Source organism: Tetrao urogallus (genome assembly GCF_951394365.1).
Source record: "Tetrao urogallus genome assembly, chromosome: 4".
Lineage (NCBI taxonomy): Eukaryota > Metazoa > Chordata > Aves > Galliformes > Phasianidae > Tetrao > Tetrao urogallus.
Genome location: NC_136817.1, coordinates 11,368,156 through 11,440,244, shown reverse-complemented (window position 1 = coordinate 11,440,244; position 72,089 = coordinate 11,368,156). Strand labels below are relative to the sequence as shown.

The 72,089-nt window shown below is 40.2% G+C and overlaps 2 protein-coding genes across 2 annotated transcripts; one reads left to right on the top strand and one right to left on the bottom strand.

Moving 5' to 3' along the window:
- Positions 1-29,229: 29,229 nt before the first annotated feature.
- On the top strand, positions 29,230-54,116 carry OTUD4 (OTU deubiquitinase 4; the record flags this gene model as incomplete). Its single annotated transcript, XM_079534648.1, has 21 exons — positions 29,230-29,394; positions 30,144-30,227; positions 33,152-33,202; positions 34,750-34,796; positions 37,338-37,410; positions 37,891-37,972; positions 38,787-38,931; positions 40,390-40,447; positions 40,772-40,886; positions 41,106-41,170; positions 42,268-42,368; positions 43,410-43,534; positions 43,634-43,814; positions 44,853-45,018; positions 46,025-46,139; positions 48,039-48,094; positions 48,642-48,725; positions 49,188-49,326; positions 50,416-50,685; positions 51,428-51,468; positions 52,872-54,116. The coding sequence occupies 21 exons, from the start codon at positions 29,230-29,232 to the stop codon at positions 54,114-54,116; spliced, it is 3,408 nt and encodes a 1,135-aa protein (XP_079390774.1).
- A 2,708-nt stretch (positions 54,117-56,824) lies between these two features.
- Positions 56,825-66,916, bottom strand: ABCE1 (ATP binding cassette subfamily E member 1; the record flags this gene model as incomplete). Its single annotated transcript, XM_079534345.1, has 17 exons — positions 56,825-56,872; positions 57,115-57,226; positions 58,158-58,280; positions 58,375-58,517; positions 58,600-58,710; positions 58,882-58,940; positions 59,024-59,083; positions 59,552-59,773; positions 59,971-60,092; positions 60,408-60,497; positions 61,253-61,349; positions 62,368-62,437; positions 62,588-62,725; positions 64,809-64,926; positions 65,297-65,394; positions 66,210-66,295; positions 66,814-66,916. The coding sequence occupies 17 exons, from the start codon at positions 66,914-66,916 to the stop codon at positions 56,825-56,827; spliced, it is 1,800 nt and encodes a 599-aa protein (XP_079390471.1).
- Positions 66,917-72,089: the final 5,173 nt, after the last annotated feature.

Sequence of the window (72,089 nt, the reverse complement as noted above, 5' to 3'; positions counted from 1 at the left end):
ATAGGCTCCTATAAACAAGTTCAGAGAGTGCTGTGAAAAGTGAGTGTGGATTGCGCACTGCATTAACCACTTCAAAACGTCAAGAGTGAAAAACATAAACCTCAATGTAGCTAAGATCTATATGAGATTTACTGTAATGAGATTTACAGTGCTTACCTTTATACTCAAACACTGTTTTGTGAATTGTCATCTTGGGTAACCAGAGTTTGATTGAAAAAGGAGAGAGAAGCAATTCAGACAGTATTCATGGATGCAAGTTGTATCTAAAGCCCACCTTTGACTGAACTGAGTAAATTGCAGAGTAACTCAAACCTTATTTGTACATTTATTGAAACGGAACTGTGGCATCAGAAACACATTTAAACACAGAAACGATGCTCAAGCCATTTAGGTCTGTCATGCAGCGCTCATATATACGCACACAGATAACCACTCTCATGCTGATAAACATCCTTTGAAACTGTCTGCTGGCAGGCACAAGAAGAGACAGCCTTGTTAATACATTAGCATTTCTGTTTCCAAACAATTTTAAGGGTCACTAGACTTCGCTTCCCATCTCATGCAGCCACAAAAATACAACAACTGCTAATAACATACTGAAATCTCTCTCGCAGTCAGCCTGTGGTATTTCAGTCACTACAGAATTGAGACATCATTTTCTAAAAAAATCCTGGTTATTTTTGTTATAAGGAGAACCAGCATAATTTGAAAAAAAAAAAAAAAACAAAAAAAACAAACCAAAACCCTGTTTTTTCATGTTTCCAGACTTGTAAACCTCGCTGTACCCTGTTATATATAATAAATAGTTCAGATGGCAAGCATATGGCTTTAAGCAATTATGTAAAATAGTCACTAAAAAAGGAAACTGTTAAGCAGGAAGAAAGAAATGTTTTCTACTACAAAACCAAATCTCAGTGGTACTACCAGCATTAGCACTCTCTGAAGTTTTCTTATCCATAACTTATCTGGATACAGGTGGAAGCCATTGGAAGAGCTGGAGAAAGCATTAACGCATGTTGCATAATCTCTACTTCTCCCTTTATCTCTAGGCACGCAGAGCACTGGAAAAGTTAGTGCCTTTGAAGAAAACTGACAACTTACACTCATGGAATCCATTTAGCAAATAAAAGGAATAAAGATACCCATACGCTACCCTGTGCTGAAGAAAACAAAACAAAGCAACATAGTAGCACGTACGCTGACAAAGTAAGTTTTACAACCACATAAAGATACATGTCTATGATGTATCTAAGGAGTCACAGCATTTGTTGACATTACACTTCAAAATAAAGAAATTCATTGTCATATCATTATCTAGGATATGCAAACTAACTAAAAATATCTAAAAAATACAGAAAAGCATGGAATAAAAATTTTTAAAAAGCAAATATTTCAATTTTGGCAACGACTACAGTATCCTTCGGGATGTATTTTACAAACACAGTCTTTTTTGGGAGTTTAAGCAAGGGTCTTTTCGGAAGAATATGTATGATAGTGGCCAAAATTTCATGGTGTATAACAGCCACAGCAGCTGCCTCACACAGCTAAATGTGAAAGCCTGTAAGGAAAATATGGTATTGCTCACTACAGTGTGTGGTTTTGTGGTCTTTTCAGGATTAGATACAGCAGCAGGAGTGTCAAGCAAAGGTCTGGGCAAAACTTCCCCTTCCAGTTACCAACGCATAGGCCACAGCAATTGCTGTCTTAATGGAAGTGATCCTTGTGTTATGAATCCCAATTATTTGTCTTACTCAGCAAAAGTAAGCTTTTGGTTTTGGCCTGTTTGACAGGAGTGCTATCTTTCAAAGCCACTGCCATTGCTAAAGAATCAAAGGCATATTTTTCACAGTCTTTCACAAGGAGAGCAGTCGCATGAACCAAGGAATTTAGTAGCCCACAAGGGTAGAATTTACAAGCTTGTCCATCATCCTGGTAATACTGCAAGCAGCAATAGTATACTTGCCAGTTGGTTCAATATTGCCTATTTGCTAAGAATAACCCGTTCTAAATACACAAATTTCATCTCTATCACAGAAAAATCTCAACAATTGTCACACTTTAAGAATGAGAAGGCAAGGAAAGGTTGAACGGTTGGACTGGGTGATCTTTTAGGTCTTTTCCAACCTTAGTGATTCTATGATTCTATGATTCTATGAAAGGGAACGTTCAGATAACAATCTGGAAGGACCATCATAAATATAGCAACAAGCTGATTTTGAAGAAAAAGTATTGACTGGTATTCAAAAGAGTACTGTGTTTACTAAGTAGCAATACCACTACCTTCTTTTCTCCTAAGCAGCAGGCTTGATTATGAAGTGCTAAGCGCTTAACACACAGCAGGGCTCCAGTTATGCCTGCATCTTAACATAGCCTGTTCTCTTACTCTCAAAACTAAAACATAAACTTGTGTTCATATGTAAAAATCTCAACTTCACTATAGCTTAAGCTTTAAGAGATGCCTACTGCACTTCTCTCAGCACAGGTTCTCTACCAACTAGACAAAGTGCTAAGCTCTACTCACTCTTCTGCAAACAAGGCCAACAGCCACCTGTGCTTGGTATAGAATGAGGAAAATTGCTTATGCATAGCAGCCCTCCTCTTCCAACACCTCTGGGATTGGTATAGGTGGTGAGTCAAAGTGCTTCAAATGGTACCTTTCTGCTCATGTGCTCTCTGTTCTTCACACTCTATTCTTCCTTAAGAACGGATATTTTAAAAATAACATTTTCTACTTCTAAGAGATCATAAAGAATTTATGGTGAAGATGAGGGAATGGGAATTTGCTGATTAGTACTAGATTATCACCAGCTATCACATATTTATTATGCTGTAAGGTATAAGGTTGGGACCAAGTTTGCATTACTTTATCACAGTGCTCTAAGTCAAGTGATGAAAGATATGGTTACACTGATGCAGATGCTGAATAGCAGTCCATGATTTTGAATGTTCTCAGACTCGTATACATGTGCTATTTAGGCTGATGGGAACAACAAACTGCTTTCTGAACTGCTACTCAACGTTATCTCTATCTATGCTTATGGACTAGAAAGTTGAGAGAACAGTAAGAGCATATCTATGTACATTACTCATGCACATTTATCTGTCAGCAGATACAGTTAAAGTCTTCCAGATAACTACTTAAAGTATTGATTAGGATATCATGCATCTTATACCATAAGTAGAGCCAATCTCCTATCTTGCGTGTATTTGACACGCAACACTTCGTTATTCGCTGATGAATTATCATGTAAATGAGTCAATTTAAACAAGGCAACAAAATTTTGGCTGCCTTTCAGTTATTTTCTAAGTGTCATAAGATTTTACTTCTAAGCCATAACTGTCATGGTGCTGCAGTTCTGCATTGTAAGTTTCCTTTTCCACTCAGAATGTATTTATTAGGCTGTGCTAAAGGGGACTAATGGTTAAAGTACTCATGTTTCTTTGTGGCTGAGGGGAAGCATCAGAGCTCAACATTTCACAGATTTCTGGGAAGCTAATAAGATGTGCGGCTGATGCTGCATGCCAAGAAGTGGGCAAACAGCAGCAGAAAATCATTTCAAGTTGCTTCAGGATCTCTGCTGAGTCATATCAGTTTCATTGTCTGTATAAATAATTTTAAACTCAAAACTACCAGAACAGATCTGCGCCTGTCTTTATTGTTTTAGTAGAGAATTTACAGTATCTGCCTAAAAAAGCCACGTTAACAAGATTGGAAAATGTAGACTCCGACTGCATGGCTGAACATACAGCCACAAATTTGACAGACCTAAATCCAATTGTACACGCACCGTTACTGAGAAATACTATTTTCTTCACAGTCTGTCTCTCAAAGGGTGAAGATATCACCAACACAGACCAAACAATTACACTATAACATTTCTACTGATTCCTTTTAATTTTCTGGCAGAGCAGCTGCTGCCTCTGTTATAAGGATCTATGCCTAACCTTTTTTAGACCTAGTGTGCATCTCAGAGCTCCTCCCTTTGTGTGTACAAAGTAAAAACTGATTTTATCAGTTTTTATTCCAGATTCCATTCTGGAACACAGTCTTACCCCTTGTTTTCTTCATCGCTCCATGAAAGGAAAAGGGACCATGCCTACCAATGAGCAAATCATAATAAATGGGCTTCACTTGACCCAACAACTACGCACGATCTATTTGGCCAAAATGCAGAACTAAGATTTGCTTTAATTCCCCTCTCTGCCTGTCTACTTGCTGATTATCATACCTTTAAGTCCCACACTACTTCCTCATTGCCTCATGTGGATACATGGAGTAAGCTCCTGTTCAGCATATCCCAGCCATCTATCCATGAGTAAATACTGTTCAAGACACGCGTGACCACTCTGATCCCTCATTTGCTGATTAGATACAGACAGAACATAAGCCTTTTTTGGAATGAGTGCCGTTCTTCGACTGCCATTGAGGATCTTAAGCTATCCAGACGGGCAAGAAGAAAAATGGATACATTTCTTGTCTTATCCTTGTCTTCCTTCAACAGACCAGCATTATCCTGGATTTAAATTAGCCTACACTCATCTGTACTCTCACCCTAATCAGACAAATGTCTCAGTAATAAGAGTTGGGTCAGAATAAAGGGAAAGAGATGAGCCTTAATTTCACTGGCATACCGAAGTACCCCACAACCCATCTCCCCATTGCAACCCTTTCAACAAATCTCAGTTGACATAATGGATAGACTGAATTATGAGGAGCTGTGTTAGACATTTACAACATTAGTTCTTCAGTAGTTTGAGTTTACTATGAATCTGCCTTAAAACACTATGTAAAAGAAATTGCACTTGTAATATAATTCATTTTATGAGATCATAGTACCAAAACAAAATCTTACTGGTACAAGAAAGTAAGGCTATCAGAGAGAAATAAACAACAACAATATCAGAACTACCCTTCATACTGTTAGGGAGCTACTTGTATCCCCCAGGTCATTAGAAATACATAGCCTAGAAATTATGCAGCGGTAAAAAGACTTGTAAGGTCATCCTACCCATTACAGCAATATGTTTTGTTCAGTCGCAATGCTTCTTTCATTTCTCTTAGAAGATTACTGGAATTAAAGTAATTCAGAGTAAAAAAAAATTACTGTGCATGCTGCAGTTTATTCACTCTGTCTTTAATTTTATCATACTAATTAGCTGCACTAACATAAACATCAAATTCTCCTTTTGTCATCACTGTTCCCGCTCTCTGTATTTACCAGCAGATGCCATGAGCACTTATTTACTCTTGCTATAAGGTAAAGATTGTTATGGCAGGAACCCTACTGTGATAAAGCTTCTCTTTGACGAGCATCCACCCTACGGGGAAAAAAGACAATGTTTGCAGCTTAGTCACAAGAGGTAATTGGTTATCAGGTGGTAACAAACTCAAAAACTTAACATCTAAGGATGTCATATGCTAACAGTTTGAAGATTTTCAGGAGCCTAGGATTAGTCACAACTATTTTCATATCTTCATTACCCTATTAACTCTGTAGCTAGCTACTACGTATGTGGAAATATACTTCTTGTTAAGCAAATAGAAGAATGAATGTGATTAAGCGATACCATTTTACCAACAGGTAGAAATGAAAAGCATTCCTAACGTCTTAGGAACACAGAAAGGAATTACAGCTGATCAAAGAGAAGGAAGAATATGACAATTCTTAAGATTCGGCCAGTTCTGGAAATATTTGGAAATAGCTTAAAAATACAGTTCAGCACCAGTACTTTTACCTGATGGTAGATGGTCCTACTACGTAAGACTTGTTTGAATACAGTGCGCACAAAACTTAGCTTGGCACCTCAGGAAAATGATTGATCTCTACTTGCTCCTCTACCAGTATTTCATAATCGCATTGTGCTTTTTAAGAACATACTTAGTCCTAAACAAATGATTAAGTACCCACAGTCAAACGTTCAGTGTCACATTTTGAGGTTTTATGCAGTCTAACTGCAGCCCAGACTTGTAAGTTACATTTTTCTTATGAAGAACTACAGTTTGCATAATTCAGAAGAGTTTTACGCAGAAATGTATTCTCAGATGGATGAAGATGTGCAAATTCCTCAAAAATCAAAGACAAGTGATACCCAGGAGGGCAGAGCAGACAAAACAGCCCATCAGCAACCGAACCACATGAAAGATCACAAAGAAACTCCAAAGCCACCCACACAGCTGCCTGAGGAGTCTGTCAAGGAATGAGGCTCTTGTTCATCTCATGTTGCTGCTGGAAATGTGTTTGAAGACCTTGGCAATACATCTGGCTTGCACAAGTGGTGCACAAAGATGAGAAAAAAACGAAACTGGATTGAATTATATGGTGCAGTACATCACTAGTGTCGCATCTCTGCTAACTAGCATGTAATATAATTTAAGAGATCGCAGAACGATCTCCTGCATTCGTTATTCCCAGAGGGGATGCTGATAAACATATCCACCGTTTATATACCAAGTCTACTTAATGTGACAGTCACCTAAAAAATAAACATTACCCTTCCCATATTATCTTTAACTACTGAATTTTTTTTTTTAAATATCTAGGAAACCTCTGCTTCTGAAAAATGAATATTCAGGCTTAGAATATCAGAGGTGTAAAAAAAATCAGAACAGATTTGGTGAAGAACCAAGTCCTTTGTTTCTATGCCCTTTAGAAACTACCAGTAAACTCTGGTAGAATAACACAGATACTACATCACTCGTTAATGCTGTTTTCTTCTGTACAATTGTAACAGAAACACGCCCCCCATCTTAGTCTTTTTACAGACAGATCTGAAGGTATCCTTCTTAAAATTCTTTGCTCTTCTCAGTCAATAAGGAACATTATGTAAGACACACATTCAGAATACTTGTCAATAAGCATTCAACACAACTGGTCTTCAATTTTTATCTCTATTACACCAACACAGCTCAGCTAGCTGCACTGAAAATTGGATACAGGGTGCTTTTTTTTTTTTTTTTTTTTTTAAGATGAGAAAACACTGGAAGTACATTTTGAAGTAATTGTTAGAGATAGTTTCCAGCTGCTGCAGGAGTAGAGGAGAGAATGAAGAACCTAAAATAATGAAAACACTTGTCTTCACTGCTTGCTAGACGCTCCCTTGTTTTGTTCACTTCATGAATTTGTAATAAAATGAACAGAAACTTAAATATACAGTGAAGGCTGTGAACTCCTTATTCAGTCTCTGTTTAATCTTCCACAACACATTTTGTTTAAATTTATGAATGACTCATAGCAGTGGCTTCAGCCAAACTTAGCTCAGACAGACACTGTGCGTGCCCACACAAATACTGATGAGTCTGTTCCCACTGCTGGCTCGTATGATTCTCACTATCACTACTCTGAGCTTTTTTGAGGAGAGATTATTCTTTGTGTCAGTCCCTGCCAAAGGATCTCATATTCTGGTGAAGGGAATAGGTGGAAACAAGGGACTATATATTCATTTTCATTTATGAGCTAATATAATAGACTACTTTTCACATTAGCCCAAATGAAATACTTGCCCCAGAAATTCTACTTCCATAGGCCCCCACACAATGCTCAGATATTTACAGTTAAAAGCTCTCCAGCTGGTACCTTTTGTATATTAAACACAAGTACGTAGCAACAACATTCTCTAAATAATAATCTATTCACATGCGACTGCTTGCTGTTCCACAGAAGAAACTTTAGTGGCCAAAATAAAAAAAAAGCTCATTTGCTTCTACAATCTGATTCAAATCTTAAGTCCTCTTTGACATGAACATCTTCCTCTTGCAAAATTCCAGCACAACTAGCTTAGAAAAACGCAAGTAGTTGCCCTTCTCCCATAATACATAGACAGTTCTCTTGTTTAACGTGCAGATCTTTTGATAAAAGCAGGCAGGGTGCAATCACCCATTAAATACAGAATGTCCAACCTATGGGATCATTATCGTGTTAAAACTATCTACATTTTTAAAGTTAGGATCTAAATTTTTAAAGCTAGTTCTAGCCCACCCCACTTTTCTGAGAAGGATTATTATTTTTTTTTTGGAGAGGTTGTGTTTAGCCAGATCAGTTTTGCCATCTGGCGTATTTCCTGGCTGCTCACCTGTCAGTGTCATGCTAGAGAGATGCTGTAGAATTGCACAGCTTGGGACAGACTGAGCAGGATCTCCCCTCTCACCACTGAGCTTTCATTAGCGTAACTAATCCTGGCACCCCACTTGAAGATTGTGGTCTATTATTAAGTGCACCAGCAGTGGTGAAGAGTAACAGTGTTTAGGACTACTGTATTGTTCCATTTAACATCCCTGTTTTAACACTGGCACTCTAGTTACTCTTCAGTCATTTTTTTCAAGTCAGAAATCTTACCCTCTAGCTTCAAAACCAACTTTGGCTGGCCTATCATTTCTGTGTATACTCCAGATGTACCAAGAGGTGGATTTTATAACTGATCACCCAATTAAGATCCTTGAGAATACAATGGCATGTGCTATATCAGTTTAGACTTTAGGGCTGCAAATGTGGCTCTGGTATCTTCCGATTATATCATACTTTTTCCTGCTACCCTAATCACACCTACTTTCTACAGCACTCTGACTAGAATTTGTGGGACCTTGGTGTTAACCGAGCCCAAACATTACAGAATTTAACACACTCAAGAAGTTAAAGTAAGAAAAAGTATCAACAAGATCTTTAGAGATAAGAGTTCCTCCAATTTATATTATTCTATAAAAAAGTAATGATTTTAAAATGGAGGGGGAAATATGAAGTACTTAAAACAAGCTATTGCCCAGGGACTTTTTTTTTTATTTTTTATTTTTTTTGCTATCCACGATCTAATATAAAGGTTCCGTCCAACACCAAGACAGAACCACAACATGACGTCTTTCAATACAAGCTATAGTGGAGATGATGGTAACTGAAGTGAGAAATAATTAGCCACTTACTTTCCTAGATGTTTAAAAAATAAATTATCCTTAAGATGCTTAAACCTATGCCTGTACACATTTGTAAGACCAATAAGTATACTGATGTTGTGAAGTACTGGATGATCAGTAAGCATACAGAGAAGTTAGGCTAGTAGGATTATTACACTGGAAAACATAATCAGAAATAAGTGAAAAGTGCTCACCAGTGTGGTAGGCTCCAAAGTAATTCTACAAGGAGCAATCTCCAAAAGAGATTCTTCCTCAGTAGCAGTCAGCCCTTAAGTGGGGTCTATGAGAGATGCAACCAGGCTCCACCCCTTCTGATCACACAACTGAATCGCCTTCATCTGTGCCCCATGGCTGAGTCAGTGCTCACCTCAGGTGATCAATCCAAGGTTCAGGCCCTGATTCAACTGTTCCCACACAGCATTTAACTAAAGTTTTGATGAAAATGGGCAGCTTCACATTTGAGCTTCTGAGGAGGCGGGAGAAAGTTCCTAAAACTTTGCAGCTACTGCCACACCACCAAACAAGCTTTAGGCTGCACATCATAAAACGATGCCTGGAGTGTAGTGAAACAAGAAGGAAGTTGTTTCAAACACCAGCTGGGCTCACATCATCTGAATGCCTACCAGATGGGGCTCTGAGCAGGTTGGAGATTCCACCTGGGGAGTTAGATTAGTCCCTAAGCTCTGCAGTGGGATGAATGGCCTCTGTGTCACCTCCTCCATGAGTATGAAACCCAGCTGGTCACATCTGGTGAGAATCCTGAGGAAGCTACTGGAGCAGAATTCAGTAAGGAGCTCACGGGCAGAGGGAAAGGCTGGCAGCATTTTCTTAAAAACAATGTTAAATTACAGGGTTTTGTGCATGAAGCCAGCAGTTCAAATAAGTTATTTCATTTAGAAATCATATCTACTTGTCCATAACAACACATGTATTTAAATTTTTAAATGAAACAAAGTTTCACTGAACACTGTGCAAACAGTAACATCCCATATTCTTTTTTATAGTACCTTGTGCCCATTGCTGCAATTGCAGAAATTTAAGACTCTCTTAAGCAATATGCTTCATATTTTGGTATTTAAAAATACATACCTACTCCTAAGTATTTTGCAGTCCAAGAGAAGAAAGTTATTGGCTCCTTTGTTAAGAGGCTGATGCTTCTCTCAGCAGCACAGAGAAAACAAAACTGAACTCCTATAGGGCTTACAGAAGCATGGCTACACAGACAAAAATTGGACACACACTGAAGAAAAGAATACTTAGGCAACTGAAATTAATACAGGGAGTCAAAGATATTCTCCTTTTTTCTGTCTCAAACTCCAGAATGGAATTATTTAAGCCATTTGACATCAATTCACCAAAAACATCAACTGACAAATTTTATGAAACATGACATGTTTGTATGAAGGTTGAGAGTGAGCTGAATAATTCAACGATTAAAAAAGTAACGAGGGGAATAATGTCTTATTTCAACCAAGAGATGACATTGTGCCTTAATTTTCTGAAATTATTCCGGTCCTGAAACAAAGCAGGGGAAAAATGCTGATGGCTCTCAAAGGGAATAAAGCGCTACACAACTAGGAGAAAGAACTGAAGGGAACAGAACAGCAGAAGTGCTCAGGAAATGATCCAGATATGGACTGCAGACCCATTCGGTAAATTGAGAAGAAAATTTCACATCCCCAAAATCGAAGCATTTCCTTACACAGATGGAAGACTATCAGTTACTCGTAAGACAGGAAGATTGCAATGAGTCCAGTCCAAATCTTAATGATGAAAACAAAATCTCTACATACAACACATTTCCATTAATGTCAATTGTTAGCGATGCTAATTACTGCAGATAACCGTGGAGACAGACACACGCAGCCTTCAAGAAGGTGTGGTACCTCTTAGGCTATTCTTTATTGGCAACCTTTCTTGAGCAAACCCGGTCGGGCACATCCTGAGGCAGGAGCAGACCTTAGCATCAAGTTTACAAAGGTGCTCCAGCTTAGAGCTAACATCACTCAGAAAGGACTTGGTACAGACCAGCACATCTGGATCACAGATGACTCCAGCAGCTCACTCACTTCAAAGACTGTGATAGGACACTGAGATCCAGAATGATAGGTCATCAAAAAGAGACTAGGAGAGAGCTCAATTACTATAAGAGAAGGGATACAGAATATAAACGTAGGGGAATCTAAATGGGTTAATAATATGTGAGCGGATAAACTCAGTTACACTTCATCTATAACTGAGCTTTCTTAGCCTTCTGTCACAGTAGACAGGAAATACGGAGCTTTTTACTGAAGTATTCAAAAATTTTATTTTCTGTATGATTCACATGATAACACCTTTGCTTTTGTTTGTTTTTATTAATCTCTGTTCTTTTACAAATTACAGTACTTTGAACGAGGAAATAAATGCAACTTTACAGGAGTTAGTAGCAATGAGGTGTCTGCTAGTCAAAAAAAAGTAAAAGTAAATTTCAGGGCAAGAATTCCGCAGGGATTCGTGAGAAGCCTTTAGTTAGCTTAACTTACTGGCTACCTAAAGAAACCTCAAGTACACTGAAATGAAACAGAGATAATAGTAGGCTACACTGTGTAATGCCTAGGCAGCAGAGTTACAGCTTCCCAACCAGACCTATCCAAGTTCAGCACGTATAGAATGAATGACAAGCAGAAATGAAGAAAAGGCAGAAAAAGTCTAAGGGAAAAGACATCACAAGGCTTCACTTCATATGCATAAAGACCAATTAATTTTAAGGAGAATCATTTTCTTCCTAATGATCTGTTAAATCTTGAAGTTATTGAATCTTGAACTGTGTAAATACTGATTACATGAGGGTAAATAGATAAATGTGTAGCTTTAGATTTTTCATAACTGGTTGTTCAGCTAAGGGGGAAGAGTTGAGCATCAGGACTATATTTGCACAAGGAATGCTTTTTAAGAGTTTCCTTGCAATCACTGAGCTTCTTAATCTCCTTTTAAGAGATCTTTTTAAAAATTTTCATAAAGATTCCTGAAAAGCAGTTTTATCAATATGGAGGCACATCACTGAAGAAACTGTATTCCTGCTTAACTGAAAGCTTACATTTACCTGTAAGATCACTGCTGTCACAAGAACAAGCTATGACCACAAAAAGGGAATCTTGTATGTTGCATTCATCTCATTGTATTGCATTCAGCTAAACACATAGTTAAAATTACATGCATTTCTATCTCCTCAACTTCTTCCTGAATGAGCCTAGCATTACTTCCAATCCAGTCCAATTTTTTGTTTAGGTGCATGGAAATTGAAAGACACAAGGTAATATGCTAATTCTTAAGGAGGTAGCATTTCTTCTAGAATTTCTACATACAACGTATTCTTCTCTGTCCCTTCTTGCTTCATTAATATTAATAAAAACTTGTGCGTTCAAGACATTTATAATACTGAATTACATTAGTCAGTGGCTCTAATTATGTTATGTCTTGAATTCAAAATTGACTCCTAGCCTTACTCATTTTACCAGGTTTAAATAAGAATGATTCATCATTTACAGAAAGCACATCACATAAGTTACGCTGTTTCACAATAGAGCATACTGCCTGGATGCAAACTACAGACAGAGAGGACTTTCTATCCCTAGTTTGAAATTAAATTTAGACAACTACAGCAATCACATGAGTTCTGACTTAAATGAGAACAGAAAACATCATCACGTTTTTGACGTTCTACACTAATAATAGTCTGGGATTGGCTTTAAAAAGATATGGCTGTGCTTAGGATGGGTGTGAAGCCTGAGTATGCGCGCTGTAAATAAAAGCTTGGTGGGTTTACTCTCTTTTATAGCCTGTCTTATTCCTCGTGAGGAAAATTTATTCCATATGTAGTAAATACAATGGCTTTGCAATTCTAATGAAAAGAGTAAGCTACAAGCAAATTATTACAGCACCAAAAGCCTGGCACATTGAGCTGTGCACTGTGGCTTACAGACGCGATTCCAATAATAGTAAGTGAGCTCATCCTTAGTGTAGATTATTCATTAGGGAGAGGATAATGTAAGTGATATGATCATTACATCACCTTTTCCTCTACATTATTCGCACTACAGCTGACAGGAAAAACATTTCTCAATTTGAAGTTAAATGATGTCCAAATTATATAGAGTCTAGATCGAAGTGTTCTCCGGACATACACGTGCTTTTAGAGTTTCATTTGATGAAAAATAAAAGTTAAGGCTACAGTGTTGAAACAAATTATTTCTTCAGTATACCTGCTTTCTTCATATTGAACAGCTACTCCACAGCATTACATCCCACAGTAACCATTTAACTTTTAGATAACTGCTTTTAAGAAAAAGCCCTTTGGATGTATGTAAGAAAGGCTTGCAGTCGAATGATACGATCAGTTTCATCAGTGTAAATGAGGCCTTAATATTTAATTGAAAAGAAAATTGATAGGTGCAACAAACAGGGAAATTTGGGTTCAGATAGCAACAATAGGGTATTTCCACAATGATGGAGACAATGAAGAAACAGGAAAAAAATTCTTGGCTTCTCCCGTGCTTTTGGTAATAGTAGTTTATAATGTATATTCAAGTATGGGATGGAGATCGCGTTTATTATGATTAGGGAGAAATTTATCACAATTAGCAGTGTTTTTACTGGTACTACTGCATAAAGGGAGGAACAACCCAAGCAACAGCAGAATCTCTGAACATAGAGACCACGGCAATTACAATTCTGATAGCATGGGTACTTGGGTCTTATTTTTCCAAATTGAACTGCTTACTCACCTACCATCAGAATGAGAATGGTTATCAACAGTTTGTAAAACTCTTAGGCCAGACTGTAGACAAATACAGACATACACGTGTGTATATCAAGGCTTATTAAAGTTTCCAATAAATCAGGATGTTGTAATCATTTGGCATGCTTACGGGTACATCAAACATCACATTTTTAGATCTGAGCTAAGTTAGGGAAAAGGTACCAGCTCCAACACGTACACAGCAGTCCTGTTTCTGTTGTAGACATTCTTTAGACCATTAATATAGATCTTAAAAATAAGTCTGGAAAATACCAAAATCCTCATTTTCTTACACATGAGAGTAATTGATTCTCTCCTTTGCATCCTGCTGCAATTGAACAACTGAGATACTTCACTAAAAATAAAAATATTTTTGTTAGTAATGGTATTCTTAAGTAATAACCTGATTACAAATGTGCTTATATGGAAAGCATCAAGCATTGCAGGACCTTATAAAACTATCCTAATCACTTTAATATTCATTTTTGTGATGTGGACAAATCCACACAGTTTATAATGGTTGAATTCAATCCTCTTCATAGTAAATGTTACTTTAATCAACAGTTTCCAAAACGAAGCCTGTAATTTAGCACCTGGATAAACTGATTACAAGTAGTTTTTGGAGTAGGTATTATCCATACAGGCAACGTATGTTTGTACAAAATCCTTTATCAGAATGCTTCACTCTCTTCTCTTAAAAGACATGCACAAGATGCAGAAGCATCCATCTCATCACTTTGATATGTGGGAAACAGACACTTTCTGCAGCAGAATGCCTTGTTGCTAGCACTTCTATGGGCTCGTATCTGACCTTGCTGTGTCACCAGAGCACACAGGCAGAGGCATGCCTTTGCCAGGCCTGCACGTCTGTCCCTGCATGACATTTCAAGGGTAAAATATACGGGTTTGCTATAAGCAGGGGGCAAAAACTTCTAGGTGCCAGGGCTGTTAAGTCATTAGCAGCATAGCTGAGGGCTGGCACTGTAAGGGCAAGACAGTGTGCTTCATGAGAAGGGATACACTTTGACAGCTTACAAGTTTGTGGGAACACAAGGCAACTTTTCATAGCAAACTGTGCAGTGTAGATGAGGCCTGAGGAAATGAGGCTCTGCAGTTCTAAGTGCTTCCAGCCCCCTTCTTGCATGACCAATCATTTCCATGCCTGCATTGACACCCTTATTTGTTGTAATACGATTGTTTGTGGAGATGAGATCAGAAACCGGATCTGATTTAACAAGCACTCCTACTCTCCTTTTTTTTTTTCCTGTTCTTGAGAACATACCATTGAGAGAAACATCCATAGAACCAAGGCCTGCAAAACTAGGGATGAGATTCTTAGTGATACCACAGCCAGAAAAGAAGTTACTTACCTAAATAAAACTGTTAATTTGATCTTAAATGACCTGTTAAGAACTGTGAGCATACAGATCCTTCAAGCTCAGCAGAAATTCTTCTCTAGCACCCTAATGCTCTGTTTTCCTCATTTAGTAAATGAGCAGTAGTTGAATCTGCCACCTTCCAGATGTTACGGGTGCATATATTTCACAAATGAAATACCAATAGAAGTACTAAAAAAAGTTTATTTGAGCCCTAACTCCAAAATATACAAGTGTAACAGAATACCACACTTAATTAGATTAGGTTGTTAATGCAAATAACTGTTCACACAAGTTCTACACTGTCAACTTGTCCTATCTTCCTTTGCAGCCTGACTACCTCCCTATTTTACAGGGAGATTTAGGAGGTTTCTTTCCTTCCCCTGGGATTAAAGACAGTGCTGAACCTTAATTAGCCACCTGCACCCACAGCACGGTGCTGAAGCTTGTTTACTTCCAAGGGCTGCTGCACCCCGGGGAAGAGTCAAACTGTGGTGGGTTTTTTCTTTTAAACATCCTATGTTCAGTTAGTCTAAAAAACATTAAACATTTTTGCATTACTAGGAAGACAAAAAGGCTCCTTTTCTCACAGTACTACCTGAGTGCTAGAGAAGAGAAAATACCTGCTATTTATTTTCCTTCTCTCTTTCAATTGTTGCTTTGCCATTAGCAGACAGTGTCCAACACCAAGTGATTCACACACTTTGTTCACTGGTTTCACTCCGTTCTCCTTAAGATACCTAAAGGGATTTTTGAAAATAAACACAGTATTTAGAATACACACTTTATTCCCCAAAATTTTTACTCATGTTAGCATCTCACATCTGAGCAAGAACAACCCCAGGTACTGGTATAGGTTGGGGAGTGATGTGCTGGAGAGCAGCACACGTGGACAACAGGGTGACCATAAATCAGCGCAGTGCCCCTGAGGCCAAGAAGGCCAATGGCATCCTGAAGCATACTAGAAGGGGTGTGGTTAATAGGTAGAGGGAAGTTCTCCTCCCCTTCTACTCTGCCCTGGTGAGACTGCATCTGGAATATTATGTCCAGTTCTGGGCCCCTCAGTTCAAGAAGGACAAGGAACTGTTTGAAAAAGTGCAGTGCAGGGCCACAGAGATAATGAAGGGAGCGGAGCATCTCCCTTACAAGGAAAGGCTGAGTGAGCTAAATCTTTAGTTTCAAAAAGAGAATGAGGGGGAGACCTCATTAAAGTTTATAAATACATGAAGTGCAAGTGTCAGGAAGATGGAGTCAGGCTCTTCTCAGTGACACCCAATGATAGGACAAGAGCCAATGGTGCAAGCTGGAACACAGGAGGTTCCACATAAATATGAGAAAATAAAAACTTCTTCACTGTGAGCGTGACAGAACACTGGAACAGGCTGCCCAGGGAGGTTGTGGGCACTCCTTCTCTGGAGACATTCAAAACCCAGCAGGGCATGCTCCCGTGTGACCTGATGAAGGCATTCCTCAGCCAGCAGGGAAATTAGACTGGATCACCTTTTGAAAGTCCTTCCAACCCCTGATATTCTGTGATGCAGAAGTCACTAGCTAGCTAATTAAAATACAAGAAAAAAATCGAAAACCAATAAAAAAAGCCTCTCCTCAAATGCTTTTAAATGGCAAAGTTTGAGCAGGCTTCCTATTTTCAAACTCTGCCCCTGAATGAAGCATTATTTAACATTAGCAATTGATAGCAGAAATAATCTAAACTGTTTTCTGTATCTTATTCACCATTCTTTGATAACACAGCTGACTTCAGAGCAGTACAAATTGGTCTACTTTGTCTTTTATATGTTCTGATTCAGTGGCAGGCAACTACCACTTACGGGCCTGATCTAAAGCCTAGCGAAGTCAACTGGAATGTTTCCAATGACTTCATTAGACTTTGGATTGGGTCTGAAGTGCAGCAATTTACTCAACTCTGAAGCATAAATTACAGACATAAAAAACAAATTATTTGTGTGTTGCTGGATTACTGACAGCAAAATGTATGATGTCAGAAAAATAATAGGCAGAGATAGCCTGTACAAGCTGGAAAAGCTTAAAATATAGACAAAGATAGGGGAATACTCTTTAGCAAGAACAGACTGTCTCAGTTACACTGCTGGTTGAAGAAAGTTGAGTAATTCAACAGAAAATTAAATGACTGATGTATAGTAAAAGATGACACTGTCTGTCCCAGTATAACTCTGCTGCCCGATCACCAAGTTTATACCTGGATGAGATGATGGTCTGCCATCACAGCAGGAAGAGCCCTGAATCAGTAACAACCTGTGAAAAACCCTCTGGGAATATTAAGAATTTCAGGGGCCAAAGCTCAGAGCAAGAGCCGACCATGTGTGCCGACCTTGTGAGCCAAACACGTCAGCTGAGTCTGTTGCCAGGCTTACTATGATAACATTCAGGAGAAGATGAAATTCACTTAATAAATCAAACAATCTCCACTTGAAACAGATACTGATGTGTCTAAATTCCATACCGCACATCTTCATATATTCAGAGAGATACAAGAAACCAGGAAGTTATTCCAGCTGAAATAACTCAGCTTCTCCTTGTTCGAAAGTCTTCAAGACATTAGCATTTGACTTTAACTACGTCAGGGAATCCAAGAATACTAAAATACTTGTTATAAAGCTCCTATTTGACTTAATCAACTCCTTTTGGATAAGTAATGTACTTCCGCATACAATAATCCAATTACTGATGATTAATTCTATTGTGTAAGAAAACTGATTTGAAATAAAACCGTTTTTTGATCCAGAAAAACCTATTCAAGCAAGAACTAAAATCCTGGAATAGTTGATAATACAACAGCTGTATTAGTCCACTTGCATTAGTGGATGACTTCAATATTTAAATATTGATTCTCTGCAGCTCAGGAGAATATATTCACATTTAGACTCAGGTTGCTCTTTTGCTAAGCATATATACCTTTAAATTCATCTTAGCAGCAAATTAAGAAAAAAATTAATTTCAAAAGACACATTCATGGCATATTTTTTGAGTTAAAAAGTTGATAATAATTGGATACAGATAAAGCACCTTCATATCAACTACAAATAATACATTGCAAAAAGCATAACTAAAAGACACAAACATTTTGTTTATAGATTTAACATACAAACCGCAACAAATATCTTCTAAAAGATACCCAAATATAAAGCCATTTTTGACAGAAGGCAATGTAACAGGCCAACAAACAGCAATAACAGCAAAGAAGCAAAGTTCTAGATTACAACAAGTAAGAATGTGCTCAAACATAACACCTATGAACCCCAAAACCAAAGGAATAAAAAAAAGCTACTTACCTTCAAAAGGCTTCAGGTACAGAGAAACCTCCAGCAAAAAACTTTAGCTTCCAAAGCCAGCCCTTAAATGAGATCTGGGAAGAGCTGGATCCTGGCTCCACCCCTTCCAGTCACTCAGGTACACTGCATGCACCTGAGCTCCCCTAGGTTGGCCCTGCCTTCCCACCGGGTGCTCCATCACTGCTTCAGGCCGTGATTTGGCATTTCTGCTACAGGTGCATATCTTCTGACAAACAAATGGTGCATACAAATTCATGTCCAACAAAAATTGTTCCCTTTTAAGTAATATTTTGCTATTAGACATTATCTTCTTCTCCCAAAAGTGAACAACAACAAAAAAAACAACTGTGTAAATTACGTATAGGAACTGTTGAATCAGGGCCTGAACCTTGGATTGATCACCTGAGATGAGCTCTGAGTCAGTACGGAGCACAGCTGAAGGCAATTCACCTGTGCTGCAGGAAGGGGTGGAGCCTGGCTGCACCTCTCCTAGAGCCATTTAAGGGCTGACTGCCAGTGGGGAAGGAGCTCTTCTGGAGATTTCTCCTCTGGAGTTTTGCAGCAAGCCTAAGATACAGGTAAGTATTCTGTCTATTCTTTTCTTGTTATTATTGTCAGCTTTACTAAATTATCTTGTTCATTTCATAATTATAGAATTTTGTATCTATTGATAACACAGTTACAATGCAACTAAAAAAGTTTTTAACTTTTTATTTTAAATTCAACTTCATTTAATTCCATATCTTAATTCTGTTTGATTTCATAACAGTAAAATAAAAAATAAAAGGAAAATACACAAGAAATGATTAAACCAGATAACACAGTGACAAATAAACAAGAAGTACTGACCAAACAAACTTTTCCACTGGTAACGTGTAAGTTTTGAGCTACAGTAGTTTTTTCTCACTATATTAATCTAACAAAACATTATCCACAAAATGTTTTCCGTCTCCAAGAAAAAACGAAGAAAACAGGTACAGAAAAAAGCATACTTGTAATATAGGTCATATCTTGAAAAATACAACAACTTTGAGTAATTAGAAATATTTGTGGAATTACTACAGGAAAAAAACTCCTATTTCTCTAGGATAATTTCCCCCTGCCTTTTGGTACTATCTATAGCAGGTTTATATTACTGTAACTATTGTTCAACAGCATCTGTTTACTGCTGGGTAGATCCCATTCAACCTCACCTTACACTCCTGCTTTGTTGCAGAAGGATGTGCTTAATCTGATGTATTTGTTTTCTCTGTAAAATAATAATAACAGATAGAAACCTATTTCATGCAGAAAGCTTTATTTTCCTTTAATCAAAAAAAGTACTTTTAAGTTCTGTTAGTGAGAGTTTCATAGACATTTTCCTACAAAAGATAGGCAATGAGACAGAAAGAGAAGTGACTTCTAGTTCTCAAGTTCTGTTTAATTTAGGAACCAATATGGATTAGAAGTTAGACTTGGTTGAAAGACAAGGGGCCAGAAGACTTCAGTGTTTTGGAAAGGCTGAGTGATTCACTGAGTCACCTTGGGCTAATCACTTAACTCGTGTGTTCTGTAATGAAACCAGCTGGAATACAGGGTCAAAACACACACACAAAACCTCATTGAGAAACAGATGCTTAAATCTGGTTCAGTTCTCCAAAGTAAATACATTACTAGAAAAGACCACGACAAATATGGCATGAGAACAAGACATTCCTTTAGAAGCCTCACTAAATCAGACTGAGAAGCAGCTGCAATGAATGCCTGTTCAAATGCAATGTTGAGCTAATTGCCAGCATAAAATAGACTCTGATATCTACTTGGTTATTAAAGACTCTCTTTGATACTATAAGACAAAATACAGGCTTCACAAACAGACACAACCACAGCGATTTCAGAAAGAAAAAACAAGCACATACAAATAATAACAAAAAAGCATTGCAAACCCATGGAGTGGTATCTCATGGAGACAAAGCTTCATGCATATGAAAGAGGCATTAAGTCAAAGAAGTAAGCTCTGCCAGCATCCAATAGTTTCTGAGTTTTGTCGATATCTGCACTTCCTCTAAAGCTCTGTGCATTTTAGGGTGCTCTACTGTTCTAATCTGAATGCTAGCTCACACTTATGGCAAGCAACAACATGCAACACTGTTCCATATAAAGATGTATATTAAATGCAGAATAAATCTAGTAGTTAAAGAATGAGAAGACAGATCCATAATCTACCCAGGTTTCATTTTCAAGTATGTCAGGTACCTCCTGGATGATAATGTGTGTATCATAAAATTGTGATATTCCAAGTGCCTCATCTACAAAATGGATTTAGCAGCACTTGCTGAGAAAGTTTGCTGTTGCGAGACTGAGGTGAAAAAACCTTAAAAGGTCTGCAGCTAAGGAGGAACTGCACATGGCTAAGTATGGCTGCCATACTTAATTATTCTCCCTTTCCATTAATGCTCAATCAGCTAATTCAGGGTATCAGTGAAAATATTATGGAGTGGAGCTATACACAGTTTAAATGTCCCAGTGTTGTTCATCATCAGCTAAATTAATAGCATCTCTTTCACAGAATACACATGAATTTCATGCCAGGAACACTGTGTGTTACGCTTCTGTTCAGAATCTTAAACACTACTCCTTACTGCAGTACTGTCACTTCACACATTTACAGTAGAACTAGAGTTAACCACAGCACAGGGAGCCACTAATGCATAACTTTAGCATACAAAAGACTCACTCATGGCATCAAGCCAAGAAATCTGGGTATCCCTGTGCCTGCATACAGCTGGCAGAAGCAAAATAGATAGGAAAAGTAACCTGACAAACCCCTGCTGCTTTATTTACACCTCAGAGTGGTTTCAGTGCAAGCCTGGGGACAAACCAAGCTCAGAATTAGATTTTCTGAAGTTTCTCAGCCCTGTCTTCTGGAGCTGGGCTGCATTCTTCATGCTTTTAGTCAATATTTCTTTTTTTCTTCTTGGGGGGTTGGGAGGGGAGATGGACTGTGGCCAGCATGCCTTCAGCATACTGACTACGTTCCCTTCTGCAAAATATTGGTTCAGGAGTTACTGCTATGTTTCTTTTCCATTATCTCACACTTCAACGTGCTAGAACAAAAAAAGCCAAAATTTTTAAGGAGCTATTGCCACCTAGAGGCTAATAGGCTGTACTACACCGTACTGTCACAACCACTAAGAACGCTGTACTGCCACAGCTAACTCTGCGTGCATTCTCATAGTACAGGCACCACAGAGCTTTAGCTGGAGGAAAAAAGAAAGTTTTTATGCATCGAGGTTACCTCGTTTAAAATTGGTATCTTTTTGTACGATTTTCTAAAAGGATTTTTTATTTAGCACTGGAGCTTTATTAGTAATGTGATTTATCTTAATGCTATTCATATTATGTAATGTCATTGCTCCTGCCTTTACTTCAAGGAAAGCTGTCAGCAGTATGAACTGCTGCTTATTTCAGAACACAGGTGTACAAGAATAAATGTCCTATAGAAATAATAGGTTTTTTTAATTATTGGTAACTTATTTTTTTTCTAGCTTTGCAAAAAGACAGGCTCCACAAATCATCTCTGGCCTTCCTAAACATGAAGAAAAACAAACCTGGTTCCAGAAGTTCCTGATGTTGTCTTCAGTGTAAGCACAAGGCTAACAATTATTTCCTCCCTGGTAACTCCTCCATGCCCCTGAAATAAAATAATGGCAGAATCAATCAGATTCGTTTGTAATAAAATAAAATTGCCTTATAAAGGGAAATGCTACAAAAGTAGCATTATTAGGCAATACGGACTTTCTGTTCAAGCTCTAAGAAAAGTCAAGCAGCTTAATATTCTATTTCAGTTTGCTGAAGCTTTTGATGAGTTTCTCTTTTCCTGCAAGCAAAATGGCAGTACTTTATTCATTTGTTTCTTCAACTAGTTCATTCAAACTGAAAAAAATTGAGTAAGAGATTAAAAAAAAACATATTTTTTTTAAATTACTGTTTCTATCCATAAGGAAAAACACCCAAAACATCAGGAAGGATGAGATAATATCTACATGCTTGAAAGACTGAGTGATACAATTAAATTCTTTTACTACAAGTATACTTCCATATGTTAATAAAACTACTTTTGATAACAACCCAGATGATTGGCCTCTTTGGAAAAAATGAGTGATCTCTCCTGTTTGATCTTTGGGCTGGATGATGAGCACATGCCAAGCCCTTCAGCACAAACATACCTTTTTTCAGAATCCCACATGATACCTGCTGGCGCTTTGGGGTCATAGGTGTGCACATAACAGGGGCATGTCAAGCTTGTGCTACTATTGTGGTAGGAAGAGGATAGGGATAACATAAAGGTGGAAGACACAAAGCAGTGAGAAAACAGGATTCAGTACTGTATTAGAACTATTGAATCACCTCTGATTGATCACCTGAGGCAAGCAATGAGTCAGCCCTGGAAGCACTGGTGAAGGCAATGCAAATGTGTGACCAACAGGAGGTGGAGCCTGGCTGCACTTCTCCCTGATCCCATTTAAGGCTAACTGCCACTGACGAAGGTTTTCTGGAGATTGCTGCTTTTGGGGGTGTTTCCTGTGAGCCCAGGACACAGGTAAGCTTTTTTATTTGTTTCTGGTTATCCCTTTTCAACATCATAATCTTTCCAGTTACGCGCTCTCTAAAGACCAGCCTAACTTCTCTGTATATCTGTTGATTATGTCTGTCTACCTGTTGATTATACGTATACTTATGCTGTACCAAGATGAGCAACACTCAGATTGCGTCTATTTGCTGTTCCCAAAGCCTTACATGGCTTTCATTGCCTCAACTCTTAATATTTCTTGACTGAGCAAACAAATTACCTCAGATTAACATCTTAAAGACATTTCGATGAAAAAGTATTCCTTGATGGTGGGAACTACAGCTTTTACCACCAAGAAATCTATAGAAGGAAAAATTCTGCTCTAAGTTAGAGGCTGCAGTGTGATATTCTAGCTGGTCTTGGAATGCATTCACATCAGCACCGTCAAAAGTAATTCTGGTAGTGAGTTAAATAAGTGTGACGGCATGTTACATGTAGTCCTTTTATCTCCTCATTTAGAAGAGCATTAATTTATTACTCTCAGGAAATAATTGCATGAACTCAAACAAACCCTTCTGTTACTTTCTCTACTGTGCTAAGATATCAAGCTGTTGACTGTGCCATCAGTCCATCATTTAAGTAACACTAACATAAAATGCTAAGCACCTTGAATCTGATATGGTATCAAATCTACATAGAATCAAAGCAGTCAAAATAACGGTTCTGATTTCTAGCCTTCTCCAAAACTATGAAGACAAGGCGTTAGGATTACTGTATTTTTGGAGAACAATTTCAAACTCAAATAAGCTGCATTTCTGTAGTCCCTTGAGATTTAATAGTAGGGATGTAATACTGAGACCGTGTGCTCTTTCACTTGTGCGTGAAGCACGAAGGTGCAGTCACCTATAAACAGAAGTAATGCAACCATTGCTACATGCTTTATTAGCTATTATTACATTGCTTTTCTGCGAGACAAACATAAAATCTGGGCCTGTTTTTCATCAGCGGAAGAAAAGAGTCTACACACAGATCTGTAAAGAAAATGGTTGAAGATACTCTGACCCTTACATATTTAAGCCTGATCTTCCTACTGACAAATATCGGACTGAACTATTTATACTACCTCTGTTATCAACAGAAGTCATGTTTTTTCTTTTACCAGTAATAGTAGGTAGGTAACAGTGTCTGCTATTTATTTTTTTAATTATTTATGTATATATATTTGAGAGATTGTAAACGAAGGATTTAACTGTTTTGGAGGTAGGAGTATAAACATACCTTCAGTAAGAAATTGCAAAAACATCCACAAAAGTCTCCAAGTAATCCTAACTTATTAGAATCATGGAATGGTTTGGATTGGAAGAAACTTTAAGATAATCTTGTTCCAACTCCCCTGCCATAGGCAGGGACACCTCTCTGCGGACCAGGTTGCTCACAGCCCCCTCCAGCTGGCCTTGAATGCTTCCAGGGAGTGGGCATCCACAACCTCACTGGGCAACCTGTTAATGTATATGTCTCATGGGAAACAATAGCATCACCACAGGTTTTAAGCAAAACTTGGAATAGGCGGTTTAGGATTGGTACAATGGGTTTCAGATAACTCTGATTTCACATTTTTAGTTTCTCAGGCAGAAGGGTGACGAGGATCTGGCTTGGTGCTACATCAGACACAAAACCTGTCATCTTGTCAAAATTTTCTTCCCTCCTGTGTTGCTGTTTGTACAGTAAGTGCACAACAAGGCAGCCTGAAGACCTTATCCCACAGCAAAATATTGCAGGGCTTGGTGTGAGGGAGGGTTAGCTATCAGCCAGAGCATTGCTCTCACCATGTTCTGCTATTCCTCTGTAGGAACCTGCACACCAACACAGAGGCACCACAGATACTGAGCTGGGATTTTGGGACCCTGAGCCTGGGCATCTCAACATGGGCTGTTTTTTTTAGCCTGCTGTCTTCAAAGTACTGCTCATCTGCCAACTTCTTTAATAGGAAGAAAGTGGTTTGCACCTTCACATGAGGAAATATAAACCTCATAATTGACTGCTTAGCCAAGAAGCTAGCTGGGAAAGTTTTTTTAATAACCAGGCTACACTTCAATTTTTTATTGTCTTTAAGAACCAGGCTTCATCACCATCATTCGTATTTACACCAGACAGCTTTCAGTGTTTATTTGGTCTTTTCTGTTTGTTGCTTGGTGTCACCTAAATGTCTGTTTCCCTCTTCCCTGACCAACATGGCTCCTGCCCTGCACCTGTTACCCTGGGCTTTTAACCCACAAGAAAAAAAAGTTACCTGTCAGAAAAAATCTCTTTGAAGCATTCCCTCCTGCATCCCACAACCTTTCGTAGATCAGCGAGTCCTGAGAAGAGTGGGAGCTGCTTCAATAGATATCACAGCCAAAGCAGGGGGGTTGCGCTAAAGCAGAAGGAATCCCAATTCACACACGTAGGGCCGCGGGGCTGTACCGACAGGGGCCCTCACACCGGGCTCTTGCCGTGGGCTGCGCCTTCAGGCCAGCTCCCGCCCTGGCAGCGCGGAGCGCCCTCAGCCATGAAGGGAGCTGAGGCGGGGCGCGCCGCGTGCGAGCAGCGCTGGGCCGTACCACTGCGTGCTCGCAGGGGAGCGCCGCTCTTCTCAGCGCGGCGTGGCACTCCGGAGCCGCCCAGTGGAGGAGCCCGGCAGCGCAACCGCCTTATTTCCCCCCACGGCGCCTTATTTCTCCCCTACGCGGGCGATGGTACGAGCCGCAGGCGCCCGCGCAGGTGCGGCCGATGGGACAAACCAACGGTGCTGCGGGGGGGGAGGGAGGGGGGCGAAGGAAGGCGGGAGCGGGGTGGGCGGGCGCGCGCGTGCGGCGAGGAGTGATGAGAGGCGGTGAAGGCGAGAGGGCGAGACCGGCACGGGGCCGGCAGCGGGCGCATCATCGGGCAGCGACGCGGCCGCCGCGGGAGATTGAAGCGCCCGTTCCGCCGCCGCGGGGCCGGGAGGGGGCGGCACCGCAGCTTCTCAACCGCTGCTCGGGGGAGGGAGGGAGGCAGAGGAGTGGGCGGCGCGACCGCCGCTTCACCGGTAAGCGCCGGGCGGCGGGGGCAGGCCGCGGGCCGCGAGCCTGGCCGCGTGTTGAGCGGGGTGGGAAGGCTGCGGGCTGAGGGGCCGCGTCGGTGCCGCGTCGGTGTCCTGCGGGGGGCGCGAGGCGGGAAGGGGGGCCGGGCCCGGGCCGAAGCGGGAGCGGGCGGGCCTCGTGTGACGGTGGCGGTGCGGAGAGCCGTCCGAGCAGGGCCCGGCGCAGGGTGGGGGTGTGCCGGCGGCCAGCCGAGGCACAGAACCCGGCCTGGTGCAGAAAATAAAGTTGTGTGGCTTGAGTCAGCTTCCCGAGCTGATTCTCGTGTGGGCGCTGGGGGTGCAGGGAGGAAGCGCGCACTGGGCTGCCGTAGAAGTGCGGGTGGGATGCCTTAGTGCCATTACTCGGTAATTGTAATGTCTGTAGCGACCTACGGGCCGTCCTTAGTGAAGCGTTCATTTGAATGCCGAGGGTCTTTAGCTTTCGGTGGATAAGTTTCTCTTTATGCCTTACAAATCCCTGAAGTCCTTCAGCGGGAGCCTCACCTCTCCAGAAGCCTTTTGTAGCAGTGTATGCAAGGGAAAAGCCTGTGGGTCAGTGCTGCTGCTGGCCCTCAGCAGTCAGTCACAAGGAGAGCAGGCCTCTTGGGGATTAACTGCTACATGGTGTGGATTCTGTGATTTTTTTTCTGTGTGTTCTTATCAAAGCCTGTTCTGTCATGTAGGGGGTGGCCTCATGTTTACAGGCACAGTACAGGGCATCTGCCATTCCTCCGGCAGACCCTGACAGTCACAGTGTCAGGAGCTTAAATACTAGAGAAGACAAATTTGTAGGCATGTTAGTACATAGTTTAGGCGCTGTGTGTGACAAATAGAATGAGGAAAAATGGAATAGTCTTCATAAACTCTGTAACTGGACTCTAGCCTGCTTGGCCTCAGAAGCGTCCTGCCAAATCACTTGACTCTTTATGAGAACAAACTCTAGCATGCAAGAGCCTGCTACTTATAGTTTGTGAAGTGGATGTAGCAGTGGAACCAGTGATAGCAGCTGTTGGCTGCTCACTTCTATGAGTTGGCCGTTTCCACCTTGAGGTGAAGAGTTAGGGCTCCTCCCAGCACGTTGACCCCACACTGCCCATCTTAGCCCTCAGGTTCCTGGGGCCTAACAGCTCCTAGTCATATAATTGTTTGAGTTGGGACTTTTAAAGGTCATCTGGCCCAATTCTCCAGCAATGAACAGGGACAAACACAGCCAGATCAGGTTGCTCAGAGACCTGTCCAGCCTGACCTCAAATGTCTTCAGGGATGGGGGTATCCACCATCTCTCTGGGCAATCTGTTCCAGTGTTTCACTACCCTTATCATAAAAAAAACTCTTAAGTTCAATCTAAACCTCTTCTCTTTTAGTTTGAAACCATTTCCCCTTGTCCTATCACCACAGAACTTCCTAAATAGTATGTTCTCTTCTTTCTTATAGCCCCTGTTTAGATGTTGAATGACTGGTCTTAGGTCTCCCTGAAGCCTTCTCTTTTCCAGGCTGAACAGCCTTTCACTTTCAGCCCTGAACAACTCTCTCAGTCTGTCCTTGTGAGGAAGGTGTTCCATCCCTTGGATCATTGTTGTGGCCCTTCTCTGGACACACTGTAACAGGTCTGGATGCAGTGCTCCAGGTGAGGTCTCACCAGCACAACCTAGAGGGTCAGGATCACCTCCCCTGACCTTCTGGCCATGTAGCCCAGGATTTCTGGGTTGGCTTTCTGGGCTGCAAGGGCACATTGCTGGCTCATGCCCAGCTTGCCATCCACTATTACCCCCATGCCCATTTCAGCAGGGCTTTGCTCAGTCCTTTTGTTCCCCAACTTATATTAACAGTGAGGTTGTGTCCACCCAGGTGTGAGCCCTTGCACTTGGCTTTGTTGAACTTGATGAATTTTGCCCGGGCCCACTGCTTGAGACTGTCTAGGGCTTTGTGTCCTGTAGGTGTCGTGAGGCTGTACTGAACTACTTGCAGTTTCTATTCTCCTCTACAGAGATTTCTTTTCTAACTCCTCCTCCTCACAGAAGCCCAGTTTTGCCAATAAGGAAGTTGGATGCTGCTTACGTGAAGCTGCTACAGAGCTTTCTCCTGGCTTGTAGTTTGTTAGTCCGATCATTTATTTTGTTCTCAGTTCTCAGCTCAAGTTGCGGCCTTCTCTGGCCTTATTCTGTTGGCTAAGAGTAACAACCAGAGTGTTCATCGCTTCTGTATTCACTGCTTTTTGCATCAAATTTGGTTCATTTAAGCTAAAGGGAAATTGCTCACAGTTGGTCCTAGTGCCAAGCTTTCCCTCGAGGGAAGTTACACAACCACTGTGAAAAATAAAGGATCCTCACGTGTTTGGGAAGCTTCTTTTTGTGTCAGATGTTGTGCACCAAAGCCTGTTTGTAGGGCTGAGCAAAATGTAGTCCTGCGATTGTAGTAAGCATTAGTAGCTTCTTACTGTTGAAGTAGCTTCTTACTGTTAACAGCAATATGCACAAGAGCGGTGTGAGCGTGCTGAAAGCATTGATCATAAGTAGCTTTTTAGCTTTTTTGCTTTTTCATTATAGTGTGGGGTTGGTTTGTTTGTTTTTAACTGGGCCAGTTTGACTTACTCTCTCGCACGTGGCTGCATTTCAAACTATTATCTTCCCGTCCGTGGAAAAAAAAAAACACACCTGCGGGTGGGATGGGAGTGGATGGGGTGGGATGGGAAGGAGCCGGGTGCCGGCTGAGCCCCCAGCGACTGGCGGCGGGGTGCGGGCCGGGCTGCGCCCGCTCCTCCTCCGAGACTACCGCTCCCAGCAGCGCCCGGGCTGAAAGTGAAAATAAACTCCAGGCTGCGCTCCCCCCACCTCCCCTCCGCCTTCCCTCCTCGCACATGTCCTTTCTCTTTTGTTTTCCGTCCCGCAGGCCGGCTGCGCTCCGGATCCGCGGGACCGCCGGGAGTCGTCGCTACAGGAGAAGCCGGACCGGGATCCAGACGCCGCGCCGTGCCCGCGGCCCGCGGTCCGACCCCGCCGTGAAACTTTCCCGTTTCTCTCCGCGGCTCCCACATGCGGGTTGCTAACGCGGGGCCGGCGGCTGCGCTTCCTCTCGCCGCTGTTCCTTCGGGTGTCTGCGCGCCGGCGCCCCTGGGCCCCGCCGGCTGCTGCTGCCCTTCCGCGGCGCTCGGGCTGCCATGTGGGGCTAGGAGGCGCGCAGGCTGTCCCCGCGGCGCGCACCACTGAACATGGAGGCGGCGGCTAAGCCCGGCGGCGGCGAGCAGAGCCGCTCCGCCGGCGGCACGGACGCTCCCGCGGCCGCGTCCATGGACTGCTACTTGAGATCTCAGGGCTTGTACAGGAAGAAGGTTGCCAAGGATGGATCGTGTCTCTTCAGGGCTGTGGCGGAGCAGGTAACTAGTTGCTTAAAGAAAGCTGTTGCACGTGAACGTATGTTTTCTAAAATACGGACAAGCGTAGGCTAAGCGCCGAGGGAGAAAAAAATACCGCTGTGTTGGTGGGGGGAGAGAAGTGCTGCGTGTGCGCAGCACGTGTTACTCTGTAAGCTTTGACCCCTTACTGCTGCCACGGAGCGTTTGTCAGATTGCAGCATTTGGGCGCAGCTGCCTTGTATTGGGACTGCAGGAGAATGAGCTGAGTGGAAGGAGTTCAAAAGCCCTGTGAGTAATTTAGCTTTGCTTCTTCCTGTTGCGTTCCCTTCCCCCCCGTTTCGTGTTTCTGTTAAAGAAAAAAGCGACGGCGTCATCTTGTCTTAAATACAAACAAACAGCAGTGGGAGCTGTGGTGCTTTGCTCTCAGAGAGAAGCCGAAATGCCTGAGCTAATTATACGCAGTTCACTTTTTGACTAATTGAATTCCTTGCTTCAGATGAACGATGACAACAAATGCTACTCCTTTCACTTAGTGAGTCCACACATGATTGAACATTTAAATTTAATGAATACTTGAATTCTGCATTTACTTAATTTTGGATACGTAGTTGAGATATTGTTACTGAATATCTAAACGTTTGAAATGTTCTTCAAGCTAAAACTAGAATATCTCTAAGCCTGTATGTAGGATTGAGTCACTAATTATTTACGGACAGTTACCAAAAATCAAAAGCACTGGTCTCACTTGTTTTGTTTTCTCCCTTTGGTAGGTGTTACACTCTCAGTCTCGGCACGTTGATGTTAGGATGGCTTGTGTAGACTATCTTCGGAAACACAGGGAGAAGTTTGAAGCAGTAAGTATTTCTGGTTCGTTCGTGAGCATTTAGTAAAAATCTTCCCTGATTCTTTTTTCTTAACAATATTGTTTGAGAGTATTGACTGTAGCTGTATACTAGTTGATGCTTTTTAAAATGAGTGCCTTTCCTTAGCTGGCATATATGTGGTAGTAACTTGTTTTCTGAAACCTGGAGAAAGACCTGTGTACTGCTTGGGCTGAGCAGATGTGAGTGGGAGAGTGGAAACCCCAGTGTTCCTTTAAAGAAACAAAACAAAGTAAAGCTTTTTAAACTCTGCAGTCTGCAGCAGACTAAAATCTGAATTTTATTTTGGAATGATGTCTAAGTTTATAAAAATCCCAAAATATTCTTGCTGTGCTAATTAATTGCTTTTATAGCATATGAGCCATTTGTGTGATGAGGCTGGTGGGTTTTGTTTCCAAGTCTACAGTTTATTATACGTTGCCATAGTGATTCCCCCACCCCTTTCCTAAACATCTGTAACAAAAAGCTCTGTCGGCCCTGGATATAAAATAACGACATACAGATAATGGTGTATATTTGGCCAGTGTCATCAATGCTACAGTTGTGAAATCTATTTTTAGTTCCTCTTAAAATTTTTAGTTCCTCATAAAACAATAGTAATAAACAGTGGTGCTTCTTTTTATATTTTAGTGTAATGCTATCTAACTGGTTTTGAGGGTAGCCATAGTAGGAGCGTTTCTTACTAGGGGATTATTGCTTGCCTCTCTTTTTCTCTGTTAAAAATCACCCAGACACCACTAAGAAAGCTGTCTTTGATGCACATTGCTCAGAGAGGAAAAAGGGATGAGTGTGTATATATGCTGTAATTTCTGGCAAAATGCCCTGTACTCAAGTGTAAATGATCCCTGTTAGTGATGTGGAAATGGTCAGGGAGGATTTAAGCAAATTAGAGTGAATCTCTCCAAGAGGATGTGATGCTGACTCACCTGTTGGTGTTTGCCAGGACAATTGGATTTGTTGATGTCCAGTCCCTCTCCTGACTTTGCAACTCTTAGATCCTTCTTCCTACTTTTCCTTTTTTCTGCCATTTCTGCTGATTGTTTGATCCTTCTGTTCCAAAACTGCTTCTTTAAACTTGTTTCCATGTGGTATTGTGAAGTTTTTCAAAATGCAGTCTTTCTTGACTGTAAATGCATGTTTCTCCTCCCCACTTATGTCATTTCAGTTGAGTAACTTCATTTTCAACCCTAGCTGCTTTTGCTGTTTTTGTCCTTCTCCTCCCAGCTTTTAGTGTCCCTGTGTGCAGGATCTCACTGCTTTAGGTTTTTTCCTCCAACTTGACCCAAGTGATGTGATCTCCTCTAACCACCTCAGTGGTTCTTCTGAAAAGCTTCTTGGGGAAGAAAAACGAAATTGTGCTTTTCAAAATAGGTGTTTCCTGTACAATGTTGGGGTATTTTTTATCTGTTCTTGTTTCCTAGTGTTCGTGTTCCCTCAGATACCTCGCTACAGCTCTGCTGATATCCTTGGCTTCCCATATTGTACGCTTTGCTTTCTGTCTATGAAATGCTGTTATTGTTCACTGTTTTTCTCTTAAAAATATATTCCTCTTTCCCCATGTTTCTGTGACTTCCCTCATCTTGTGCCTTAGTGGTTAAGTGCTACTGAACGCTTATTGGTGCTCCTCAGTGAAATTCCTCCCTACCTATTGTAAGCATTTTACCTTCACTTTCTGCCTCTCTTGCATTAGTCCTGCAATAACCAAAGTTTCAGGTGACTGTACTCAGTCTTCCATTTCATCCTCATCTTCTCTTCAGGTCTGTCACTGATTGCTTCTGTCTTCTCTTCACTCTTTTTTTTTTTTTTTTTTTTTTTTTAACCTCTTCTGTTTTCTATCAGAACTTCTGGTGCTCTTCCTTTTTTCCTTTATGCATTATCATTAGGTCATTTTGTTTCAACACACCTAACAACTACTGTTGATGCTCCTGTTTCATGGATCTTTTACTTCATATCTGTTTGTTTCAGATAAATTAAAAATGTTAGCCAGGCTTTTTGATGGTTTTTATGAACCGTACTGTCAAGTCTGGTTCAAAATTGCAAAAGCAGAACTTGAATATCACAATTCCGTTCCATTTTTCTTATCACCTTGCTTCTTAATCTGTATAGGCAGAGAGGCTAGTTTGCCTGGATCTTTAGTTCACAATGGGGACTAGTTTATTTTTAGCTCCTGGGTCTAAAGTTCAGCTCAATTAAGCAGATTGACTGTCAATAGCAGTTTTAAACTATAGCTGTTCTGCTGGCCAGTGTGGCTGGATGGTGGAAGTTAATGCTTCTCTGTTTCTGCAGCATTTCTCTCCGTAGTGTTGACAAATGTAATTTTGCTCTCTGTGCACGTGAAGCACAGCTGGGGGATTATATTCTTAGCTTATTGCTTACAGGCTTGTCTGTTTTTTTGCGTTCTTACACTGGAAGTAAGAGCACTTTTTTTGAAGTGATACAAAAAAAGGGAAAAACTTCTTGATTTGCCTGCCTGATGTACAGGTGCTACAGAAAATGTGACCCCGTTTCTGTCTGATTGCTGCCAGTTTCTTACAAGATACTTGAATCAGCTCACGTGTACTCTGGTTTGTGATGCTGTGCGTGCCATAAACATCTATTTGACAGCGTCTTTTCTACTGGATTCTTCTTTGGCTGCTGGGTTTTCTTGTTTGTTTGTTTTTGTTTTCACTGTGTGAGATCTCCAGACACTGTTCATGTGACTGTCTCCTAGATCGCAGACGTGTGTTTGACTTTTTTTCCCCTCCTTTTATCACTACGTAATTCTATGTGATTGTGAGTGCTTTGTGGGCTGGGTTCTTGTAAGTTTCCTGTGGTGTGTTGCCATTGGTGCAGTTAGCCTTAGGTTGGGGGAATCCATATGCTGCACTACTAAAATTAACCTTTTTTTTCCAATACAGTTCATAGAGGGGCCATTTGAAGAATATTTAAAATGTTTGGAAAATCCACAGGTATGGTAATCTTGGCTTATAAAAGAAAGTAGTTCTTATCTTTATTGGTATTTGGGATGGTTTTGTTGCAAATATTTTGGACTGAGCTTAAGGGATTTTTTTGAATATGTGTTTTTTGATTATGTGAGGGCTGCCCTGAGGGTAGTGCCTCATTTTATTATGTTGGCCCATGACGTTGCAGACGTTGGTGGTCTGGGAGTAAGGTTGAACCTTCCCTCCAGTACCCCATTCCGTGCTGTTGCTCTGTGACAGATGGCAGCAGAGGGGCAGGCAAAATGGCGTCTGACATGGAAGTGGGTACGAAGCCAAAGGCTGTCTTTGAATTCCTCCATGCAGGGAAAATGGCACCCATTGACATTGAGCAGTGCTTGCTGAATGTTTATGACCAAACAGGGGATGTGAGCGCAGTGAGGGGGTGGGTGGTGTGTTTCAGCGGTGATGATGGTGGGGCACCTTTGCTGGTGCCGATTTTTACAAGTGCAGAATACAGTGCAGAATTGTCTATCGCTGGTGGAAGTGCATAGCTCATGGTGGGGACTGTGTTGAGAAGTATATTTTATACCTGAGATTTTGCTCTAGCTTAGTGTTACTGTGCTCTTTGTACCTCTTACAGCTTCCATGGAAGTGAATAGGAGGCATTACTTCTGGCAGTGACCTGTGTGCATACATATTTTATGCTTTACGAAAGAGTACATATTTGGGAGATTTTTTTTTGCTTCCATTTAATGTTTTGTTTCCCCAAATTGTATTCAAATTCTGGAAGCCTCTAAAACAAAAAACAACAACAACAACAAAAACGCAAGAAGCAGCACAATCAGCTTTTTCTTTAAGCCTGCCTTGAGTAAAACTGTGAAGATTTAGGTGGTGAAAAGACAGCTGATGTGGTGCACAATTGATTTAATTTTTAAAGTTAAAGAGATAACAGCTTGTATAATGTGAGGAAAAAAGAGAACAATCTAGTACAACATATAGGAAGGAAACTGAAGAACTTTGTGGATTTTGCAAAGTGTGTTTACATGTATTCCGTGCCAAAATAAAAGCATGTTGGTTTTTTTTTTTCCCTGCTACTACAACATTCCTAGTGAAGACAGCTCATCAGATGAGTCTTTTTTTTAAACTTTTTTTTTTTGACTTTGAGAACATATGGAAGAAGAGAGTAAAATAGATGTTTAACCTATTCTTTTGTCTTTGCTTTTCCAAGGGTTTTTAATCATATAGCATTGTTGCTTGGGTAACGAGGCTATATGCTGTACCAAATGATAGATTATGCTATTTTCCATTGTTTTAAGTTCTCAGGTTTCACACAGATCAGTTTCTAGTTTGGAAAAAAAGGCCTCCAGTTTCTGCCTTGGAGCCTTACTGGGGCAACTGTTATTTCAAAAGATCTTTGAATGCAATCAAATTACCTCGGTTGAACTCCAGACTCAGTGTCAGTGGATTTATATTTGACAATAATTACCTGTTTATTTACTCAGGAAGAGGTGTAATATTTGTGTATTTGACTGGGCTTAATTTTCTTATTTTTTTCTTTTTTTTCTCCAATACAGGAATGGGTTGGACAAGTAGAAATAAGTGCCCTTTCACTTATGTACAAGTAAGACAACCCTTAAGTGTGTTTTATTGATGTCAGTTCAGTTGCTTTAGTTACTCAGTTGGAATACCAAAGGTGGAATTGTTTGTTACATCTTAGTTGTCCAGAAAATTACAAATATGCTTGGAAAACTGCAGCTGGCAAGGTATTAAAGAGGAATTGAGAAGTGAGCTTTTAAAACGACGTTTAGCCTGGAGTTTGAGTAACAGTTTGTATTAATGTCATCCATGTCACCTGTGTGATGTAATTGTGGGTGGTGTCATGCTGTTTGTATTTTTGTTACCTTTGTCTATCATCTTGTCTGTTAAAACTACATTTGTCCCTATTTCTCATGAAGGTTTGATAGTAACCCTATTACTAAGCTGTGATATGCACCCTTTTCTTACTTGCTTCAGTTCGGATGCTCTGTAGTGGCTTGATGGAATGAGTATCGTAGGCTATATGTTAGAAAGCCATTCTGATACCTCCCCCAGCGTGCAGCTGGATATGACTTCCAAGTTCACGTGGCATCTTTTATTCTCATCTCTGTAGATTTTCCTTTTTCCACTGTATCAGGGTAGGCAAAATAGGGCAACCGTAGCCTGAGTTGAACTTAAATGTTTTAGTATTTGTGTCAAGGTAAATGCTCCTGTTGGTGAAGAGCAGTTTTCCAGGTGCTAAAGTTTTAAGTAAATAATATCTTGCATGTTAACCTTTAAATAAGAAAAATATAGGCTATTTTGTGAGTAAAACAATATGCTGAATATCTGTAACTTCTCTGTAATTTCCATGCAAGGAAGAGAGCAATGTACAATATCTTATAGCTGTTCATAAACCAGTTAGAAAATTCATTATTTCAGAATCCTAACTGTAAATTAATGACGCTTTTGTACTTTGACTCTTGATGAGATGGTTGATGAGAGAAGAAGCAAAGGAGTTAAATATTACTTTAAGATACTTAAGTGAGCAGGAAATTGCCCAAAAATGTATCTTTGCTTGTACTGTGTGTGAGACTGCTGCGCTTTGTTTTGGGAAGACTGGCTTCCATTGAAAAGGCAGCTTAGAAGCTCTAGGAATGCAGAAAAGGTGATGGAGGGCAAGTGAAAGAGTCTCCTCTTCTACTGCATGCTGGCAGATGGAAGGAAAGCAGAAGTGCAAGTTTCCTATTCCACGCCAGGTGGAAAAGGGAGAGAGTTTCACACTTGTATAGCGCAGGTAGAAGTGCAGTATCGATAGGTTTGGCTTCTTTTCCATTCCTCAGATCTGTCACAGCACTGCTTTGGTTATGTTCTAAATTTTAGTCGCTTCTCTGAGGCGGGTGGCTCTCTGAGCTTTGATATTATTTTCCCCTTGGAATTGCTGTTCTTCAGGTGAGGTACAAAGGCATGCCTTTTTTTTTTTCCCCTAGGTCCAAAAACTACATGTGTGAATATACATAGTCTTTTTGCAAGATTAATTACACTTAAGTTTTTGTGAGAGGAGATGTTGTTGAAGGAGGTGATGGGTTGCTGAGCAAAGGAAGGACTGGATGAAAGAACAATTAAATCTTGGGACGTGACAGAGATTGCTTTATAGTAGGAGAGCAAGTATCAAGTCAATATCAGTTGTGAATTTTCCCTTGTCACTTGATTTCCACTTCATTATGCTTTCTAGTTAAATAGACTGTAAAAACAATTTTAAATATAGAATTTAAATTCTAAATGCAGCATAATGTAAATTCTACGTTATATTGTCAAAGCCCAGCAGCTCATTTGTATTTTTAATCATTGAAAGGATAATGAAGCAGTTATTTCCCCTTGGAAAGCAATCATGGCTTAGGACAGAAAAAAAGCTCTCTAAACCCATTTTGTGACAGCGTGTTGGGCTGCTGTGCTTCATGATGAGTATCTGCCAGCAATGCACCAACCTGCAATTTACTGGTTATAGGAAGACTATAGGGATGGTGTGCTATGCCCCAAATCGAGGCAAATGGAAGAAGACGCAAATATGTTCAGAACGGTGCATAAATCATTTTAATAACATAACAATCAAAAAGGAATTATGTCACAACTGTCGTGTGACAACATTGGTAAGATGGAATTGATAAAAGATTTCACTGCTACTTCAGAAAAAGAGAAAAAGAGCAGTAAGTTGAAGCGTTTGTGCTGGGTAAGGGGTAGAAATGGCTAAAATTAAGAACTTACTCGAGTCGTTAATAATTGCATCCATGTTAAATCTCTTCTGTGATGTTATTAGCTAAGAGTAAAGTGTACCACAGGCTCCTGTGTCTCTGACGGAAAGCTGTGGTGCATCACAGGGGATGAAGTATTGCACAAAAATTTCCCTTGGAGAGTAAGACTAGGACTGGAATCGTCAAATATAAATATTTTCTGTCTGAATCTCTCCTGAGAGAGCAAATGCATTACAGAAGTCCTTTTTGGTCCAGTGAAAGGTCCACTCATCTTCAGTATTCTTTTCTAATAGGTATTTTTTGCTGTTATAGATATCCTTTGTAGTTGACTTGAATATTCCTGTTCTTATTGATTGTTAGATGAAATCTTACATAGTTTTTTTTCCTCCCCTCAGGAAAGATTTCATAATATATCGGGAACCAAATGCTTCTCCTTCACACGTGACTGAAAATGGCTTTTCTGATAAGGTTAAAATAACACTAATATTTTTTTGTGTGTGTATACGTGCTTAGTGAAATCAGAATGAAGGCTACTTTAATTAACAAGTAATATAACATGAGTTTTATTAGTCAACACAAATACTGAGATAAATCAATTTGAACCATTTCTTCTGTGCCTATTTAAGACAACGATTCTGTTAGTATATGTGCCTCATTTGAATTTAGCTGCACTGTATTTGGTGTGTGGTGCATCATCTTAGTAGCTTAAAACTGTAAAAATCAATTTACGACTGATGCCGACTCATAGTTATGTTGGCCTTTTTTTTTGACTTTCAGCCAACTTTCTTTTATTTAAAAGACATCCACTAAACTTTTGGATTGTTTTGTTGTTATTTTAAGATCCTGAAATATAATGAGACATTGATTTGAGTTTAAAGGTACTGTTGATATGAAGAATCGAGTGATCCTTCATTTACCTAAAAACATGTGCATTTTTATTTTTTGCAGGTATTGCTATGCTTCTCAAACGGAAACCACTATGATATTGTTTATCCCATAGAGTATTCAGAAAGGGCTGCTCTGTGCCAGTGTAAGTATTATGTTGGTTAGCTAAAAGCACACATTTTTACTGGAAATGATAATCCAGGTTTCAGTTAAAGGGAAAAGGCCCTGTCTGAATGTTTATTATCATTCTCTTGGAGCTTATTATGGAATTATCATTCTCTTGGAGCTTAATTTTCCATTTGGATTGTCAGTGATTGTATGATTCTTCCTATGCCTTAGTTCTTTATTCATGATTGCAAATTAACTACCCAGAGGGGAAGACTTACCTGCCTCTCTTTATCCGGGTGCTCTGATATGAACAGAAAATCGTGGTGTACTGATTTATAGTCTATTGAATTGTCTTTGGTCAGCATTTAGGTTTTAATTTTGTATTTCAGATGATGTTAGTGAACTAGTTGTTTACTTAAAAATTATCCTTGTATGTGTAACTTCTACGGACATCATGGGAGTTGACTATGAATAGATAACTGTCTACTTGAGTTACTGTTTTTCTTACCAGAGTGGAGTAATGCCCAGAAGTTCCAGCCAGCTTCAGTGGGTCCCTTGGCCTCCCATACAGGAATTTCTATGCTTTTTGAAATTCCTGCCCATATACAGAGTTGCAAGACTAAGACCCAGTTTGCCTGTCAGGAGAACTGCTTGTTAGTAGCTTAGTGCATACTTGTTAAACTACAGTAGCTACTGCTGTTTTGACTTGTAACAACTTCACTGTTTCAGTTAATGCTTCAGAAATGCTTGTTTTCATCGCAGTGACTTCAGACTCCTGTGTAGTGGTGGTGTAAAACTTCATTTACCTCATAACTGATCTTGTTCTACCACTTTCTTGTCCCCTTCCCCAGCTCTTCTTTATGAATTGCTGTATGAGAAGGTATTTGGTACAGATGTAAAGAAAATTATAGAAGAACTTAGTGCTGTTGGTGTGACAGAGGAAAATAATGGTAGCAGTGAATTTTCTGCTTCAGATTCAGAGGATGACAGCTACAGGTAAATGAATTTAGAACTTGCTGTAACATGCATGTGGACACAGTACATGTTAAAGAAATCTTCTGAATTTCTTGTGTGTAGCAGAACTCAACAGGGTTGAAAACATTTAAGAATTAACGAGGAGAAACAAAGAGGAAGGGTTAGAACTATGAAAGAATTGCGTATCTGGTCTTTACTGTAACTAAGGACCTAGTTAGTCTGTATTTCCTGCAGTCTACCTTTAGGTCTCATTGCATATAGGAGAACTGCCATAGGAACATGTCCCTCTTCCTGTTTAAAGCAGAATAATTCCTGGGGAGGATTGTCAGCATGCCAGTGTGGTGCGGTAAACTCCGTGAGAATTAGTTGCCTCGCTCTCCTACTAGTAATGTAGGGAATCTTTCTTTAGCAGAGGGGTGCACTTGTTGATCTCCAGAAGCCCCTGTGATGCTGTGGTGCTGATGGAAATTGACACAGAGAATACCAAGTCTTGGGGAAGACATTAGTTTTCTTTCTTCTTAGTGAAGGGGGGAGAAGGGCAGAAAAATAGGGAATGTTTCCACATAAAATACAACATATTTCTTTGTAGAGGAACAGTTTTTGTAGCTAAATGTTGGTGTGGAAAGTTTTTCCATTCCTTTCTGATGCTAGAGCTTTCCTGAGCTTCGTGTACAGGGATGTTATCCTCTATCATTGGGATTCTTAAGCAAATATGCTGCTAACCTCTGTAGTACATTTATAAGTGGATGTCATGTGCTCACTTGAGACTACCTCACTTGATGTTGTTGATGCAAGACCTAATTTCTGTGAATCTTGATCTGCTTAGTCTCAATTAGAAACATTTTGCCCTATGTATGAAGTCTTAAGGGTTTTTTTTTTGCTTGTCTTAAAGTTTACTTTATCTTGTTGACTCACCTAGTTTTTTGGAAGTTCTTTTTCATTTTATAAGTGTTAATTTGTCAGTTACACTGTTTTAAATGTAAGCAGCTGTCCTGTCGTGGGAGGAGTTAATGCTGACAGTTGTCTAAAACTTCCATTAATGTCAGGGTAGAAAAATAGAGTAAGTTAGAGTGTCTGATCCTGGTTAACTAATGATTTATGACATCATTTATTTCTGACGGTCTCTTTTGCTCTGTTTTTCTGATGTAACTGCAATGTTTTAGAGGAAATTTTTTCCCTTGCAACCTTCATCTTTCTTTTTTATTTAAACTAATAGCTAAGTGTCTTAGTGTAAGATAGGCTTCCTGAGACTTGGAACTTCAAAAATGAACTCTTAGTTTTAGCCTTGTGGTATAGAAATGTAAATCTTATTTTAGACTTAGCTTTTTAATCTTAAGAAACAAAGATGTTGCACGCCATGTTTAGTGCAGAAAAATATGAAGAGAATGGTAGCCTCAGTATTTTTCTCAGCTTCAGAGACATTTCTTGCTTAGTCCTTACTAATAATATACTGTCACTGTTCCTTTTCTTCTTCTGCAGAAGTAAAGCTACAACGATTGTTGATGTGAATGGATTGAAGTCTATTTCTGGCAACAAGGTATTTATTTAAGATTTCTTTTTCTCCTGTTAACTTGTATTCTGATTTGTTGGGGTTTTTTGGTCATGTTCATGATATAATCTTGATTTTCTACTTGTACAAACGTGTACTATTTTAAAATCTATTTGGTATTGCTGTTTATTTCTTAATTTGGTTCTGGTATGGTTAAAAGAACACCGTTTGAATTAATTTTTTAACACTTTCCTATGCTTTATGTATTTTTGGCATATTTAAGTTTGGAATCTTAATGCTGTGATTTGAAAATCTATTAGTGTAAGCTTCTGTTTAATTGGCCACTTTAACACTTCCTTCTGTTTCATACAGCACCTTAAGAGCAGTGGAAATCCCACTCTGTTTTTGCCTAAGAAAGTTCTTAAATCACTCAATCCACTGGTTTACAGAAATGTTGAATATGATGTTTGGCTCCAATCCAAATGGGGTAAGTAACTGCATACTAAGTTCCATCTATTGCAAGCTGATATGGGAAGCAGAGCCTTTTTTGAGCAGTCATAGTTTCATTTCCGGCTGTGGTCTTCCTCTTATGTGTCAGTGTGTGGATTGAGAGCCTGGACTGCTGCTTTTTAGTTTAACTGTATCATTAAAGTCACTCTTTTAGTGTATTTAAGCTAACAATATGTTACTGCCAATCTGTTTACAGATCAGCAAAAACAAGATTTCTCTATTGCTGCTGGCATGCAATACTCAATTGGAGATAAATGTAAAGTAAGTACTACGTAATTGGAGTTGGAGAAAAACATAAATGTCTCGGTAATGTCAGTTCTCCCCCTTTGTTGACCTTTGGGATGTATATCTCAATTATTTTGACACATGCCAGCAGTTTGTGCGTCTGCATGTGTCATGTAAGAAACAATTATTTGATCAGCAAAATCACCGCCACCACCCAGAAGAAACCCCCAGAAACACAATGAAAAAGCTCCTCCTACAGGCAACAGAACAACCTCTGCCTTAGAGCAAGAAAGCCTGATATGCAGTTGGTTATTTACTGCTTAATAGGATGGGCTACAGATTTTCTGTTTTAGACCCTGAAGTTGTCCTGTGTGGCATGGACTTAAAGTTAGAGATAGTAGTAGTAGAAGGAGCTCTGGTATTTAACCTCTCTCTCCTGTTTTGTATGTACACAGTAAGACAGTAAACACAGGGGAGAAGAACTTAGGAAGCAGTGAAAAGTGATGTTCACTGAATTAATTCAAGTGGAAAACCAAATGCTCTAGCAAGACATTCATTGATAAACTTATTTTATGTTTAACACAAAAATTTTAAGCACCTAGAATGTCTGTTTTTTTTTTTTTTTTTTTTTTTTTTTTTTTAAGACAGTTAAAACTCTTATCACATCTGAACAATTCTTTCTTGTTTTCAGAAAGAGTTTTAAAGCAAAGTTACATCTGAAATAATTGGTGTTCTTTATGTTCTTAATGAAACTAAATTTCAGTCAGGTCAGTGAATGATGTTTCTCTACCTGGATTTAAACAAGGAAAAGGTTTGGGATTTATTCTGAGAGACGGTGTCTTCAGTAAGGCTGAAAATTCTTGATGGACTAGCTAATTATGAACTGTTTTGTGAAGTTTTGAAAGCCGTATTTCATAAAGTAAAGGTACCCGGGAAGCTCTCTGTGGTGTGTGTGTGTGTGTTTTAAGAACTTAGGTTGATTGAAGATTTGGATTTTGGTGCATTTACTGGTTGATGTGTTCTTATTTCTCAGGTCTTTTATTGCCCAGAGGACAAGATCTATTTTTATTATTACTCTTCTTTGGAGCTTAGGCTCTTTATTTTTATTTATTTTTCGATTTCTTTTTCCATAGGTGCGCTTAGACCATAATGGGAAATTTTATAATGCCCATATTCAAGAGGTTTGCTCTGAGAACGGGCCAGTTGTTGTATTTGTAGAAGAGCTTGGAGCAAAGTAAGTGCTTTATTTCTTTTGGGAAAGAGTGCCAGAGCATTACTTATCTCAGAATTGTTTTCAGCACGGGCACCTGCTTCTTTACTTGACGCAGCACTGCAGAAACATTTTTAAGAAAACAATACATTAAATAAAAAAAGGAGGGCAGTTGTACAGGAATTGTCACTGCAGTCTTTTTTCTTTAGTGCATTGTATTCTGTATATTGCTTGTGCAAGAAGTCAGTGACCGTATTAGCATTATGGTTTTTTTTCTTAAGAAAAAATCTTAATAGTGTTGCTTGCAGAGGCTCTAATTCTAAATAGATACCCACTTTCCTATTTAAATGTTGCTTGTTGTGATTGACAATCAGTTGCTAGCTTTTTTTGGCAAGCTTTTTATATGAAAAGGCCCATCAGTTTGCTTAACTTCTCTGTTGGTTGAGTTGCTCCTCCTCATTTCTAAGAAGTTGTTTTTTAGGTAAGTGGAAGCTCTTCACTGTACCTTAGGGCAAATTAAACTGTTTAAAATTGGCGATGGTGGTTATTTGTGGGGGAGGGGGGAGTGGGGGCAGAGCGTCCTTTCTGTTTTTATTTCGGACTGTCTTGAGCTCTGCTGTAATTTTTGTGATTCTTCTGTGGAAAAAATGTTAAATCAGCAAGTGTGATGTGTAGCTGTGTCATTTGGGAACAGGAAATGCAGTCAGGGTAAATAGGGGAAGGAAAAAGATCCCCCGTTAATTTCATGGAATTTCCTTCTATAAGAAAACTGAGAACTTCACAAGAATCGAGGTGTACTTCCTGTTTGCAGGGGAAAAGAAAATAAACAACTGTAGGACATCTGCGTGCTGTTGAATGCGGGCTAAATTTGTATTACCTTACAAGGGAACGTTTGAAAAATGGAAAAAGTTCTACCTACTGCTTGAGTATAATAGTAAAGAAGTAAGGACAGTAAATGCAGTGTTATCAAAAACGGAAAGATCCACTGTTCTTAGTGAATGCATGGTATTCCCAAGTCTGGTTTTAAATATTTTCCTTTTCCCTCTGTTTTTCCTTGTTTTGTAGGCATTCTGTGTCACTGAAGAGCCTTAAACCTCTTCCACAGGCCTCTCCTATGGAGGGCTGGAACACTGTGCCAGGGAAGAAGATGAAAAAGTTTTTCCCAACGTGGGGGCAGAATGCTCAGCCTGGTAGGACTATGCCTGCCTTTCTGTGGTGGAATCTTTGTCGTATGTTTTGTCCCAGAGAGATGAAAAATAACGAGTTATGTTTTGATTTCTTTATCCCAGACGCAGATTGCAGAGGGCCAAAGAATCAGAGCAAGTCAATAAAACCCCAGTCAGCACTACCTCCTCGACTTCAGCATACTGTGGGAACCAGGCAGCATCAGTTCATATGTTCTGGGCCTCAACCTCATCAGACCTCAACTGAGCAAAAAGCTCCAGGCAGAAATTCTTCCCAAGCTGTAAGGTAAAACTACAGATAAGATTTTCCTTATCTTGAACTCCAGCTACTCTTCTTGGAATGCTAGTTCCTGTTTAGGTGCTTTTGTCACACTCTTGGCACACATTGCTGTTGAATTCCTAGGAAGTATTTTGAGTCTGTATAAATATGCATAAGCATAGGAAAAGATTTTTTTCATTGCCAAAGCTGTTTCAGAATTGTTGCTATCGTGAGCTTCTACTTTGATTTTGTTGTTATGTATCTTTTTCTCGAGTGACAATATTTCACTGAGAAGAGCTGTGCTTGAAACTGTAGTTTTTTTCTTGGAAGGTTGATTTTTTTCCTGGTTGGATGTAGGTCTTGGGCATAGCTAAGATCTTCCCTCAGCTTCTTCCTGTTAAAGAGGACTGCTGCATATTACAACTGATCACATGAAGTATGAATAAGAACACTCTTTTGCCTGTGTTTGTTAGTAGCAGCCATTTTGGGTTTGTCTTGCAGCTGTTTCACTGTTGCCACTCTCCTTTTATCTTAAAGACTTGTATTTTGTATACAACTCAACTCTTAATGATATGTTTTGTTATTCTTTTCTACCTTCTCTTGTAACTTCTTGTGGAATAAATGAGGCTGGGTTGTCTTTGGAGACTCCCACGTGCAGCATTTTGAGCACTCTTCCTTTAACCCAAATGCAAAAGTATCCAGAAAGGTTTAGTTAAACAGTTCAGGAAGCTCCAGCAGTGGTGTCAGTTTTGTGCAGTGATGCTTCACTTGTTGAAAACTACGAATTTTCTATGTTTACAGAAATGTCCTTTACTTACTGTTTTTTCTCTGGCACAGTTGTAGATGCTGTTATGGGGCTGCTCAGTTCTCAGAAGGCACAAAAAAACCCACCTTCATTTCCTTAAATTTTTTGTATATGGATAACTGCAATAGGTGGAAAGGGTTTTGGTATATGTAGAATCACACGTGCAGTTCTGTATAATTGCATGCTTTCTGCTTTTCTAAACCATGAGTTTGCGTTGCGTTTGATACTTCGATGAAATGTTTCATTTTTTTCCCTTATAGAAAACCAGACCGTGAGAGAACTGAAGATCTTAACCATGGTGGAAGAGACTGTAACTACTTTGGCCTGTCTCCAGAGGAGCGCAGGGAGAAGCAGGCAATAGAAGAGTCCCGCTCTCTTTATGAGATCCAGCAGAGGGATGAACAAGCTTTTCCTGCCCTATCCAATGTATGTGTTTTTTTTCTGTTGTAACTGATCAACTCATTCTCCGTACCTGTCCGTGAACTCTTAACTAGTAACTGTTGATTCAGTGTTGTTGTGTTTTTGTTAGAGGTGTTTTCTTCACATTCACTTTCTGCATAGCAATGTGTAGATCTACAACATGCGTTCCATATGAGGCCTATGATTAGTAGCTTCCTTTATGCATTATTAATATCCACATTAGATAGCTCTTTAAGCATATAAATACAGTAGAAATAGGAGCTTCTGAAGCCATGGGCTTCTGTCTTGATTTTTTTCTCTGATGTTTGCAGTGCTTTATGCTCCCCTACAGTTATTCACCCATTGCATTTTTTCAAATAGTGGGATCAAATCTTATGCGAGGACAAAACGTTCTCTGAAGTTCAGTTTAATACTGAGAAAAAGCTCAGTGAAATGGCTCTGTGGTGCTTCAGTTTATGTCACAGACTTCTAGGTGCCTTTTTCTGATTCAGTTTGCATCAAAATGTTTTATTTGGAGGTGACTTTTCTTCTTAGCCTGAGAACTTGCCTGGCGTGGTAGCAATGCAGATGCTTTGTGTTAGACTTGTTCTTTTTTCTGCAGTAGAACCAGGATGGCTTCAGTGCCTGTGCCGGTGTCTGAGGGAAGATTGTAGCCTTTAGATTTAATAGATTATTCTGTTGATGTGGGTTTTTTAAAGTGCACAAGCCTCTGTGCATCCCGGGAGTAAACAGATCCTGTAGAGAAAAGGATACAATTTAAAGTAGAAATTCTTCAAGTAGAATCAGTTCTAGTTTGTCGTGTAAGTTAATTACATGAACACTTGTAAAGCACAATTTAGCAATGAACGAAATGAATCTGATACTGATGAAGACTGCTTTTCTCCCTTCTTCTGCATATTACTGAAATAAATATACCTGTCACAAAGGCCTGATAGTGTCACACCAGATGACAGCCAAGTGTCACTGAGCTTCTAAAATATATTTGCATTTCTGCTTTTGTCAATGTCTTTAGAATCAGTCAGTCTGTCAGGCTGCTACACAAACCGTGGATAATCCAAAAAAGGTCTCAAATAATGAGAAAAGAAACAGCAAGTGGACAGCAGAAATGGAAGAGCAGAAAGATAAAGGTAAAAAAAAACAAAAACAGATCAAGTCTTGTTTTTGTTTCATTTATTCCGAGTTTCAGGCTTTATTCAAGATTTAGTTTAAGTAATGAGAAAAAAAATTATTATAAGTAATAGCTCTCAACTAAGCTGAGGTCGAGGTTTGTGAGTGTGGCTGAGAGAAGTAAGCTCCTTGATGGTGTTTCTGTAGTACATGGGAAGATGAATTGGGGAAATGAAAACCTAGATTATTGAATTAAATTAGACACTGTTGAAATGCTAATGAGTATAGCAGGAAGTGCTAGTGGGAGAAATACCAGGAGCTTAACCGGAGTAAATTAAAAGCAAAGAGGGTAAAAATAATACATGTGGTGTGATGGAGTATTGATGCACGATGGTATGGAAGGGGGAGAAAAGTCTGTGCAGAAGAGGTGACACAAAAAAACACCACCACTGAAAAACCAAACCTGTTATGTCAGAGCTGCCACACAGTCATAACTTGTTTGAGTTCCTCCCCCAAGTGTTTAAACATGCCCTAACTTCTTGGCACTGACTCTAAGCTTTTCCTCTTTTGTGAGGAAGAAGAATGTGTCAGTAGTAGAAGAAAGCTGTAGGTGCCAGTAGGTAGTTAATCAGTTTTTGCTAAATGCAGCCAGTGGTATCTTAAGTTATTGTCTGGTCAGTTTTGCTGTGGCTGAGCACTGAATTTGGTCTTAGCTTCTTCTGTGGTGTTTTTTCTTCTGTGACCAGATAAAACTCCAACTCAAGCCTTCTCTTAGAAGCTGTTCTTTTCTTACTTTTTTTTTTTTTTGTTCCCTTATCTCTGGGAAAAGGCACAGTTGTTTATTTATGGTACTTGTGCCATTTAGTTCCTGTTAGAACATCAAGTACCTTCTTAAATGATCTAACAAGAACTGATGTTACCTGTTTTTCATTACTAAAAAAAGCCTTACCACTTGTTTCATATGTGATGCCAAAAAGAACATATGTGTAGAAGATGCTCTGGTTGGATTTAGTTGTAGTGTGTGCCATGTCACCTTTTCTCTCCTTTTTTTTTTTTTTTTTTTTGGTGATGTTTTGGATTCATTGCTTATGGAACTAGACGAGAACTTGTACAGGAATAAACAATTACTTCCTTCTCAGTATTTTGAGATTCCTGTTGGTACCAGGAAATTTGTAGTAATTATAATCAATATTGGTTTTATTTGCACTGTTGTCTATTAGAATGATGGTACCACACACTGAGGTTTAAAAAAAAAACAACAAAAAAAATCTGCTTAGCAGCTAATTTCAAACACATGTGCATGAATTTAGTTGACAAGCAGTGTGAAACAGACTGAAACAGAAGCTAGAACATAAATAGTCTATACAGATCATACATAAGAGATTAAGCCGAGTTGTTCTTCACCAGCCTCTTCCCGCACTAATTATTTGCTGGTGCTCAAGGAATTAAATTTTATGCATTGGTCTGAAAACTTTCTAGATCTTTGGAACCAATGAAACCTTCTAAACTTGTGTCTTCTCTCAATATTTGCATACGGAAATGCAGATTGGACATTTTCAGGACTTTGGTTCAAGTCATTAGGAGGAATTTAGGACGAATGATGTGACTTTGAGCTGAGATGACGGCTCCGTTTTCTTTCCTGCTTCTCTCTGGCATCATTAAAATGGTTAACAAGCACTGATTTTTAAAACAAAAACTCCTGTAGAAGTCTGAAAATCCAGGTTTGAGCTAGCTGTTCTGTTACTGCCCTAACTGGTCACTTAATATTTAGTAAAAATGGATTTCTGAAGTATTACGTGATGGAGGTGGGTTTTGTTTTGAAGGCTGAACTTGGGAAAGACAAAATTTAACTGGCTTAACTTGTGATAGCCGTAAATGGTGTCATGGTTCATTTACTAGGTTATGTCTTGGTGTTACAGAGTCAAATTCCAGGCAGATCCACTTAAGTCAGAAGCTTGAGCCAAATTCATCTGAGGTAATCTCAAAGACAAGACCAAATATTTTTTTCTTTCAATGTTACTGCTTCTCTGATATGTGATTATCATCAGATCAATAGCTGCCTTTAGAGCTGTGATTGCTGCTGCTGCTTTACAGCTTTTAGTGAAATACTTTCCAGATTTGAGGCATGTTGTGCCATCAGCTTTCCTCAGCCCTTGTCACAGATGCTTACAGACTTTCTTAACAATCTGAGTTTCCACATCTGGGCCATCAAGCTCTTACAAATCCAGATTTGTAATTGCTTAGTACAGTCTGTATTTTCAATACATTGGGACCGTAGAAGATTTGATGTTAATAGCTACTGTGCTGACAGATTATGAACTCTGAAGGGAAGATTTGTGGCCTCTTGTTGGCTTTTATTCTTTGCTGTCCTTCCAGTGAGTAAAATGTTACACTAATGTAATACTGACTGGATTCTTAGCCCACTTCATGTGTAGCCTGCTTTAATATTTTTGAATGCTTCTTTGAAACACGAATCTTATTATTAGACTAGCTGTGTTTGTCTCTCTCTGACTTTGCTTTAGAGGAATAGTCAAGATGAGAGTTGTCCAAAAGCTTCGTCTCCTTTGGAACAAGTAAAAACAGATTCTCCAGCTCTTGCTGAACAAGTAAGGAGTGTTTGTTTGCTTTCAAAGTTTTCCGGTCAGGAGACTTCAGGCAAAGGAGAGCTTTGTTACAGGCATGTATGTGTTGTGATAACGGCTTTTAACTGTGCGGTCCTTTCTATGGTGATAATGCTAGAATTGCCTGTGTAGAGTTAGGAACCTGTTATATCCAAAGTAAAGAACTTGAAAGGACTGCTCTTGATAGAAAAGTAAAAATAGATCCTTTCTCTTCTGAGAAAGAGGTTATTTCATGTATTTATTTTGTAAGTTAATCATGCTTTTCACTTCAAATTCTGTTATGTATGCAACTTGATTTGTTGTTCATTGATATTTTGCACTTGTGCTGGTGACAGTCTGGACAGTACTTGAGTCTAGAAGCCTATTTTTTTATAGCAGTCAAGCATGATAGGGCTCACCAACAATGCTGATTTAGAAAAAAATTATGTGATCTTTTTGTCATTATAGAAATTGACAGAATGCTTACCCAGTGTAGCTCCTACACCATCACCAGTCTTTTCTGAGGTGCATTTGCCTCCAACAGTGCCTTCTGTACCAGCCATTGTGCCAGCTTGGCCAAGCGAGCCAACAACCTACGGACCAGCAGGTTTGGAGAAATACTAACATATATCAGAGTTAAAACTAATTAGTTTTACCTGTCTTGCTGAATTGAAAATGCCTACAAGAAATCCTTGTGTCTTGTAGCTTCACATCCCATAGGCACCTATGGGAATGCCATTTACTTGCTGCTCAAAACTAGGGGGAATTCTAGTGGATCTTTGATAGCATGTGTACTTAGATCACTTGACTCGTTATCTGAAGGTGGAAGAGGCATGTGTACTCAGCTTGCTGTACTTCCCCTGAATGAGATAGCTTTGAGTTTTGATGGGGGCTGGTTCTTAAGACTTGCTTAATGTAGAATAGGGTCAGCATATGGAAGATTGTTGTGTGTTTTGCGTTGTGTCTCACCTAAGTTTCTGATTTGCTGCGGACTCGCCCTGGGTCTGATGTGCCTGGAGCTACTGAGATCCCTTTGAAGCTCAGCTGACTTTGTAGCAGAACTAGTTTAATGCCTTTTCTTGTGCTGTGCACGTTTCCTGGTACGTGGAGTAGTATTTACGTTAGGTAAAATTCAGTATTGTTCATTAGCTCAGGTGCTGTATTTTTTCCGCTGTTGTTCCTGTGCACAAATTATCCTTGGAGGCGTCGTAGCACGTTCACATGGTATTATTGTTACCATGATAACCCTGTCATACTTGACCCTGTCGTTTTGGAGTTGTGTAGCCCAGCTTATCTCAGCTCATACTCTGTGGGTTAACTGTTAAATGGGTTAAATGATGAGACTCAAAGAGAAGTGCAAAAACTCAAGTTTAAGCTTCAGTTCCTGCCTTTTTTTCTTGCTTCTCTTTCCTTCTGGTGTTCGTATTTTATTTTTTTTTTAAATAAATATGGGAAGGGTTGAGCTATTTCTAGAAAACCGTTTCACTTCTTTCTGAAAAGAACAATTCTTTACATTTAATCAAATCTTTGGTTTTCTATAACTTACCGACTCTGCATTTCCACGTATCTTTTCCTGAGTACCTTTTCTGTTTCTTTCTTTGTCTGTCCTTTTAAACTTTATTTTCCTCTATCACTTTCTTTTGTAATCTGATGCAGTCGATATGTAATCGATATAGAAATGTGTGTTTGCCTCTAGGTATTCCAGCCCAAATACCTGCTTCTTCGTTGATGCCAGCCCCAGCAACGGGACCTGACTCTATTGTATCACAGGCTCAGGTAACATCTGCTCCAGTTGCTGGAGTTCCTGTGTCGATACAAGCAGTTAACCAGCCCTTAATGCCTTTGCCTCAGACTCTGAATCCTTATCAGGATCCGCTATATCCTGGATTTCCTTTAAGTGAAAAGGGAGAAAGAGCCATTGCACCCTCTTACTCCCTGTGCAGCAGTGGGGAGGACTTACCTAAAGGTGAGAATCTGGAAGGTCTACATTTGATACCTTTTTTCCCCAATAGGTTTTCTTTTTTTTTTTTTTTTTTTTTTTTTTTTTTTAACAAAAGACTTCTTTTTATACAGGCAAACAGTAGGAGCAAAGATCTAATTGTTGTCATTTCAGGATATAATGGGTGGGAGGGAATATTGCGTAGAGTAATAAGTCTTAATATTGTGGATGTTCATGTTGCAGTTATTTTAAGTGGTTACGCCTAGAAGTCTGTTACCATTTCATGGTTCTTAGCTTTACCCGCTGCGGCTTTGGGTTTTGTGAATTGATAGGATTTTCTTTGGAGAACTTCCTTTGCAGTAGCAAACCTAACAGATCTGCTGTTATCAAACGTTGGGAGTTGCTCAGTGTTTCCCTGTTGGTCTGAGAGGAGGCAGGTTTTAGCATACTTAAAATACAGAACGTGCTCGTAAAGATTATACTATGTCTGCACAGTGACATGCATTTACTGAACTGACTCTAAAAAATAAATCGCAGTTCCGTAAGCTACTAAATCTGAAACTTAAACTGTAGTTGCGTAGCAGTTATTTTACTGTGGCCCAAAAGAAACTCATGAAAAAACTCGTAAAACAAAATATAAAAACAATAAATCAAACAATGTCATGCAAGCAACAACTTAATTTTTGTGTTTCTCTACTGAAATGTAATGTTAAGGATCAATTTTTGGATCAGATGTAAGTTTTCATTGATTGTTGTTCTTCTGTTGTAGATAAGAATATTCTTAGATTCTTCTTCAATCTTGGAGTGAAGGTAACTCTTCAAACTTGCACGTTTCTGTGTTTGGTGGTAATTACAGTGTGGAAGATGAGTTGCTGCAGCTATACACTTCAAACGTGTCTCAAGATTTGTAATACTTTTCGTGCTTTGCCTTCTATTAACTGGAATTATAACAGTGTCCACCCTGCAGTTCAACAATGCTAGATCTATCTGCTTCAAACATGGTTATATGCAGTCTGCAGAAATTGTGCTTGACAAATTTGCAGGCAAACCAATAAGCGTTTGCATATGCATTCTTCTAGAAGCAGTAAGTAGTAGAAGACAAACACTCCTCTGCCTTTGATATTGCCCGTGTACTGGCAAAAGCACTGTAGTAAAAATACCTGGCTTATCTTTTCCTGTGGAGACTCTTCAAGGTAACTGCTGGTCTATGTCACCTGCTCAGGTTAAGGTTGTTCAGCACAAGTTACCAAGTGAATTTAGATTTGATAGCCATAGACTCGATACCTAACGCAAGTCTTTTTGTTCACTGGAAAATGCTGAAGTCGCTAGCAAGTGCCACTGTGATGTATTTAAAGTGTTTAAGCAGAGTTTGCCTTCAAAACCTATGTGTATTTTGGAACTGTGCTTTGTATTATTTAGGATATAACCTGCCATTTTGGGCTTTCAGCACCATCTACTGGTCAAAGTACTGAGATTAATAGTTGTGTTCTTCAGTTGGTGACCAAATTGTGTGGCAGACCTGGCAACCACCGTCCAGGTTCAGCAGCAGGTGCGCTGCTTTGGTCCCAGAGGCTGTCATACTGATGCCTGCACTCTTGAGCTGCTCGTGCTGATTGATCTGACTAGTTCCCCTCAGAAGGGGTCTGGGTAGGCTTTCAGGATAGTCGGCTGCAGGGACTGTTTCTACGGATAGCACAACTAGACCCCCTACCTATTCCAGTGTTGTTTTCTTGTGCCAGCAGCAGCTTTGTGTGGTGTTCTGTAAAACCTGCAATGTGTGTATCTGACACGCTGCCTTAGAAAAACATCCAGTGGTGTTGCTCATGAGCTGTGTTGACAATACTGAAATCATGCGCATAGTGTAGCAAGCCCCTTCCCTTCCTCTGTGTTTGTGTTAGTGAGCTAACCAGCTCGTCATCTATGGTCGTACTGTAGAGTTGACAAATGCAGACTTTGCCTTGCTGTTTGTTTGTTTAAATGAACCTTGCAGCAGCTGTGTTACCAAGTTCTCTTACTGATCATAACTGGTCCCTATTTCAACTGTATTTGGAAGAAAAATGTAAAAGAGAACACTATGCCGAAAGCCCAGAAATTCTTAACAGCTAAGAGCAGTCACTGGAAATAAAATGTTTCATAATGATAAAGAACCTGGGTGGTGCTTACCTGTCTACATATTCAAAAGACTTAAGTTCTTGTTTCTTCTTACCTTGCAGGCATACAGCTGTCCCATGTGGGCACCTCATTCTTACCTGTACCCTCTGCACCAGGCCTATTTAGCTGCTTGTCGAATGTACCCAAACGTGTCCCTCCCCGTGTACCCACACAATCCTTGGTTCCAGGAGGCTCCACCGACGCAGATTGAAAATGAGACTGCGCAACCAAACAGGCACTTTGCTATTCAGAGTGAGACCAGATCCAATGGTCAAATGTCACACGTTGACAGCAGGTCGCCATCACTGCCACTGATCGTACCTGCAGCTCCGGTGTCAGAAAGTCAAGGACAGCTCCGTGTTGAATCGGAGAATTCAGTGCAAGCCCTTCATGCAAACTATGATGAGCCCCTGAGGGGGAAAAATATGTTCCCACAACCATCCTTTGGACACGGTCACTTTCTAGGTGCTGTTCCAATAGCACCTCCTTTCTTTCCTCACTTCTGGTATGGGTACCCAGTTCAGGGCTTCATTGAAAATTCAGTAGCAAGACCTAATGTTGTCATGGCACCTGAGGACAAAGAGGCAACGACTAGCACATCTGCAAGCATGTACGTGGCTAAGGAATGCAGTACTCCAGTTCCTACAGTAAACTGTGTGGAACAGCTTCAGAAGACTAACAGCAGCAGTAGCTCAAACGCCATACCGTTCCCTGTGGCTGGTGCGAGCAGTGAACGCAGTGCCCCCAAAGAAGCTTCAGCTAGAGCACCTCAGTTGGAGCAAACTTGTACTTCAGCCTCCCCTGCTAAGCAGGCAACAGCTGGACTGCAAAATCGCTCTACACAAGTACAGGGGGTTGAGAGGCAAATGGTGGTGCCCAACACCACGCTGCCGTTGGCAGAAACTCCAAAAAATGAACTGAAAAATACTGTTCACAGTCGTAAGGATAAGACTGATAAAGTTAGAGATTCCAGGAGCGCTGGTAACCTACAGACAGAAAACAGGGCACAAAGAATGAGGGAAGAGAGCTCTGAAGATGAGAATGAAGTTTCCGATATGCTGAGAAGTGGTAGATCCAAGCAATTTTACAGCCAGACTTATGGAGGGGGCAGAAGGCCGAGAATGGAATGGGGCTATTCTACTAGGGGAGGATACCAGTTCCCAAGAAATGAGGAAGCTTGGAAAGGACCGCCTGGCAGGAGCAGAGATGAAGGCAGCCAGTACCAGCGAAACTTTAGAGGTAGGCCGTACAGGAATGACAGGAGAAGGGCAACACTGGGAGATGCTCAGAGGGGACATCAAACATAGAATGAATGGATGAACGGATAATTGAAAATTCTCAAACGCAAAAGGCAATTTGAGGTAGAAGTCTAAAATCTTACTGTTTCCTTTTAGTAAAGTCCAAGGATATAATGAAATTTTGGTGAGTAAAAACTATGAGAATTTGGGCTCCTATCCTTTCGTTTAGCGGAGATTGCGGTTTGGTTGGCTTAGTGATTTTTTTCCTCAATGTCAGATTAGAAAAAAACAATGTAGGTTTAGTGTTTGAATTTTTTTCACAAAGGCTTGAGTTTGTGATGTAAGATGGATATATATGTTTACTAGGGTGACAAATTACAGCATTTGATGTGATCTAGATTTTAAAATTGATGGTAACATTGCACCAAATATATTTTAACATACAATGCCTTAGTTCTGAACTGAGCTAAAGGAATTCTCAGCCTACTGCACTGTTGTCTTTGATATGCTTCCAACCCAAAGGCCTTTCATCTCAAAAATCTGTCAAACTTGAATGTTTCTCTTCTGTGTGTTACATGTATGGCAGCCAGCTAACAAACAGTGTCTTAGGTATGTTGTATATAGTTCTTTTAATATTCATAGGGTATATTTTTGAATTTTAAAAAGCATTTATGTGAGGAAATCAGAAACAAGCAGTCGAGTAGCTGTGTATGATTTGGTAAGAATGGCTGTTTCCACCAAGAATTATTAATGCTGGAGTGAGTAGAATGGTGCCTATGCCAACTAAACAATTACAAAGACAATACAATGTAGATGCTATGCATTTCCAAGATAATTCTGCATCTGTTACAGTAGCAGAAGTTTTTTTAATGCCACTTTAACACTAATGCACTGACAAATCCTAGATATTTTGTGAGAAGAGATGCATAAAAGTACGTTACTTTTCTTTTTTTAAGTTTGTATGGTTGAGCTACTGTTCAGTATTCTTTTTGTTATTGCACTGTTGATGCAAATTTATGTTTTGCATGTACAACTCACTGCTGGAACTACTTTTTAAAAGCAAGATGGATAGTCTGTGTTCTGCTCTTCTCCAGCCTTCAGAAGAAAATGGCTTCTGCCTTATATTTTTACACTGTCTCAGAGATCTGATGCTGTTTTTTCAGACCCTTATAATGATCTCTTGCAGTGTTACTGTTGCTCTTCCAGTTGGGACTTTTCTTTAAGAGTGCAGTGTGCAGTGTTCACTCAGCTCTGCTCTGTAAAATTAAGTGTTGTGTATATTTTTATATCTCTGTAAATAGTAGCGTAGGAGGTGATTGCACACCCTTCATCAGGAAACCTGCGTGATAGTTACGATTTCTTTCCAGATGCATGTGATGTATAAAACTCCTAATTGAAATAAATGTTTGTGTTTTCAACTTCTTTCTAAATATATTTATGTCTTGGAAATTGCTGCAGAGACACTAGATGCAAGGTTTAGTTCTGCTGACAGAACTACCTTTAAACAGCAGTAGGACTGCATGTACACACTCAGCAGGCATGATGTAGGCAAGCTGCAAAACTGACTTAAAAACCACATAAACTGCATTTCTGTTCTTGTCCAAAATGGTAGTGGCTGGGTTGGGGGGCTTTGATGTTTTGTAATCCAGTCAGGATTTCAATGTGAACTGAGTCCTGGAGGCTGTAGCCACTGAGTTCATTATAGTGCTATTCAAACTGAGCAATAAGGTATGCTCTGTTGTGTGCATAAAAGCTGAAACCATACTTTGCTCAGCTTCTTACACCTGATAAATGAGGTACGCTCTGCCAACGTATGAGCTGCCCTACCCTCTTACATAAAATTCCTGCTTTGTCACGAGCTTCTCCACCCACGTTCTCTTCAGCTCCACATAGCTGGACTGCAGTACAGTCGAGGAACGTTCTGCTGACATCAGTACTTTGGAAGCATTTTATTACTTAGAAAACCTGCTTCTTCCTCTACCGCACAGTGTAAAGCAAGGCAGCTGGGATGTGAAGCCAGCCAGGGATCTTCCTTCACTTGTGCAAGTTTAAGTTACAGAAGCTTGACAGAATTGTAGTGTTTTCCTTGAGACTTTATTTGATTATTCTCTTGTACCTAGGCCTGATAAGATGCATACGGGTTGAGTACTCAAAGATGTAATGGTGTCCTTGTTTACACTCTTATAGGTGGTTGGTACTCCATCTTTTGTTTCTTTCTGTAATGTGAAAAAGGTGTGCGTGCCATCCTATAACCACACAGACACTGCTCCATCAGAACTTGTGCACCGTATCACAGAAGAGCTGTAAGTTTGGATGATATTTATTTATGAAACCCTCATACAGAGAGATTCAGCTTTTTTAAAATAAGAGGATCTTCTGTATCTTGACGTTCTTGGTTAGTCTCCATCTTGTACACAAAAGCTTCAATGATTTTAAAAAATTCGGAAGTCCGGTAAGCACCTGGTGTGCAAGTAGAATAGATGGAATGGGAAACCTCCTGGTAATTTTGAAAAAACCGGAGCCTCGTTTGCACAATTTCAAGATGGTTTGGAATTATAACACTGGAAATAGGGCTGTGTCACCAAAATATAGAAAGTGGCAGTTTTAGTCAGACTAGATTTTACCCTCCTATTGGTCTCAGATGTTACACGCAGCACAGGTTTAAGCTCCAAAAAAACCAAAGTGTTCTAAACCCAATTGGGCCTTCTTATCCATCAATATTTGTTTTGAATATGCATTTCTATGGGCCAGTTACAAAAGATGCTCAGATTCAATATTTAGTCATCCAAGAAAAAGTAGTTTCCACTCTTCTTTTGTTCCACATCCTGGGGAAGAGAAAAAAGGTCAGTGTTACTAAAAGTAGCCTTTGGCAGACTTGGAACATAACTGAAATTAAAACCAGTTAGCTCAATTCCTTCCTACTTTACTTATTACTTTTAATACTCATCCCAGGTATTGTTTTCCAGCACAGCAAGACTTGTGTGCTAGCCTTCATTCTGCTCCTTATTTTAAATCCCAGATTTACATGGAACAGTCATGGCTTCATCGCTCTAAAGGTGCTTCTTACCTTGATTGAATTGAGTTTGTTTATTCTTGGTCTGTAGTTGTTAGGATCTCTTCTGAAAGTGATTTCAAGTTGGGATAAAAACTTATTCATTCCAGCCAGGAGAGTCTGAGGACTGTTAAGAGAGGTGAATGGTAGAGATGGTGCATAATTTCCAGTTAAGCTATCAGATGTATCATGCTTGCGCTGGCAGCTATGCCAGACTACAGAAAGCTTCAATTTCCAGCCTGAGCTCAGTCAGCTCCAGTAACACAACCGAGAGCAGGTATTTGGTGTACATATGCCATAGTTTCAGTACCTCAGCAAGTCAGTAGAAGGCTCCTTGCTGCCTCTGCATTCTTACTATGATTTATAAAATTCCAAGCAAGTTGGCACATAAATTATTTAGGTATTGAAAAAAAAAGGTGCAAGAAAAAATCATAACATGATGCTGACAAGTAGTTAGGCGCTTGGGTGGGTTGTTTTTTATAATTCAGACCAACGTGGTCATCAGAAACAGGCAAACTAGCACATATGAAGACCAGTGTGTTTACTGCAGCTAGCTCCTATTAACTACTTCCAAATTACAGTGCTCTACAGGCATGATTTCCAATACGGTTATTGTTCAAAATTTCCATGGTTTATATGAAATTATTTATTTAATGGAACAGAAGTAGAGAAATCCAAAAAGGACAGCTTTATATTTGAACATGTGAAAACCACAGATGGTACGTTGCTGTCAAAACTTGCACTTCCCACAGTATTTACATAGGTGCCCAAACCAGCCCTAGTTCACAGCTTTCTTTTAATGCATCTGGAAGTTTATTTTCCTTTAGCATACTCTGCTAACAGCCCTTTCTTCATCTCTCCCCACTGATGCCACCTACTCATCCTCCTGGGACTACAGTTCAACTCCTGTGCAGTAGACTAAGGCTAGAATAAAAAAGCTAGAGCAGCTCCTGACTTAATTTGCACAGGCAAGGATACTTCACCTCTTTTTTTTTAATTGACAAACAATTAATTTCTGTGTTGCATCTTGTATCTTGCTTACCCAACGAACCTCTTACCTGTTTGCAACTGTGTTCTTGGAAGGAACACCATCAAAAACAATCACCCGATCAGCAAGATATGTAGCCATGATAAAGTCATGTTCTACCACAAAAGCTGTTTTTTTAGCATGGAGAATGAAACTGAAATACAAACAGAACAGAGAGAGATCTGAATTTAAACTTACTGTAGAACTACGGGAAGTGTTAAGCATTTTCCCCACTGCCTTCACTTTACCGTTTCATGACTCTAGCAGCCATCAGACGTTGTTCAGAGTCCAAATATGCTGAAGGTTCATCAATTAGGTAGACATCTGCAGGTTTACCAAGACAAAGAGCTAACGCAACGCGCTGCAGCTCACCACCGGACAACGTTTGAACCTAGGAAGGGGAGGAGAGAAAAGTGAGCCACATTTCTCCTTTAATGCTTAAAAATTACAATATTCTCTCAGGCCATCAATACCTCTTGGTCAATGATGTTTTCTATTTGAAGAGGTTTCATTACATCAGTTACAAACTGGGGATGGGTATAGGCATCTCTTATCTTCTCATGCAGTAGCTGACGAACACTTCCCTATCAAAAGAAAAGTTCTGCCATTCAGTTTTACGTGTCCTGCTACAAGAAAATAATTAAAAACAAAATGCTCTTTTAATTCTATTCTAGGCATCAACAATTTCTACTTGTATACTAACAACGTGCTTTTTGCAGCAAACACAACACTTAATAAATCAGAGTTAAACATACTGTAGATTTAGGGCTGATCTTCTGTGGCTTGTAGCTGACGTTTAGAATTGGGACCTCACCTACAAAAAGATAAAGTTAATCATGAAAACAAGAGTCTTCCCCATATCTTAAACACAGTACTTCAGTTGAAACTAAGTAGTACCTCCTTCATCAGGTGTAAGTCTTCCTGCAAGCATTCGGATAAATGTAGTTTTGCCAGTTCCTAAAATAAGATACAGGTTACTTATATTTGAGACTTATTTATTAAGAAGGACTGCAAGTAAAATCAGTGATAGAACAAAATAAAGACTGGGTAAAGAACACGTTTTAAAATGAAACTGCTGAGTATTCCTACGTTTACTTCAAACAAGCAGTTTTTGCTCTTGGTTTTCAAATCAAAAAGACATTTAAAGCTACAGCAGTCTAGATGCATGGCTAAGCTTGCCAGCTCAATAATCATCCTGCCCATTTGAGTCCTTAAAATGGGCTAACAAATAAAATCACGGTATTCTTAACATTCAAGTAACTTCAAGTTCCCACTCTTTATAGAGCAAGCTCATGGCACATCTTTACTAGGAAATGAGCATTCAACTTGACTTAAAAACATTCATTTAACAGCCTGGCTCTGATTCCAGAAAGGTTTCAGGGGCAAAGGGTTGTTGGAATCATTTCTAACAAGAATTCCACTTACCATTTTCCCCTAACATCACCATGATTTCAGAATCTGTAAATTCTCCAGCTACTATGGATAGTTCAAATTCTCCCATCTTTTTTTTCATTCCTGGATATTTGTACATACACATCTTTTTAACCTCTTCTTCATTTGCTGTTTCAGCCACTTTAAATACCAGAGATGCATCTCGAAACCTCAGATTTTCAGTGGGAACGTAGCCATCTAAAAAGATGTTTATGCCTACGAAGAGAGAGGGAATTACAAATGCCTAACAGAAAAAAAAAAAAAAAAAGGAACTTCTGTACAGAATAGTAATTTTTTAGTTGCCAAAAAAATTACATAACAGCAGGAATACACATTCACAGTATTTTCTTAGAATATTCTTTCTTCCACGGGATTTTTTGTAGGTTTAAGAAATAAGAAAAGGCAAGAATTACCTTCTCTTACGCTGAAAGGCATAGTGACGACACCGTAAGCACTTGGCACACCATACAGGCAGCAGATAAAGTCAGAGAGATAATCTAACACACTTAGATCATGCTCTACAACAATAATGTACCTGAAAAAAAGCAGTCAGAGAGTTTTATATTTCAACCCCAAACACACTTATGTGGCGTTGCATACACACAAGCTATCAATATTTTCATGTACTTAGTAGAAAATGTTCCCCAGTGCTGCAGTATTAACTACAGAAACTACAGGACATCTCCAAGGTGCAAAAATAAGATATTACTGGCTTGGAATATTTTAAACATCTATTAATGTACCGCCCTGAGAAGTCTGCACTTAGAGGGAGATGGACTGACTTCTTTCAAAAGCTCTGTGCAGTTGACTACTATTACAGACTAGAACAACACTTCACAGTTACACTTACCTGTCAGGGTTGATCAGGGATCTAATAGTAATGGCAGCTTTCAAGCGCTGCTTGACATCCAGGTAGCTCGAGGGCTCATCAAACATGAAGCTAACCCCAAAAGAAAGAGTAAGATTTTAGAGAAGGTAAACTTTCAACATATTTAAATCTAACACCAGCATTTCAACCATAAACACACAGAAATAAAAATTTACATTACTTCTATTGGTGGAGAGTAAAATTAAATTTGTTTACTGACACTTTCCTTAAATCTTTGGTTAGTATAACATGAAATTGTTAAGGCTCTGAAAAAGGTATGTTACAACAAGTCACCAATCGGTTAGGAATTTCATGCACTCAGTTTTGGTTCATTTTAAATGTAACAGCAAGTGCAAATCCCCCAGCTGTAGGAGATTGGAAGAAAAATCACAGATCAAATCAAAACAACAACAAAATAAAAGCCAGAAAATGCAGTCTTATGATCTTGCTTTCTTGATCCAAGGAGTCAAGAAACAGCACAGACTACATACAGCCTGTATTTCCTGGCTGCAATACAGAGGAAAAGGGAAACAAGTTCCCAAAAGTGGGGAAGGATCTCATTTCTGTCCATTTGTTAGTCAAAGATGATTGAGGTACGCTGACAAACAGCTACCTCTCTGAAATTAGATATTTCTGGTCAGACAAATTAAAAACAAAACAAAAAACATTCTACAAATGAAAGAAAAATAGATCCAAGGTACCAAATTGGCCAAAGCGTAAAAATCAATCTTTTGCTTAAATATTTCTTGCAAAACATGAACATTAAAGGACCGCACTGTAAGACAGGTTAGTAGAAGCAGTGTGTAATAGAAGTAAATTAAACATACATATCAGCCTTCTGAATGCAAACAACTGCACAAGCAAATCTCTGAAGCTCTCCTCCTGAAAGGTCCTCAACATTTCTTTCTTTCAGATGGGTTAAGTCTGCAAATAAGAGTCTAATTTTAGATATGTTACATCAAACAATTCATACGCTGATTACCTATGCAAACATGTATAATCACAGCGGACATCCTACATGGGGGAAAAAAACAGAAGTGAAGTAAGTAAGTTCATACAGAATCATCGTAACGCTATGCAGAGGAGTCACAGCAACAATAGCTGACTGGTTTGTATGGCCGCTTCCTAACAGGTATAAAGATCACGTTCCTGTTTGCTTTTCCCCCCGTGTTTAACTGAACATTTCTGTCTCTAAGAAGAAAGCAAATACCATTTTTACAATCACGTCCTGTGAGACTTTATTGAAAAGTTCTTATTTGCAGGACAATCCAGTCCTCCAAACATTGCAGTGAATGGGTAAAGCCAGTTGTTTTCTTGTCACAGACCACACTTCTGGTGGTACAACTTAGCCCACCTTCACTACCCAGGTCTACCAAAAAGAATCTTGATCTTAGCTTTGCAACGCCTAAATTAACACCTCAATTTAATTGACAACTGTATTCAAAACATGTACAAAAATTATTGGGGCTGGACTATGCAGATGTTCCTATTCGTTATTCTCAGAAACCAGTATATTACTTCCATTAGAATTACTTACACACAGCTCTCTGAATAAGAATTTTTACATGCTTGCAAGTATTTTCTACATGCAATGCTTCTCACCATAGGAGATGCTAGGATTTTGATTGAGTTCTAAGTAAGCAAGAACAGCAGATGGCAACTGGAATTTTTCCACTTTTAAAATAAACATGTTCTACCATGAAAGAGAAACTGCATTCGATTCTGTTAATTAGAACGTGTCAATTAGTTTTCCTTTGATACTAACAAGTATTATTGGCATTGGTTCAGGCAGTACATAAAGCAAGACCTGAGCTTTCTGCCAAAGTACTTTTACATTTTACATTTCAAAAAAAAAAAAAAAAAGATGATAGAATTTAAACCATTTCATCTGCAGCAACTTATTTTTTTTCGGGATAAATACTGATTTTGCAAACTTACTTACCAAGCTGCTGACATACAACAGTTTGTGTCTTAGTTTCATCCTTTCTATCCAGAATTGATCCCACCGTTCCCTAAAAGATAAGCAGTACAGATAACCCAACAGTGCTATATCAAGATTAACTGTTGCAGACAGCAGTGAGTTTTTCATTTCAACAAAACCTTTAAAAAGAAGCATATCAGGAGAAGCTCCTAATTTTCCATCAAGTAGTGACATTTCTTACCTTCGCGGCTTTAGGGATCTGGTCCACGTACTGAGGCTTAATGATAGCCTTTAGGTCATCTTCCAGGATCTTGGTGAAATAATTTTGTAATTCAGAACCTCGGAAATAAGTCAAAATTTCTTGCCAGTCAGGTGGGTCCTGTGACAAAATTAAAGCCCATTTTTATTTAAGACATTTCTGATGGTGTATTTTAGGTTACCACCTGATTTTAAAGTGCCAACCAACACGGCAAATGGAATTTGCCTGCAAGAATGAAAAAACAAAACAAGACCTGGATAAAAGCTAGTCCCTTAATTGTTTTGTTGCCTCTGCAAAGTTGTGTTAAGAACAAAACAAGCCAACTGCAAAATGGAGAAGAGTTGAGATTTATTTTCGTTTAAGGCGCACTGCCAGTAGCTCTCTCAAGAAAAGCACCTTACATTTGCACCTGGACAATTAAGATGTGTGAGTGAAACTACGTCACAGCAAAATGATGCTGTGGGTTACTGTAAAGGAATGTATTTGCTAGCTGATGCAGCTCATCCGAAGGAAAGGGGCTAGACCGATAAAATCAACTTGTGCAGAAGATGCAGTAAAAACTGGTCATCTTCTCTGCTTACAGACAATGTTTCCAAGGAAAGAAGAGGAAAAAGGAAAAATCAAGAAAAACCCAACACCTCCAATAATAAACAAAACAAAACTATTCAGTGCAATCACCCAAGGGAAAAAACTTAACCTGAACAGTATAATTTTGCACAGCGTTGCTACTTTCAATGATGCTAAATTAATTATTTTGATGGTTAACACAGCACAGAAACAGAGTAGCACAACTGTATTTCCAAGCCAAGCAAAAACACGCAGAGGACATGCTTCCTAAATTTTAGAGCAGAAGCAGCGTGTAAGATTCAATTCATACCACATGTTTCTGTGGTCTTAATGATTTGGCTCTTCAATGGAAAGTCTGATTTTGGAAGCATGACAATTCAGTGAAGTACATTCAAAGAGTCAAAATTTTGCTATTTCTGCAATCTACCACCTGAAACAAGAAGTCCACAAAATAATATAAACCAAACTTAAATAAGGATGGGAGACAACAGCTGGAAGGTTGTTACTTCTTTGTAGTTTCACGTGGCAGCCATAAAATGGATGATTAATTAAAATGATATTCTTTCCCATAAAGAAACAGACGAATAGAGGTTCAACAGACATCACAAGGTGATGCGAAGGTGGGAAAGTGCTAACTGAAATACTGGCTGATAAGAAGAAGAGACACAGTAGTGACTGCCTTTTCTATAATAATTTTTGGTCTTTTGGTGTAGTGTTAGTTAAACAAAGTCTTATAAATTATTTTCCTGGCTGGCTGCTTTTGGCAACGTGAACAAACTAAGGATTTTCAGAACACAGTATTGAAGTGTACAGTTGGAAACGTCCTCATCACCAATTAACAACAACCACATTTTTTGTAATAAGAAGTCTTTAAAAGAATCAAAGACAGAATAAAGAAAATAAAGAATACTTGGTGCTGTGATAAACACAGAATCACAGAATCACAGAATCACAGAATCACCCGGGTTGGAAGGGACCTCAAGGATCATGTAGTTCCAACCCCCCTGCCTAGCAGGGCCACCAAACATACACATTTAGATCAGGTTGCCCAGGACCCCGTCCAACCTGGCCTTGAACACGTCCAAGGACGGGGCATCCACAACCTCCCTGGGCAGCCCGTTCCAGGGCCTAACCACTCTCCTCGTAAAGAACTTCCCCCTAACATCCAACCTAAATCTTCCCTCCTTCAACTTGGATCCATTTCCCCTAGTCCTGCTATTGTCAGCCCTTATGAAGAGTTTACTCCCCTCCTGGGTGTAGGTTCCCTTCAGGTATTGATAGGCTGCAATGAGGTCGCCCCGCAGCCTTCTCTTCTCCAGGCTGAACAAGCCCAACTCCCTCAGCCTGTCCTCATAGGGGAGGTGCTCTAGCCCCCTGATCATCTTAGTCGCCCTCCTCTGGACCCTTTCCAAAATCTCCATGTCTTTCTTGTACTGAGACATCCTGAAACTATACTATACATCCTATACTGAAACATCCTTCTACTATTGCTTCTGGGTGGAGTTAGATCCTGTGGCTGTAAAGAGGTAAAGCTTCACTGTCTTTCCAAATTCTACCCCATTCCTACACAGAACATTTGCTGAAATTGCATAACAGCTATCTATAATGCCAACTCTATTTTATTGCTGATACATACATCATATTTTCCAAGATTTGGCTTCTGCTTTCCTGCTAGAATTTTCAAGGCAGTTGATTTTCCAATACCATTGGTTCCAACCAAACCCAGGACTTCACCAGGACGAGGGATAGGCAACCTGCATGCGACATCGATAACTTTGGGTTAATTGATTTAATCCTGTCACATTCCAAGATTTAGAAGTAAAGTAAATGCTACAAACCTGTTTTCAGACTTGCTGATTATTTAAACCTACACTGTCAATCTGACAATACATGATGGAGCAAAAATTAAGAACAGTGTGGTTTTTAATCAGGAACATTTGTTCTGTAAAATAAGCACTCACTGTAATTTCACTACAGTATTTTTAAATAAGAAAAACAGTCATTAGCATCCAACAATGAAGCTACGGAGCCAATAACCATCAACAGCTGGCTGTGAACTCCTAGTTTAGACTAACAGAATCTTGAGAAGTTTCGTCTTTTACACTGATCTGCAAAATAAAATACCTGTGAAGTTTGAAGGCATTGGCACAGTATCTGTGTGTTGTTTCTTTCTCCAGGTTGCTCGGTAAGTTAACAATTGACAAGGCTCCAAAAGGACATTTCTGTAATTTAAACATATGTATGTATTATATTACTTGTGCACACAAACAGTTTAATAACAGAATTCTTATTTTTGGTACTGCACAACTGTGTGCTTCATTTTTTTTGCTTTCAAAAAAGAACTTTCAGAAAAAGAAGACTGGCTACACTGCACCAGTTAAAGATTCTTCACTTCTCAGTAAAATACACCAAACCATTTACAGGCCACATCAATGACTTTTTTAACTCAGCACTTTAATGACTGGAGTTTACAGACTTTTATATTACAGTCAGGAATTGGACTCAATGATTGCTGTGAGTCCACTCCAACTTGGGATATTCTGTCAGAAAGCTACTTCACTGTTGTTTAGTCAACTTAGTCCAAAGAAAGACTATAGCACGCTTTTCAAATTAAAGCAGCAATGCAGACTGTCAGTCAGTGACAGAAGTTAAACAGCATATATGCGATAGCTCTCTTACAAAAGAGCTTGTTTGGTGTCTACTGTTACAAAAACACCCCACCAAGACACACAGCAACAACAACAGGAAAAAAAGAAAAAACACCACCAAAACACAAGAAAACCACCACCAAAACCAGCCAGCCAACCAGCCAAACTCCCAACCACCCCAAAACGATGTTATAAACAAAATGATACAACCTACATCCCCAGCCCCACCAGTTCAGTAATCTACCACAGTACTTCATTTTAACAATAACAGTTGACAAGGTCTGATTACTCAGGGAAACAAAAATACTTTGTGTAGTATCTGCATAGTAATATAGTGTAATTTTAGCATAATAATATTATCACTTTATATAAAGCAGATAAACTTTTACCTTGATGCAAATCCCACAACCAATACAAAGTGTTTCAGAGATCCACGCTATTTTGCTCTGTGGTGCGACTTCTATGCAAAGTTTTCCTGGTGACAAAGAGTAACATTAGCTCAAGAAAGTTTCTGACGTATCCTATTTCTTGCCAGTACTACTAAATTCCAAAGAACACGCAGTCAAGTACTTGGAAGAAATTCTTCACGGTGAGGGTGGTGAGGCACTGGATGAGGCTGCCCTGAGAAGCTGTGGATGACCCATCTCTGGAAGTGCTCACAGCCAGGCTGGAAGGGGCCCTGGGCAACCTAGTTGAGCTGGAGGTGTCCCCGCTCATGGCAAGGGTTGGAAGTCAATGATTTCCAAGATCCCTTCCAACCCAAGCTATTCAATGACATGATCCAACCAAGAGCCACAGCAGCTTTATATCATTTGAAGGCCTCAAAATCGGCATAACTGCTACGAACTGCTCACGCTTTCAAAGATGAATGTTCAACTTTAATAGTCTTCATAAAACAAAGAACAAAACACCCAACACCCTGGCTCATTCTCACTGAACGTTACTTCAAACTTCCCAGAGTGCTTAAATACTTTGTTAAGATGCATCTCTTACCCATTCGAACCACAGGACAACTCTTCTTGCATTCCTGACGGCACTTCTTTGGCTTACACTTGTCATGGTTGACAATAGCAATTCTTGTTAATTTGTCCGCCATCATGCACGGTTGATGGTTGCACGCATTCACCAATTATGAGGGCGATCTGTTTTCCAGATCTTAAAGAAAAAAAAACAAAAAACCAGAACACAATTACTGACAGCACAGGGAAGAGAGTACATATTTCAAGTTATTACTAGCAGGATTCAGAGAGGAAAAAAGCAAACTGTATTTTTTTCCCCTCTGTTAAAAACAGACAACAATCAGGGCAAATACACTCAGATACCCGTGGAAAGGATACTGATGTAACAGCTTAGGTTCTAAAATCTGCTTTTCCATTCCTCTCCAATTTCTCAACTGTAAAATAAAATTGCAAATGCATTTGCTTCCTAGAAAAGCATATAATAGCAAGAACTAAATATAATGTGCTTTGTGTCAGCAGCTTGACAACCAACTGTCAGGGAGTCCTGACATACTTCTCATTTCCACACAACCTGCACAGTCCTTCCAAGAAAAGGAGTTCAACATTTCTTATGAAAAGAACTGTCCTCTATTGGATGTCCAGTTTATCTTTGTCTCTCCAAACTAAAGCTTTGCAGGCTATTTGCTACATATGGCTTTCATATAATGAGAAGTCGTGAGTTTCAGCCTCCAGAAGAAATCAAGAATAAAATAGCTACATGGCATATTTATTACATTTATCCCTATTCACTAAGAGCTTCCCTGTGAACCTCAGTTCGAAAGAACCCTACAGACACTATTAATACGAAAGAAGGGAAGAGACTGGCACCTTATACGAAGCAGAGATAAGAAATCAAGATGTTATCGAATCTTTAAGTGCTTTATTACCATGAATATTTTCAGTGCTGCCTTTCAGAAGTCATAGCCTTACTCCTGCTTTGAATTCACGAAGTATTTTAATGGCTAAAGATGCTCTCATCCAATACAAAGGAATGCAACCGTTTAGTCACGCCCCCAACCTTCTTGTGGCCGTTGCTTATTTCAGTATCTCTATTTTTTCTTTAATATTTTAACTTCTTTTTAAGAGCCAAAAAGTAAATCTTAATGACATCACTGATGTTAACAACGACCGAATGTTTAAAAAAAATAGTAAGACTCACTCCATAGTCCAGTGGCTGATATATTCATTGTCGGCATGGAACAAAGGGTTTGCAATTCTAACTTTAATACATTTTCCTTACACCAGAAAACAAGAAACATGAAGTTTATTACTAAAAACTCTACTGATGTTTGGCAATTTTCCAGGTGACTGAGAGAATGGATTTTGCCTGTGTTTCAATGAATACAAAGATACCTTCTTCAAGAATACATTATACTGCTTTTTAATGAAAGTTCTGTAGTCTGCAAGGTGCACAGTGCCCAGAGAAGCAGCACTCTCTACAACTTCCCAAAGGAAATGCCTCACCTGGGTGAGTCCTTCTTCCAAAAAAGCCTGTGTGGCTCAGGGCTTTGAGCAGGCAGACCACACTGTCTACCTTCGGGCAGGGCTTTCCTTTCTAGTCACCTTATCTCTAACAACGCATACAGCTATTTCCACAGGTTATAAGAGCAAGCTCCAGCAGACAAAGCACTGTAGCTCAGGAGCTTGCTTTCCCTGCCCAACCTCCCTAACCTGTGGTAGATGTTTGTGTCTGGGCAATACAGATTAGCAGGCCAGACAGACTCACTGCACTTTCCACCTTTCCAGTCTGGTGCTTAGCTTCAATTTAGCAACAGAGGAGGAAAAGGGAGTGGGTCCCTCTAAAAGACTACACCAAAACGGCTTCAAACACTTAGTTTATGCATTTACTTCAACAAGCTTTCCCCGTGATTTTTCACTCAGAGGGTGGTGACGCAGTGGAACAGGTTGCACAAGGAGGTTGTGGATGCCCCATCCCTGGAAGCACTCAAGGCCAGGCTGGATGTGGCTCTGGGCAGCCTGGTCTGCTGGTTGGTGACCCTTCACACGGCAGGGGGTTTCAAACTGATGATCATTGTGGTCCTTTTCAACCCAGGCCATTCTATGATTCTACGATTCTAATCTTGGTGGGAAAATTACACTGAAGCCTGAACAGTCAGTCATTGCTGAATCAGACCTTGGTTCTTAAGTAACACAACAGCCTCGCAATTCTTTTTCTTCTAATGCCACTATATGTGAAAACAACCGCCTGCAGTGAAGAGTTTTGAATTGCCTCAAAGTCAGAGAAGTAAGTGCACCAAGCATTTAAAGATTACAGGGGGTGGGAGAGAGAACTACACAGCCAGTATGGAGATGTGGGATGAGGCATTCCTGCTCCCATCTACACGATGAAGCACCAGTTTATTCAAAACTCCATGGTGATATTAAACCATTTTCAGAAAAGAGTATTTGTCACTTCCACAACATCTCCAGGACTGCCCTGATGTCTACAATGACTGCTACCCACAAGAGAGAAAAAAAGATAATTCTCCTCAGAACTGCTAGTTTAGAGCAGTTCTAAAGCAGTTTTAAAGCAGTTCTAAACTGCTAGTTTAGAGCAGAATAAATAGGTGTCCAAAGCCAGACAGAACTGTGGTTGCACACTCACATGCTGTTACCTCAGTAGAGTTTAGTTTAATGCATCGAACAGGACTGTCTGATTTCAAGGTGCAAAGAGTGAACTCTTAAAATACAAGTCAGCAACAAATATGGGATGCGTATGGTAGAGCGCAGCACAGCATTAATTGCTAGGTACAGTCAGCAGGAGAAACTGGTATTCAGAAGCACTTAAGCTCAGATCTGTATTTCTGCTTTCCAAATCAAGAACAGAATGGAAGACAGAGCACAAAAACATTTGTCTACCACTAACTATAGAGTGGTTATTTTGGATCAGCAAATTTTGCCAGAACTATGGACTGAAGGTGCAGGTGAAAGAATGAGGAAGAGTAACAGCTACTAACCAGAAAGTTTTCAACACCTTGCCAGTATTATTTATTGAAGCCACATGCTGCAAACTAAGTCCAGTTGTATCACTTACCAGAAAAGTGTCTAAAACTAAGACACATAAAAATGTTATCACAAGCATTTCAAGTCAATGTTCTTATGATTTTTGATAGATCATTATTTATTTCTTCTGTCACAGGCATTACTCATAATAGAACTGTCACATTAGAATGACAGAGAAGGATTTGTAATTGCTTGGAATTACGCAGAACATACAAGCACTAATAAAAGTTACAAGTGAAGACTGAAAGATAGCTAGAGTTGATTCAATTAAATGCTACAAAGGAGAGATCCGTGTTCAGAATTGAGTTATACTTCAGTTACTTTGCAAAAGAAAAACAGTTAATATTTTTAAGAAATTACATTGCATTACGTGTAAACTAAACACAGTGGAAAGAAATGAAGATGAGAAGCATTCACACTTTCTTCTGGAAGTAATAAGCCTCAAGAATTCTTTCTAGATCCACTGCCAACGGATCACATTCAGTGACTCCACAAGAAGAAAAAGTTAGTTAGAATGCCCCAAGTGACTTTATATTAAACACAAAGAGTCTGCATGTGCTGGATCACTACGTTTGTTAGTGTGAAAGCAGAAGCAGTGGGAAATGGCACAAGTACCACCAAGGTACACTGAGAATTACAAGCCAGCCTATGCTTCGGTTTTGATGTTTTAGAAACTGAGCTGACGCTGTACAAGAGGTTTAATAAGCCCCAAACCTAATGACTGTACTTAACTCATCACACCACTCACAAGGCACGAATATGAAAATGAACGCAACGTGAATACGAGAAGCGTCTGGTCAAACGCACTGACGCAGCACAGCGAGTGGGTGTGCTCAGCTGTGCTGAGCCGTGGTCATTATCTCTCCATCTTTCATATTTTCCTTCAACGTGAAGCAAAAGGCACAAACCCAGCAACTGCCATCAGCACGTGGGAAAATTACAGAAGATGTCGGGTTTTTTTTGGTTTTTTTTTTTTGGAACATGGCAGAGAGCAAGTGCTGCCGCGGCCTCGGAGAAATGCCCTCTTCGCTTTTGATTTTTACTTGCGACTCGCGAGGAGCTGCCTAACCCTTTTACCTCGTCAACATGGCATTCGAGTCATCGCTACCTTAAAGGAGTCTCGATCTCTCTGCCACGCAAGCAGGCAGCCGTACACCGGGTGAACTTCCTGACGTTAAGCCAGGCTGTCTCCCCTAGCAGCGTCAGCCCCGCCGCCCAGCCCTCCCTCCTTCCCCCGGACGGCTTTTTCGGCCCGGCTCAGCCGCGGGGCTGTGCACGGATCCGCATCGCCGTGCCGCACGGCGCGCTCCCTCGGAAAGTGGCCGCAGCGCGGGGGTCCGAACCCGCATCGCGACCGGACTGGGGGCCGCGGTGCCACAGGAAGGGGCCGCGGCTGGGCCCGGCGCCGAAAGCCGAGCCATCGGCACGGGGAGGGGGCCGCGCCGCTTCCCCGAGATCCGCACGGACCCGCGGACCCGCTCTCCCGTCTCTCCGCGGCCCGCTTACCGAGAAACGGGGCTCGCCTTCCGGACCGGGCTCAGCGGCCGCCGCAGCTGCCGAGCGCGGTCCGGCACAACGTGCTCCCGCCGCCACCCGGCCAAGATGGCCGCCTCCCCTGCAGGGCGGGGCCTGCGCCGCGCACCATAGAGAGGAAAGGAAAGACGGGAACGGGGCAGGGACAGAGCGGCCCCTGCGGGAGGGAAGAGGCGGGGCGGGCCGGGCCGGGGCCGCGCCCGTTGATGGCGTCATCACCGAGTGACGCCGGCAGGAGCGGCGCCTGACGTAAGCGGAGTGCCCGCGCTCCCGGTTGTAAGGAAACCCGGCTCCCTCAGCTCCGTCCTTGTGCGGGCCGCGCGGGCTGCGCGCGCCGCTGGCCGAACGCGGACACCTGTTTCCCGCCCCCGTATTTAAGCCGCTTGGCTCGTGCGCGGCCGTTAAACGGTCGGAGTCGGCCCGCTGCTGAGGGAGACGGCCCCGTATGCCGTCTTTCGCTCCTGTCTGTTCCTGTGGTGCTGAGGTTCAGGTGCGGTTGCGGCTCCTCGGTAGGGTTTTTCCGTTCGGGGGGCCGCGTGGCCGCTTGACGGGGCGTTTTTTGGGGTGTGCGGGCGTGTGTGTGGGCTGCGGTGGAGCCAGCTGCGCGTGGCTGTCGGTATTGCGGTCTCTCCTCTGAATCAGTTAGGAAGTGAAGCAAACAAGAAAAACCTTGAAGTTGTCTTAACTATCTACAAAAAGAAAAACAAGGTGGGGGAGAAGAAGGGCTAATAGCAA